The 72,089-nt window shown below is 38.8% G+C and overlaps 2 protein-coding genes and 3 pseudogenes across 2 annotated transcripts; all 5 read left to right on the top strand.

Moving 5' to 3' along the window:
• Window positions 1-16,466: 16,466 nt before the first annotated feature.
• Window positions 16,467-17,432, top strand: LOC133240236 (olfactory receptor 5D13-like; annotated as a pseudogene).
• Window positions 17,433-17,841: 409 nt separating this feature from the next.
• LOC133240238 (olfactory receptor 5D14) lies at window positions 17,842-30,390 on the top strand. Its single transcript, XM_061404754.1, has 2 exons — window positions 17,842-17,943; window positions 29,345-30,390. Exons 1-2 carry the CDS (start codon window positions 17,842-17,844, stop codon window positions 30,293-30,295), a joined length of 1,053 nt encoding a protein of 350 aa, XP_061260738.1. The 3' UTR covers window positions 30,296-30,390.
• A 5,137-nt stretch (window positions 30,391-35,527) lies between these two features.
• Window positions 35,528-37,758, top strand: LOC133240239 (olfactory receptor 5L1-like; annotated as a pseudogene).
• A 14,437-nt stretch (window positions 37,759-52,195) lies between these two features.
• On the top strand, window positions 52,196-53,132 carry LOC133240663 (olfactory receptor 5L2-like). The gene is given in 2 exon segments (XM_061405861.1): window positions 52,196-52,366; window positions 52,368-53,132. Coding segments are annotated over 2 exon segments (936 nt in total).
• Window positions 53,133-71,856: 18,724 nt separating this feature from the next.
• Window positions 71,857-72,089, top strand: part of LOC133240665 (olfactory receptor 4C46-like) — a 930-nt pseudogene continuing 697 nt past the window's right edge.

The following is a 72,089-nucleotide window of genomic DNA, read 5'->3' on the forward strand; positions in this document are numbered from 1 at the left end:
ATACCTTTCAAGAAAGCAGGGTAATCCACCCTAATGTCGATATCAGGAGCGGAGAAGGGGCTCAGATTAAGTTGTGCTGGAAAACTCGGTGTTCCTGAGACCAGTATGTCGGGAAACTTTTTGAGTTGCATCAAAGGTGTCAAGTACCTTTTCGAATTTCAAGAGGGAAGGTAGGATTTCTCATGACATGCTGCAGCGGGAAAGGGCTTCATTTCGCGATAACGGGGGAATCTCGTGGTTTTTTTCGAGCTGTGGTGAGACGTGTGAGGATTCTCTCAAGTTACAATGGGGAACTCAGGGAGCCTTTCGTGTGGTCCCATGGCAGTCAAATCTCCCTTCGATTTGCGAGCGGGAGCGTGGCATTGCTCTTGAGTCATGGCATGGAATTGGGCGTCAACACTAGTTGAAGGGAGAATCTCAAGTTCTTTCTCGAATTGCGACAGGAACCCCTGGATTCCCTTGACTTGTGCCGGTGACCTCAGGGAGCTTCTCAGGATGCTTATGGCAATTCAGGAATACTGTGCCGTTTTGAGGGGTTTCTTAGGAGTCCACTGGGTTTGGTGCAATGGAAGAGGACCTCATCTTGAGTTGAGGCGGGAACCTCAGGGTTCCTCTCCACTTCTGACTTCGACCCAAATGTCCCTGCAGAGTTGGGGCAGGAGTGTCAGGCCTAGTCTTGTGTTGAGGAATGGAAATCCGCTTGCCTCTCCAGTTGTTCCCCAGGCTGCTTCAGGGAGGGCAGAGCACCAGGCTGATCTAAGAAACCGGAAACTCAGTCTCAGCCTCCCTCAGAAATGTCATCACTGACGTTGTTTTCTCATCACAACACGGGCTGTAGGGCCCAATGGGTCAGCCTGGACCCTCATTCCAAGTTGACTAAGAAATCTCCATAACCCCCTAGCAGAAGCCCACTGCTCCCATTTCAACGTTTTCTGTCTTCTCCTGGGGCCATCAGGAACACATCTGATAAGTCTCTGGCCAGGGTTTCATAGAGGGATGAAGATAGCAGGTGCTGCTGATGGAGCAGGCCACCTGTCCAAGCCCTTATGATTCTAGAAGCCCCAGACACCTGCTGCACTGCGACTACAAAAGCCATGAAAACAACCCAGTTATACTGTTTATGCCCTGCCTATCTCAGGTGGTTTGTAAAAGGTCAGATCCCGTATATTATATTCCCAATATCTCTTTCTAGGATTATTTCTAATTTATCTAAACTCTAATGTCTATGTCACTATGTGCATCTTACAGGTAAATGTTGGATTTATAATGAGGAGAATGGAAAATAAAAAAGCAAGCAGTTAGACTCTTCAATTGACTGAAAGCTAAGCTACAGTTAAGATTTGTAAAAATGAGCTGCATGCTCCTTGGAAGAAAAATGTTGTTTAAAAAAGGAGAGAGTCACTGGGTCCCCTCCACCACTGGTTAAGCATATTATTGAGTTCTGGTGAAGAGACAATGCAGCTTCCCCATAAGCCCCCTCACTGAAAGTGCCCAGCATAGCACAGGCTTTACCTAAATGTACTTTGCTCTGTGAGAGCAAGTGAGAGCAAAGCTTATAAGTCTACTCATGGGAAGGGCTAATAACAGGAAAAAACTGGCACCAAAGAGACCCTCCAGGCCCCTCTCCCATGGGGTAAGCACACACTCCCTCTGGGAACCCCCAGTGTGGCCAGCACAGCCAACCAGGGAGAAAGGAGCCACTGAGACACCCCTGTCATGGACGAGACACTGGGCGGGGGGGGGGGGGGTTGTGCACAAGGCATCTCCTGAGCCACAGAGCCTGACCACAACCCAGGCTGTCTGGCTGTCTATCTTGCCATTAAGTGGGGACACAGTGGCCCTGAGCACCCAGTCTGAACTAACAGCGTTCTCTGGTAGAGAGGCTGTCAGAGGGAAAACCAGAGCTGTGTTTGAAGGACAACTGCCAGGCCAGTGTATACAGTCCAGCCGAACTCTGGGGAGGATCTCTTCTAGCCTCAGCATCTTCCTTTGCCCCATCGACTGACAGTGTGCAAGGGACCGATGATGGTGGGGATGGAGGGAGGACAGGAAGGTGGATGCTGCTGTCACTGAATATGGACTTGGCCATCTTCCCAGTGTGGAGAGTCGTTGAGAGGCAACTGTGTGGCCTGAGAGCGACCCTACTGTTTATGAAAGAGCTCTTGAGCGCTGCTGGCCACACACAAATCTCTACAAGCATGGGTGTCAATCTAATGCTCTGAGAACACACACGAGTCTCAGTTTTATTAGTTGGAAGAATATGCTAATATTCAACCAGATAAGAACTTTAAAACAACAACAACAACCATGACTGTTAAACGTTTATAAACAGATGTTAGGATTCACTGTAGAACACTGACCTTTGGGCATGCAATGGGACTAAAGAGCCCTGTAACCTGGGAAGCAGGCCATTCCAGCTCATCACCATTCTAGCCCAGGGCTGCACACGCTGCCCAACCTGTCAACTACCATCCAGTTGCATCTTCTTTGGCTGCATTGAGGGTGAAGGCAGAGAGGACAGGACCCGGAAGTTTGCGGGCAGAATCTCTGCACACGCAGCAGCTAAGCCACGGACATCCGTTGGTCTGAATTTTTTCCTCCAACAAGGTGCCCTCCTACAGCTTTTATTATCATGCTTAGAAATTACAGGACAGAAAACAAGACAGAATTTAAAACAAAGGACAAAAAGCCATCAGCCCTTTAAAATGGCTGAGTTTGCTACTGCACTTTTGTCCACGTGTATTTGACCCCATTTGTGATGACTGTGTGACTGATATGCCCAAACTGGGAACAAAGGAGCGTGGCACAGGGTGGGGTAACACACGTACTGGAACCCTGACTGGACCCTAACTGGACCACCCTCGCTACCCGGGTGGACTTTCTTCCTGACAGTTAGCAGGTTTCGCTTCTCATCTTGGAGAAATTGTCTGTTGCTATATAATACAACACATTGTCATTTGCCATGGAAACATTTTCAAGCTGTAACTAGTTCTGTCTCAGAACTAGTTGACAGAGACAATGGATGCTTCTTCAGGTGTCTGATTCTTCTTGTCAAACTCAAGTCTCCTTAAGGTCCAATGAAGAGAAGAACTATAGTGTGGGAGTAAATGAGTCATGGTTGTGTGTCAGAGGAAATTAATGTTTTGTGTGTTTTCAATACACTTATGAAACAGTCCCCCAAACGACCCTAGAATAGAGTAAGGCCATCCAGTTGCTCCCCAAAGCACAACTCACAGACACCATTCCTAAGCAGAAACCAATGTTTTAATATGAAATATTTTTGAGGGGGAGTAAAACTTAAATAGCAAAAAAAAAGAAAAAGAAAAAAACCTAACCCACCCTCTATCTTACTAGTGAAGACACTAGTTTTTTAATGACTCATTTGTTGATAAAATTTTAAGAGCAAAGATTAACTTGTAAAATAAACTTATCTCCACATTTAGAAGAGATACCCTGACTATGAGAGGGTAACAGGCAGGAAGGCCAGGGTCTCCAAATGGAGGAAATAGCCTGCAAGTGTCAGACATTTTTATCTCTCTTAAGTGGCAGGAGGAAACAAACTAGGGATAGATTTTTTTTTTTCTTCTCTATACAAATTTAAAAGGAGGTTTCTCTTAAAATGTTGTGTTGCCATAATGACACCTGGTTTCACCTGAAGTTAACCAATGCCTTTTTCTTATGGGAATGTTTGTCTTAAGCTATGCTACTGTACTATGCATTTACCCCCAAACTGTCTTCAAGTCAGTTCCACCTCTTGACTCAGAACCTACTTGACAAACCAGTATGTTATACTCAGATATTGTTCCCCTAATCTATATAAATGAAACTATTTGTATGGTGGTCTGCCCTTCTTCAAGATTTAAGTTAATAATTTTATGGCCCAGGATAAACCATTTGGTGCCAAGATTATCCCAAAATACATCTTATGGGTGAGGGGCCTGGTACCATTCCGAATTTTAAGACATTCCTTTCTTTCATTACCAGACTGCTAGTGACTATATAACATCCAGCTGAAGACTAGCAGGGGGGTACTCTTCTGCCCCCTTCTGATGCCTATGTCAGAAACTTTCACTATGTCCTTTATAGTTTAATAAAACTTTATTACACAAAAACTCTGAGTGATCAAGCCTCGTCTCTGGCCCCAGATTGAATTATTCTCCTCCGGGGGCCAAGAATCCCGGTGTCTTTGAGTGATTCAACAACAACCTTTCATCTACATGGCTCATACAAGTGTAATAAAATAATTTACATTAAGGCAACTTTAAAAATCATTAAGCTGAAAACTTACTTCATCGAACCTTCTGTTGGTTCCCATGAAGGACTTGATGCCCTTCTTCGGGCTTTGTGCAGCGAGTCCTGGCTGCTGGTGCTGCTGCTGGGGTTACCCCCAGGGCCATTCTGAGAGCCTGTCAAGCTTCAGGGAGAGAAAACAACCTTTAACTAGCGCCCTTATGCAAACACACACCCTCCACAAGACCTACTGATAGAAACGGGCACCTAGCAACACCTGTGCCTCAACCTCGCAGCAGACAGTGGAGTCTCCCTCACCAACCACACTCCTCATGAGCAATGCAGGCTCCAGGCCACAGACAACCACCCCAGGAAGCTGAGATTCTCTGCCTCGAGCTCTTCCCCGAGGAGGGCTTGACTCCAGGGCAGCTGGTGCAGAGAGCACTCCGACCCTCCATCAGGGTCTCTGCTCAGCAGGTGACGATGCTCCAGGAGAAGGTGAGCTCCCAGGCTCTGGGCAGTTCCCCCTGCCTCCAGCAGGGTGACTGCCCCCAGCCATGGCAGGAGAGCGACCATCACTGTGCAGGGCTGCTGGTCAGGTGACCACATGTGCCATCCATCAAGTGCTGCCTGGCTCAGGACGGGACCTCAGCAGGTGGCGGTCTGAATGAGGACAGTGTAAGTCATAGGAGGGGACAGAATCTCCTGAGAGGAGACTCCTGAGGAAAAGGGAGGGACCCTTAAGAGTGAACCTGAGAGGCATGGGGCCGTCACCATCAGGAACTCTCCCTGGGCCAGGCAGACCGCTAGCAAGAGCAGGAACAAAGCTCCCACAGGAGTCAATCCAAAGAGAGGAGGTTTTCTAAAATCACTGAGGTCACTGAGCTCTTCTTCCCCAGCACCTGAAGTTCACCACTAAACACAGGCACCCAAAACCAGTGGGATTCCTTTACAATCATTCTTGCAACTCTTCCAAGAAAAGAGTCTCAGGGCTCCTGAAACTGATGACGAGGCATGCAGGCCCCTTATTTGTGGGCATCCCTGATGTCCTCCTGGCTGACTGTGTGCAGCGCCCCCATGTGCAGCCGGTCCAGCCAAAGGGACCGCGGCGAGGTGGGCGTCGAAGTTTCACATTTGATGGTGCTCTTGTCATCTCGTACCTCTTCCCATAAAGCTGGCAGCTGAGTAAGAGAGGTAAGTGTAAAATTGGCTAACAATAGACTGTGTCAAAAAAGCAATCTCACAGGATTTACATTATAACCAGAAACTTATTTGAAAATCTATTAGCTATGCTATCCACCAAGTACAAAAAAAAAAACTTGTTCTAGCTTAATGCCATCTTAAAGGACTGTCTTTCTCAAGAGAAGCGGGATCATAGGGCAGCAAGAGCACGTGACTGAGTGCAGAGACCCTGGACGGGAGCCACCCTGCAGCTGGGCTCCACCCTCCCTGGAATCCAGTGACCAGATGGCCCCACCAGGCAGGACAGCAGAGTGATGCCAGCACCGTGAACCCTGCATGGCATGAACTGCCCCAATGCAAGGACTGTGCTCGTTGCCAGATGCTGCTCAGAAGCACCACAGCTAGAGTAAGAAACCTCTCAGCAAATCCATCCAGTCCTTTCTGTTTGAAGGTGAAAAGGACATAGCTTGTGCCACCAGACAAGATCATTTGTAGTGATGATACTGGAACCCATGACAACAAGTGAAACACAGAAAAGGTATGCAATACATCCATGCGAACACCATGTGTCTGGCTCGTATTTCTCAGTAACACACAGACTGGGGGCTACACACTGAAGTGTTTACACGCTGTTTGAGTGTAATTCGCTCACTGTGGTTTACATAAAGCACTCCTAGGTCTTCACTTAGAGATGATCTTGTAACAACCTAGAGTGGTGGGATAGGGAGGGAGATGAGAGGGAAGTTCAAAAGGGAGGTGATATATGGCTACCTATGGCTGATTCATGTTGAGGTTTGACAGAAAAGAACAGAATTCTGTAAAGCAATTATCCTTCAATTAAAAAATAAACTAATCAAAAAAAAAAAAAAAAGATGATCTCTCCTGGACTCCCAATTTTTCCACTGGTCCTGGATGTGAAGACAGGAAAGACAGTGGTGGCAACTGTGTGGGGAATATATTAACCCCCTTTCAGGATCCAGACAGGTCTCTGTTATAAATTCAGGTTTGTGGTTAAGCCAGGGGAGGTTTTAGGAAACACGCATGGCAAGTATTTTTATAAACAATGAGTGCGTTGTTTTAACCAACTAACCTGTGCCTTTTTAGTGGGATTCTGTAAAGAATACTGATCCACTGCAGCCCCACAGGAGCTTGGTGACAACAAAGTAACTTAGTGAAAAATACAGCTGAACTCGGTTTAACAGCAGCTGGATAAATTCTGCACCCTCTCCTGATTTCTAACAACAACCCCCAGAAAAAAGAAGGCTAGAAATTATCCATAGAATTGAACAGGGATCAATCTCAAATTCAAGTTAAAATAAGCATTTATAAAAATCAGAAAACAACAAAGAACAGAGCAGGGAAGTGACACACCTGGCTTGACTATGGACTCAATGACTATGCCTCAAAGTCAGGGATCATGGCCACGCCCCTTCCTCTGGACCTCCTCCTGAGGAAAGTCTCAGGATCCTCAGCCGGGCGGCCCTCCCCCAGGATGGGAGCCCGCCCCACTGGTGCCTACATGTCCTCACTTAACAGGAGGGCAAAGCAGGCACAAAGTGGGCAGGTGGCACACCCAGGTCACCAACCCCAGGATGACGGAGCTGTTCTGCTGTGTCCAGCAGAAGGCCTCCTGGGCACTGAGCTGCCTGAACTGGAGCACGGCCGCCCAAGTCCTGCGGGAAGGCCACAGGAGTGCTCGATCAGTGGACTGGTTCACGAGAGGGACAGGGAAGTCCAGCCCTCTGGGCACTGGACTCCAACAACAGGGGCTCATCCAAGTGACCCGAGGGGAGAGGCAGAGAGCACCCTCCTGATGCTCCCTCCATCAGGGATGCTGTGATGGACACAAGAGCCTCTGGAGGAAAGCAGACTGGACAGCACCATGGTTAAGTGCCCAGGATCAAACCAGTCTGCACAGCACTGCTGGGTGTGTGAGCCTGGGCACGGTGCCTGGCCTTACTAAGCCTCAGTGTCCATGTCTGTTGAAAGGGGATAACAGCATCCTGGTCCTCACCTAGGTGTCTGTGGGATGAGATGACAGACTCAGAAAGCACTCAATACAGCGCCTGGTGCACAGAGTCTCCTGCACACTGCTACTCCTGTCATTAATTTGATTTCCCACAAATCTAACATCCATGGCTCTGATTCAATCATAAAACAAACAAACAAACAAACAAAAAAAAAACACTAAGCAGAAATTCCATGGTGGTCCAGAGGTTAAGACTTGACACTTTCACTGCCAGGACACCAGTCTGATTCCTGGTTGGGGAACTAAGATCCCATAAGCTGTGCAGCATGGCCAAAAAATAAGTAAAACATTTTTTCAAAAAATAATAAATACTATGTCTATTATAAATAAGCATGAGATGATTCAAAGGCAAACACGTGGCAGAAAGGCAAACTGTCACAATTGTCCCAACGAATGACCTATTTCCAACAGAACCATCAGCATATTTTAATTGGTGGGTGAGTTTCAAAACTTCCATTAAAACGTCAATTATTCACCAATCCATAACTATACAGTGTTCATTCATGTAACGCGATAAGGACTCTTTAATACTTCACAGAGAAACAAAGGCCTGCTAAATTACTAGTTTACCTTTTGACGCTGCTTCCTCAAATCACTAGGCTGATAGATGCATGCAAAGAAGTGAAGAGAAACCAGATTTATTGCGATTTTGAAGCTAAAAATTCAAGAATCAGTATAGGCAAATACAGTAAAGCAAAAATGTTGGCAAACATATAAGTGAGATTAAGACTTAGAGAGGCCCTTGGCCTGCAAGGAGATCCAACCAATCCATTCTAAAGGAGATCAGTCCTGGGTGTTCATTGGAAGGACTGATGCTAAAGCTGAAACTTCAATACTTTGGTCACCTTATGCGAAGAGTTGACTCAGTGGAAAAGACCTGGATGCTGGGAGGGATTGGGAGCAGGAGGAGAAGGGGACAACAGAGGATGAGATGGCTGGATGGCATCACCGACTCGATGGACATGAGCTTGAGTGAACTCCGGGAATTGGTGATGGACAGGGAGGCCTGGCGTGCTGCGACCATGGGGTCACAAAGAGTCGGACACGACTGAGTGACTGAACTGAACTGAATTGATATTGCATGTGGGTTCTAATTATTGTTCATTCTTGCCAACATTTAATATTGTCATAGCAGACATTTTAATATTTTCAGGTTGGTGGATGAGTAGGGGTACTTCATTTGGTTATGAATTCAATTCCACTTTACTAATGTGGTTGAATTCCTATAATTTAGTTATTAGTCATTTGATTTGTCTTATTTATTTGTGAAGGGCCTATTCAGGTTTTTTTTTTTTTTTTACCTATTTTTCTATTGGGTTTCTAATATTTTTTTATGAAGTATAATACATACTTCATTCATTATGCATTCTAAATGAAATGCCTTTGATGTATGTATCATGAATATTTTCTCCTAGGTTGTGGCTGATCTGTTTACTCAGTTGGTGATGTATTTAGGTGCAGACATTTCCTTATGTTTAATGAATCAATGTTTATCAAACTGTTTATTTACATAGTGAAGTGCTTCTAATGTCTTATTTAGGATCCACTTCTTACTTCCAAAATAATAAAGATATTCTCATATTTTATGTGCTAAATTACCACAAATTTCATACAGTATTATATTTTATATTCTACTTCTTCTATTTTCAATTTGGAGTTTTATTTTCTCTTTTTATATTGATTTTTAAATTTATTTCAAACTGAAAGTAAATTTTGATGGGGCATGACTATAAGCTAATTTTATATTTTGACTTATTGGTGTATATTTACCCCAGAAATACTTATTGAGAAATTCAATCATTTTAACACTGCTCTGTGGTGCCAGAATATTCATAAAGTAAATATCAGTATATCTATAGTGCTGTTTCTGGACTTTCTGTATGCTTCTAGGTGTTTTATAATCAGAACTACCCTTAACTAATAGGCTTTAACATCAAGTTGAGCAACTCCTAAAAAATTACTCTTTATCTTGCAGAGTGTTTAAGATATTCTTTATCTTTACCTTTTAAATCAGACTTTAGAATTATTCTTGTTTAGATTTAGTGTAGAAAAACAGTAGAATTGTAGATCTATTTGCAGAGAATGATAAGTTTGCATTCTCAAGTCTTCCAAATCATAAGATGCTACATTATTATGTTTATTTAGATCTACTTCATGTTTTACAATATTATATATATATATCATACTTTTTATAAAGTTCTCACATATATATTTTATTTTTTTATTTTTTTATTTTTAAACTTTACATAATTGTATTAGTTTTGCCAAATATCAAAATGAATCCGCCACAGGTATACATGTGTATTAATCTGGATATGTGATAATTTTTCATACTATTTTAAATGTCATTTGTAAAATGTATATTGTTTTTCCATTAGGATTCAATGCATTTTGGCAACTCTAAAAATATCTCTAAATAGTATTATAATTTATTTGTAGATTATTTTGGATTTTCAACATGCATATCATACAATCTCTAATTAAACGTTTTCTGGATATGTTGTTTTCAATGTTTTTCCTTTTATTTTTTTCTTGTGTTTGGTACACTAGCTGAAAACAGTACAATTTTAAATAAACAGTAAAAGTGGGTATCCTTGACTTCCTCATCTAATGAGAAAAGTATCAATACTTAACATTTCATGCTTAAAATGTTAAGCAAAATTATCTCATGTATTATTTTTTGTATGTGTCTGTTATCTTTTGTTTTTTAGTGAGTGAATGGTGAATTTATCAAGCTAATTTTCCTCATTTAATTCCTTTAATATTTTGATATGGTAACATATTTTTTTAAAATTTCTGTGACTATTTTGTAATGTCAGGAAAGTTAGAACTAACGGCCACCATATGATATAATAAACTTCCTGTGAATTACAACCCAAAAAATAAAAATAAAAAAATAAAAATTTCTGATCAAAATATGTGTTTTTTCCTGAGAAAATTACTATAACCATTATAAATTTATCTCTTTATAAGTTGATCAGTTTAATGTGTCAATGTTTTATGTATAATTTAAAATTCTATGATCATTAGTAAGACTGGTCTGTAATTTTCTTTTATTGGGCTTTACTTGTTAGTTTTTGCCATCAAGATTACATTTGTCTCTTAAAAATGGTAAGAGAATATTATTCAATTCAGTGAAAATTACGTAGAAATGAAAAAGAGAGTGTGATAGGGAGACACACAAAGACGGTATTCATATTAAAAAAAAAAAAACAAAACTATAAGTTAATTGCTATTCAGTTCACTTCAGTTCTTCAGTAGTGTTCAACTGTTTGCGACCTGATAGACTGCAGCACACCAGGCCTCCCTGTCCATCACCAACTCCTGGAGCCTACTCAAACTCATGCCCATTGCATCTCTGATGCCATTCAACCATCTCATCCTCTGTCGTCCCCTTCTCCTCTGTCCCTCAATCTTTCCCTGCATCACGGTCTTTTCCAAGGTGTCATTTCTTCCCATCAGATGGCCAAGTATTGGAGTTCAGCACCAGTCCTTCCAATGAATATTCAGAACTGATTTCCTTTAGGATGGACTGGTTGGATCTCCATGCAGCCCAAAGAACTTCAAGAGTCTTCTCCAACATCACAGTTCAAAAACATCAATTATTCAATGCACAGCTTTCTTTATAGTCCAGCTCTCACATCCATACATGACCAGAGGAAAAACCATAGCCTTGACTAGACAGACCGTTGTTGGCAAAGTAATGTCTCTGCTTTTGAATATGCTATCTAGGTTGGTCATAATTTTCCTTCCAAGGAGTAAGCGTCTTTTGATTTCATGGCTGCAGTCACCATCTGCAGTGATTTTAGAGTCCAAAAAAATAAAGTCTGACACTGTTTCCACTGTTCCCCATCTATTTGCCATGAAGTGATGAGACCAGATGCCATGATCTTTGTTTTCTGAATGTTGAGCTTTAAGCCAAACTTTTCACTCTCCTCTTTCACTTTCATCAAGAGGCTCTTTAGTTCTTCTTCACTTTCTGCCATAAGGGTGGTGTCATCTGCATATCTGAGGTTATTGATATTTCTCCTGCAGTCTTGATTCCAGCTTGTGCTTCTTCCAGTCCAGCGTTTCTCATGATGTACTCTGCATATAAGTTAAATAAGCAGGGTGACAATATACAGCCTTCACATACTCCTTTTCCTATTTGGAACCAGTCCGTTGTTCCATGTCCAGTTCTAACTGTTGCTTCCTGACCTGCATACAGGTTTCTCAAGAGGCAGGTCAGGTGGTCTGGTATGCCCATTTCTTTCAGAATTTTCCACAGTTTGTTGTGATCCACACAGTCAAAGGCTTTGGCATAGTCAATAAAGCAGATATAGATGTTTTTCTGGAATTCTCTTGCTTTTTCGATGATCCAGCAGATGTTGGCAATTTGATCTCTGGTTCCTCTGCCTTTTCTAAAACCAGCTTGAACATCAGGAAGTTCACGGTTCACATAAATATATATAATAGCAGTTATTAATATCTCTGAAAGAGTAACTTATTTATCTTTCATTTGAGGTTTTATTGTAGTCACTGTGTTTTCTTACTCAGTTCATGTATTTTTCTATAATTTTTTGAAGAAATCCATGAAATAGGCTATTGAGGCTCTATCTCCAGTGATTTAGAAGAAATTACCTTCTTGCAAATTGCCACATAAAAAAGTATTCAAGCTATTTTCTGGATGTGGGATATAAAAGGAAATAGCTCAAGAAATACTCTCTGTGGTCTAAATCCTCAAGGTCATGGAAGCATAAATAAGCCCTACATTTTGTTCATAGGAATCACATTCAGCTTCCAAATCTCTCTTTCTCTATCTCTCTGGCTTTTCCTTTCTCTTAGTTTTTCTGGATATTAAGAAAGAATTATATTCCAGTCCCATTACATTTTTGTGGGCTCCTGCTACATTGACCAACTCCTTCATATTTCACATGATATTTGAATTCAGAGTGGGAACTCCCCTGGAGACATGTAGTAGTAGAAACAGGATCTTCAGGTGAGTTGGTTTCAGGTGGGATGTTCTATCGTGTTTCTTTTCTCTCCTTTGGGGAACTCTGAGATCCTGAAACCTCTAAAGTAGTGGACACTCTTTGTCAGTCTTTGTGTGGTGATGTCTCCCAAGTCCATTTTCCTGAAGGCTGAGCTTTGATCTCCTTCCCCTTCACTGGGGTATCATCCTGATTTTTGCTCTGAGGATATCCACACTGTGCTTAGCAGAATAGTCACAATGAAAATTTTAAAAATATTATAATGCCTGAGAATTCCTCAACACCTCAAAATTGAGTCAAAAGAAGGTAAGAAACATATGTATATAATAATAATGAACACCATAATATAAAATTCAATTTTTCTGACAGTAATGTCTGCAGGTATGTCAAGGGTGTAGGAAATATTGTTGAAGTGAAAAGGAAAAGTGTCTTTATGATAGCAATTTTCATGAAATGCTTTGTATATTGTTCAAGTGCTGTATCAGTATGTAAGAAAAGAAGAAATTACAGACATTATATTCTGAGAATACTGGCGATTAAAGAAGGTTGAAAATTTAAGAATATAGCTAGGGTAAGGCTTTAGGTAAAACTGAGCAGAGAAATTTAGGCTTGATAAATTAGTTAATAGGAAGAAATTAAAGTTTTTAAGAGTCAGAAACTGTCATAACAGATACAGTAATCAAGAAAAGAAGAAATTGGTTTTCTCATAGTGCAGGGTAGCAGCACAACAGGCAAGTTGGCTGAGCCTAGGTGACCATGAGATTAAAATGGATTAAAGACAATCTCTTTAACAAATGGTGCTGGGAAAACTGGTCAACCATTTGTAAAAGAATGAAACTAGAACACTTTCTAACACCATACACAAAAATAAACTCAAAATGAATTAAAGATCTAAATGTAAGACCAGAAACTATAAAATTCCTAGAGGAGAACATAGGCAAAACACTCTCCGACATACATCACAGCAGGATCCTCTGTGACCCACCTCCCAGAATATTGGAAATAAAAGAAAAAATAAACAAATGGGACCTAATTAAACTTAAAAGCTTCTGCACAACAAAGGAAACTATAAGCAAGGTGAAAAGACAGCCTTCAGAATGGGAGAAAATAATAGAAAATGAAGCAACTGACAAACAACTAATCTCAAAAATATACAAGCAACTCCTACAGCTCAATTCCAGAAAAATAAACGACCCAATAAGAAAAATAGGCCAAAGAACTAAATAGACATTTCTCCAAAGAAGACATACAGATGACTAACAAACACATGAAAAGATGCTCAACATCACTCATTATTAGAGAAATGCAAATCAAAACCACTATGAGGTACCATTTCATGCCAGTCAGAATGGTTTTGATCCCAAAGTCTACAAGAAATAAATGCCGGAGAGTGTGTGGAGAAAAGGGAACCCTCTTACACTGTTGGTGGGAATGCAAACTAGTACAGCCACTATGGAGAACAGTGTGGAGATTCCTTAAAAAACTGGAAATAGTACTGCCTTATGACCCAGCAATCCCACTGCTGGGCATACACACTGAGGAAACCAGAATTGAAAGAGACATGTGTACCCCAATGTTCATTGCAACACTGTTTATAATAGCCAGGACATGGAAGCAACCTAGATGCCCATCAGCAGATGAATGGCTAAGAAAGCAGTGGTACATGTACACAATGGAGTATTACTCAGCCATTAAAAAGAATACATTTGAATACATTCTAATGAGGTGGATGAAACTGGAGCCTATTATACAGAGTGAAGTAAGCCAGAAAGAAAAACACCAATACAGTATACTAATGCATATATATGGAATTTAGAAAGATGGTAACAATAACCCTGTATACGAGACAGCAAAAGAGACACTGATGTATAGAACAGTCTTTTGGACTCTGTGGGAGAGGAAGAGGATGGGATGATTTGGGAGAATGGCATTGAAACCTGTATAATATCATATATGAAATGAGTCACCAGTCCAGGTTCGATGCACGATACTGGATGCTCGGGGCTGGTGCACTGGGACGACCCAGAGGGATGGTATGGGGTGGGAGGAGGGAGGAGGGTTCAGGATGGGGAACACATGTATACCTGTGGCAGATTCTTTTTGATATATGGCAAAACTAATGCAATATTATAAAGTTAAAAAATAAAATAAAGGAAAAAAAGAGACCAAAATAGTTTCACAAAGGAAAAAATAAATAAATAAAAATAAATAAATAGAATTGGATGATTATTAAGAATCAGATAATAATGAGAAAACAAAGGGGAAATGGAGACAATTTATTAAAGGATAGTGATTGATGAATTAACATGAACAGGGCCAAGAGGAAATTCAGAAAAAAAAAAAAAAAGAGAGAGAGAGTTGAGCTATTCTTCAACATCACAAATTGTTCCTTCATTTTTGTTGCTGCCAACTTTGGACCTTGACCTGTTTCTTAGATTCTTTAAAATAATATGTGTTTAAAAATAATACCAATTATTCAGAGTGCTAAGAATTAAAAAGAATGAGGAGTGGAAAAGCTATATATTTTGAACTCCAGAACTGTCAAACTTTGTGCTAATTATATTAATCTCATTTCCTAACTTAATACTTATACACCTATAATATATATATTATCATGTCACTATTATTGATAAAGAAGTTGAGGCTCATAAAATCTGAGTGATTCACTAAAGGTCACACAGTAAATGCCAAACCTTGGAACTGCATTTAAATCTATGTTTCCAACTCCTTCTTTCATTGTTCCAGTCTGTCTGTCACTAACTCTTTTCCACTTCCCACCCATTCCCTTTTCTGCATATAGGAAATACAGTTTTTGAGTGTCAAAAATACCATTAAGCTATTCAAGAAATAATGAATTATTTCTCCCTTCTCATGGTCAGATAAAACTAAAATTGCATCTGTGTTTATGAGAGTCGAACTAATAGTCTTTATTAATCTGAATATTTCAGATGTGTGCTTGTTATTGGTTAGCTTATTTTAAAATCTTTGCTAAATAAATATGCTTCTGTTGTTATAAACTGCTTACCAGTAAAAGATGCTTTTGCTTTCTCAAAATAATGTATACAAATAATTGTATGACTCAAAGCAAGATTATCACCTGTAGTTTTAATCAAACTCAATATTCCTGTCACCAGAAGTTTTGAGGGTGATAATGTAACCACTTGTATTTATTACTGTATTCTCTGATTTTCTTGAGAAACATTATAGAATGTGGAATAGTTGAGCAAAATATATTTTAAGTTATCCTGTAATTCAGATATTCTATAAGCATTTAATGCTATAATATTCCTAATAGTTAGAGACATTGATCAAAGTGTTTAAAAGACTATATTGAGAGCATCAGTGGCAATATGTGAGACAAACAATAAACAGTCAAACGGGAAAGAAAACAACAGTGAGGGCACTGCAAATTATAATACGGCGTAATTACTTTACCAGGTCACAGCATTGAACACAAAGCCAATAATTTCAGCATCAAACTGAAATCATTGGAAAACTTGAAGATAGAGCTTTATTTCCTTCAATGTCCATTTATGTTTTCCAAAATGTGAAAATTCTTGTGGTGACTCATGACCTCTGATCTTCAGTTTGATGATGATCTTCAGTTTGAACATAATGATGGAAGTACTACTGCCTCTAAAAATATTACTCCTCCTGCTTTTAAAAATAAATTTGAGTGCTGTGTTTTCATTTATTGTTATGTTACTCTCATTAAACAGCACAGACCTTCAGAATGATGGAACTGTGAAAAACATGTTTTTCCATGACACTACAGAAAATATTTCTCTGACTCTAAACTAAATTCAATTCCTGTCACTCACTGTCACTCAAATCTAACTCATCACCAGCAGGCTGTGTTAATTCAAACAAGTTTCTTAACTCATATATGCTACCATTTCGTTTTGTAAAATATGAGACTGGTTGTTTTGAAATTCACAAGTCTTATTTAGTGGTCAAAACTAATGTACCAATATTTTAGCACAATGTCTGCCACACAATAAATGTGATATCCATGTATTGTCATCATTATCATTGTTATCATTTTATTATCACTATTTCATATTTTCTCCAACAACAGTTATGTGGTTTGCTGAAGGAAATAAGAGTGCTGGAGCCATGTTCACCCTCTTGGGCTTCTCAGAATATCCCGACCTCCAGGTTCCCTTGTTCCTGGTTTTCCTCATCGTCTATGCAGTCACCATGTTGGGGAATGTGGGCATGATCACCATAATCAGGATCGGTCTCAAACTCCACACCCTCATGTAATTTTTTCTCAGTCACTCGTCCTTTGTTGATTTCTGCTATTCCACCACAGTTACACCCAAACTCTTGGAGAATTTGGTGTGGAAGATAGAACCATCTCTTTCACAGGACGCATCATGCAATTCTTCTCAGCTTGTACGTTTGCAGTGGCAGAGGCATTCATGTTTGCAGTGATGGCCTATGACCAATTTGTGTCCATTTTTAAGCCTCTACTCTACACAGTGGGCATGTCCCCAGAGCTCTGTGCATCATTAGTGGCTGGTCCCTGCACGTGGGGTGTAGTCTCCTCCCTGACACTCACCTGTTCTCTCCAGACATTATCCTTCTGTGGGTCTAACATCATAAGTAATTTCCTCTGTGAGCACTCTGTCATTGTCTCCATCTCCTGCTCTGACCCCTTCATCAGCCAAGTGTTATTTTGCCATTGCCATATTCAATGAGGTGAGCAGCCTGGAAATTATCCTCACTACTTATATTTCTATTTTTGTCACTATCATAAAAATGCCCTCTGCTGGGATTTGCCAAAAGCCTTCTCTACTTGTGCCTCCCATCTGACCACCATCACCATGCTCCATGGGACTGTTCTGTTCCTTTATCGTGTGCCCAGCTCCAAAAACTCATGGCTTATGGTCAAAGCAGGTTATATATTTTATACAGTGGTGAGTTCCATGCTGAACCATCTGATCTATAGCCTCAGGAACAAAGATGTGAAAGAGAGTGTCAGGAAATTAATTTATCACTTAATACAATTTGGCTGAAGATTTGCATGTCCAAAAGAAATTTGATCTATTACAGTGTTGATTAAATCTTGTAGAGACGATGACTCAAATTATGTAGTCAACTCGCTAGATCATAAATTTAGAGTCATAAATTGGCTATTTGATCTTTTAGTTTCTGTTCAACTCAGTGTCAAATAAAATAGCTATATATCATGTGTAAAATGATATGTGTTGTGGGTGTATGCAAAGTGAAACTGTGAGTTGTTCAGTCATGTCTGACTCTTTGCCACCCCACAGACTATAGCCTGACAGGTTCCTCTCTTCATGGAACTCTCCAGGAAAGAATAATGGAGTGGGTAGCCATTGCTTCTCCAGGGGATCTTCCTGACCCAGGGTTTGAACCTGGGTTTCCTGCATTTCAGGGAGGTTCTTTACCTTCAGAGCCACCATGGAAGTGCTGTGGGTGAATAGTGTCCCACAAATATCCATGTCACCCAGAACTCAGAATGTCACCTTATTTGAAAATAAGATCTTTGCAGATGTAATTAAGGTAAGAGTTAAGATGAGCTCAAAGTGAACTCCAAATCCAATGAGTGTCCTTGTAAAAGACAGAAAAAGAGACACACAGGGAAGGAGGGTGTGTGAATTCTGCTTCTCTTTCTTTCCTCTTAAACCACACACAATTCTTAAAAAAAAAAAAAAAAAAACCTCATTTTTAGTATTGTTGGTACATAACTGCTTCCTGGATGTTTGTAAACCTGCACTTTACACAGCTGTTGTGCCCCAGAAACTGTGTTCCATCCTTCTGGCTGATGCTACAGCAGAGCGTAGACTATTTCTTACACTCATCCTTTCAGTTGTACTCCCTACTGTGAGTCCATCATAGTTAAAATATTTGATATGATCTGCGGATATTGAAGAATCCTTGCATCTCTGGGATAAAGCCCACTTGATTGAGACAGCAAAAGAGACACTGATGTATAGAACAGTCTTATGGACTCTGTGGGAGAGGGAGAGGGTGGGAAGATTTGGGAGAATGGCAATGAAACATGTAAAATATCATGTAGGAAACGAGTTGCCAGTCCAGGTTCGATGCACGATGCTGGATGCTTGGGGCTGGTGCACTGGGACGGCCCAGAGGGATGGTATGGGGAGGGAGGAGGGAGGAGGGTTCGGGATGGGGAACACATGTATACCTGTGGCAGACTCATTTTGATATTTGGCAAAACTAATACAATTATGTAAAGTTTAAAAATAAAATAAAATTAGAAAAAAAAATATGGACAGAAACAATTGAAAAAAAAATATTTGATATGAATAGTCTGCTGCCCTTTTAGATCTTGTTTTACTTTAGCCAATTCAATGAACTAAGAAAGTTCATAGTCATCATTTCCTAGCTTTCCCTCTGTCACTATTTTAAAGATACTTTCTACCTGTGGGCATCACAGAGTCCTGTCTACCTGTGCCCTCCACACATCATCATCCTTTCTCTCTATAGTATATGCATGCTGTGTGCTAAGTCACTTCATTCGTGTCTGACTCTTTGAGACCCTGGACTGTAGCCGCCAGGCTCCTCTGCCCATGGGATTCTTGATGCAAGAATATTGGAGTGGGTCGCCATGCCCTCCTCCAGGGGATCTTCTGGACACAGGGATTGAACCCGAGTGGCTTATGTCTCCTGCAGGTACCTTATCACTAGCGCCACCTGGGAAGCCCCTCTATAGTATGTTCAGTTCCAAATTCTCATAAATAATTGTTCAAGTACAGTCTCTTTTATACCATGCTAGTCCTCATGCTGAACTCACTGACATAATATTTGAAATACAAAAACATGAAACACCTTGTAAAGAAGTTAATAGGCTCCAAAATATTTTAGTGCTCAATCCAGCATTAATAAATATATTTCAATGAAATCATGTATGTGCGTATTCGACTATCACCTTCCAAGAAAGTTCTTTTCTGAAAACCTAACATAATGAGATAATCACTCCTTATTCCCTTAACTTGATTTATATTTTTCCTAGAAATTGATGATATGTTTAATACATGCTACAATTTATTTGTCTCTTATTTCCTTCTCCCTGTATACACTCCAAGAGAGCAGAAATTTCTGGTATTATTATTGTATCTTATATCTTTAATGCGTAAAAAATTACCTAGAAACATGTTTGGCCTTCAATGAATACTTGTCAGATGAATAAAAGATGAAAAGAAATGAAAATTTCTGACTAAATAATAATTAGTAATAATAATTAATAATAATAATAATAATAATTAGCACTGTGCTCACCTAGGTAAGGGAGCTTCCCTGGTGGCTCAGATAGTAAAGAATCCTCCTGCAATGCAGAAGACCCAGGTTTGATCCCCAGATTGGGAAGATCCCCTGGAGAAGGAAATGGCAACCCACTCCAGTATGATTGTCTGGAGAATTCCATGCACAGAGTAGCCTGGCTATGGTCCATGTGGTCACAAAGAGATGGATAGAACTAAGTGATTAACACTTCACCTAGGTGATGTCTCTTTAATGAATATAGTTGTCACATGAAATTTAAAAAGGTAAAATAACATAAATAATACACTCAAAGATAAAAAATAGCCATACTTATATAAATGCTTCTATTGCTGAATACTGTACCCTGGAATATATTTCTTTGTCTAATTTTAAGTATTTAGTTGTAGTTGAATATTCTATAAACATTTGACTCTTGCAGTTTTCAGAACCACAGAAATGACACTTCCATTATCAAAAGTGTCTCATAATTAGGCCTTGAATGTAGTTTATTAAAATTGGCCACGTTCAGTTTAGGGATCTTGCCATTTCTAAGCTAATACAGATTTCAGAAAATCTGAAGTGTTTATTCAGTAATGTAGTTAATAGTTTAGATATATTAGTTCATTTGAATTACTTGGACCCAGAAATTCAAACTTGTAGGGTGCTAGATATAATTGATAAGTAATATCCTTGATTAGGTTGATTCTGGTCCACCACAATTGGAGAAATTTGTTTATAACTTGGATTAAAAGCCAGAATGATACTGGATCATTCCACATATTTCTAGCTAAACTGCTTTGGGACACCTACTAAGTGATACTTGTGCTTATGGGAAAGCTTGAAATACTGATACTTGTAGTCCTGAGGTATAGCACCTCAAAAATATTTGGGTTCCAGAAAAATTGTATGATTCACAAGAAAATGTGTCTAAAATATGTAAAAACCCTTTAGAAAGTCTGTGAAAATCTCTCTTTAAGCTATTGTACTTACTTGTTATGCTAATATTTCAATTAAAAATTCTTATAAAAGTTGGTCTCTCTTAAGGTAATGAACAAATTATGAATTCAGAGTAGGTAAATATTAAAAATCAAAATAAATGTACCATGTTAGAATTAAAGTATGTTCTATTGAAGCACATGGAAACATTATAAAGGAGCCTCAGAATGATAGAAAAAAAATTAAATATATTTAAGAAGCTGAAGATCAATATCTACAATCAGTATCTACTAAATATCAATATTACAATATCTATGACAAAATAATTAGGAAAATACAGTAAAGAAGTAATAAAACAGAAAATATGTGGAACAAATCATCTTGTTTTTCCTTGTGTATACAACAGGCTTTTTTTTTTTCTGTATGTCATCACATGAAAAATCATGGCAAATCACTGCTCTGGAGAAACTCAAATGTATATGCACAAAAAGATGTTAAAAAACATTCAGCTGCATATAGATTGCAATAAAAAAAATAGAAATAGCCTTAATGGACATTAAAAAAATGGTATAGTCACACAATTAAATACTGTACAAGTTAAAACTATTGCATTAGAAAAGTATACCAGTTAGCATAAATATCATTCAATCTCATTTATATTCAAAAGTACAGTAAATACTATATATTTTGATTATAAATATTCACATAGGTACTACAAGATAAACAACATCATGGGCATGAAAATAACCAAATTATAGACGAAGCTACTCACCAATAAACTACAATCCTAAAGGAGAGAGGTCCTGGGTGTGCATTGGAAGGACTGATGTTGAGGCTGAAACTCCAGTACTTTGGCCACCTCATGTGAAGAGGTGACTCATTGGAAAAGACCCTGATGCTGGGAGGAATTGAGGGCAGGAGGACAAGGGGACAGCAGAGGATGAGATGGTTGGATGGCATCACCAACTCAATAGACATGAGTTTGGGTAAACTCCAGGAGTTGGTGATGGACAAGGAGGCCTGGAGTGCTGTAGTTCATGGGGTCGCAAAGAGTCAGACACGACTGAGGGACTGAACTGAATAGAACTGAACTGCCAGGAGGTTATGAAAGGATCTTTGATCTGTGATGTAGTGTTCTAAAAAAAATAAATAAGCAATTTTTTTTTGTTTTGTTTTTTTTTAGATCGAGCTCTCAGTGCTTCAGTGGGAAAGAAAAGTCACAATTGAAAGTCTCAGTGTTCTTTATTTCTTCCCCAAAGGAGATCATTAAAAGTACCAAAATATCTTTTCTTAGGAAGCAATTACTTTTTGATGTTCAGGGAGTTTGGAGTGGATAAAGCAACGTGTCTTCATATTTAGTTTTCTCGTTTATAACCAGTGTGACATAAATCTCTGGTGTAAATCCAAAACCATTTAGACATTCCACATGTAGAAGATTTAGAAATGCTGTGAATGGTAAATGGTTCTTATCCAATGATATATTGGTAAAGAAAAAAGCAGGCCCTAGAAAATTAAAAGATGAAACTGCTCTTTAACTGACCTTACTATTTAGTACTCTGAAATGTTTAACTCACGGAAAAAAATTAAAGTCTTAGCCAAAAGGCAGAGTCACCTTAAATTACAACATAATTATAATGATATTTTTTTCCAGAAGAGAAGCAGCTTATTTCCAAAGAAAATATACACATAGCCAAAAGATACACTAAGACATATTCAACATCACTGATAATTAGGGAAATGCAAATTAAACCCCAAATGAAATATCACCTAACACTTTTTGGAGAAGGAAGTGGCAACCCACTCCAGTGTTCTTGCCTGGAGAATCCCAGGGACTGAGGAGCCTGGTGGACTACCATCTAAGGAGTCACATAGAGTTGGACACGACTGAAGCGACTCAGCAGCAGCAACACCTTTTTAAGAATGGCTATTATCCAAAAACTAAACAGAAAGACAAAAACAAAAATAAGATAGGAGAGAAAATCCTAGCAAGAATTTGCTACTAGCAAAGAGAAAATAGAATCTTGGTGCACTGTTGGTGACTGTATAGAAAATGGTGCATAATAATGAACATACAACTACCATATGATTTGGTAATCTCACTTTTGAGCACATGTCCAAAGGAAATGAAATCAATTTATCTTGAAGATATATCTGCATCCTTACATTCATTGCATCATTATTCACAATAGTCAAGACATGGAAACCATACAAGTATCATAAGTGTCCATTGACAAATGAAAGGATTAAGAATTTTAAGAGTATGTATAGTAATATATAATATTATTCAGGTATAGAAAAGAAGGAAATCCTGCCATTTTCAACAACATGGATGAATCTTGAGGGCAATATGCTAAATAAAGTAAGACAAAGGAAGACAAATGCCATGTTGTCTCACTTATATATGGAATCAGGAAAAAATGACCTCATAGAAGCAGACTTTAATGGTGATTTGCAAGGGTTGGGGAAGAAATGGCAACCCACTCCAGTGTTCTTGCCTGGAGAATCCCAGGAACGGGGTAGCCTCGTGGGCTGCCATCTATGGGGTCGCACAGAGTCAGACACGAGTGAAGTGACTTAGCAGCAAAGGTTAGGGAGTGAGGGAAGCAGGGAGATACTGGTCTAAGGGTGCAATTTCCAGTTATAAGACAATAAGTTCACCAGTCCAGGTTTGATGCATGAGACAGGGTGCTCAGGGATGGTGCACTGGAATGACCCTGAGTGGGAGTGAGGTTCAGGATGGGGAATGTGTGTGCATCCATGGCTGATTCATGTCAATGTATGGCAAAAACCATCACAATATTGTAAAGTAACTGGCCTCCAATTAAAATAAATAAATTAAAAATAAATAGTTTTTCAGAAAAAAAAGAACACAATAAGTTCTGAAGATCCAATGTACAGCATGGTGACTGTAGTTAAAAAATACTCTAGTGTATACTTGAAAGTTTCTAAAGAGTTGATCTTAATGCTCTCACCACACACACATTAGTAACTATGTGATATGACAGATATGCTAACTAACTTTATTGTAATGTTTCCCAATACATGTGTATATCAAATCATCCCATTGTACACACTAAAATTATATAGTGTTATAGGTTAATAAAGCTAGAAAATAGTATGCCTCAATAAAAGTGGGAAAGAGAAGAAAGTAGCAAATTTCATCTCTTTATTAAATGGAGAAGATGATACAAACAGGAGACAAAATTTTCAAATAAGTGCAGATACAGTAGAGGACTATAACAGCAGCAAAGTCCTGAGAGGCCAGGGTGGTTATTTCCTCATAACGAGTATCATTGTTCAATACTTTGTGTATCTTGGTGGAAGAAGAAGATAGATAAATACACGCATGACAGTGTAAGCATATAAATACACAAATACATTCATATGCATACACACAAATACATACATACTTAAAAAGTCTTCTCAGGACAAAATTAGAGAATTACTGCGAGAGACTGAATAATAGCTCCCAAAGTCACTCAGGCTCTAAACTCTGGAATCTGTGACTGTGACCTATTACAAGGGGACTTTACAGCTGTGATAAGGACTTTGAGATAGGAAGATCATCGGAGTACTAAATATAAGGGTCTTTACAAGAGGCAGGTGGGGGAGATTTGTTACAGAGAAGATGACAATGTGACAACGCACCAGAGACTGGAGTGAGGCTGCTGCAAGTCAAGGAATGCCAGCAACCACCAGAAGCAGGAAAACGAGAAGGATGAATGGTTCCTGGAATCTCCAGAAAGAGCTGTGTACGTTCCCTGTCTCAAGCCCCATAAGACTCATTTTGGACTTCTTGCTAGCAAGATAATAATTATGAATTGTTATAGGCCACTAAATATGAGGCAAATTTTTAACAGTAACAATAGGAAACTAATAGAGTGATCTTTCTAAATATTGAACCTTTTAAGATGCATGATCAGAGGCTAAAAAAAAAAAAAAAAAAAAAGACCACAACTTAATATGTTGATTAATCTCTTAGCCAAAGATATGGGGCAAGAATATCACAAGAAAATCAGAAATCTAGGACATTAGTACTTTCAAAGCAGCTCTGTATTATTTAGACTGACCTCACTCTAGGAAAATAATGAGAAAAAGGAGTCATGGTATGGATGCCTCTGAAGCTTTTTCTTAATCCTATAAGAGTAATGTTATAGGTTATACTTATAATATATTAGAGGAGAGCAATCTAGTTATTCTGGATGGAGTTACACCAGAGGAGAGTGCTGTTTGAGAAAAATTGACAGAGGCAAACCTAAATTCCTCTCTCATTTGTCAATCAAAACTGACAAAATTTTCTTGAAATATAAGATAAAGGCCTATATGAATGTCATTCAAAAATCACCTAGACTACTTTTCACAAACTGATTTACAAATAAAAGGGGTACAGTTTCACAGAACTGGCAAATTGTTGTGTGAGCTATATGGAAGGTGCATTGTGTTTAATGTATTAGATATTTTATACAAACAGATGAGGTAAGAGGTAAACAGTGAGTTCAGCCACAAAGACAGAGAGGCCAGGATAATGTCCTTGTCTGATTTCAATTGCGTGGAAATCAAATATTAATGATACCATTATCAGTTCAGTTCAGTCACTCAGGAATGTCTGACTCTGTGACCCCATGGACTGCAGCACGTCAGCCTTCCCTGTACATCACAGGTGATCCAATTACACACAGGATAAGTTCAGTTCAGTTGCTCAGTCATGTCCTTCTGACCCCATGAGCCACATTATGCCGGGCCTCCCTGTCCATCATCAACTCCCGGAGTCCACCCAAACCCATGTCCATTGAGTTGGTGATGCCATTCAACCATCTTATCCTCTGATGTTCCCTTCTCCTCCTGCACTCAATCTTTCCCAGCATCAGGGTCTTTTCAAATGAGTCAGGTCTCTGAATCAAGTGGGAAGAGTATTGGTGTTTCAGCTTCGAAATGAGTCCTGCCAATGGACACCCAGGACTGATCTCCTTTAGGATGGACTGGTTGGATCTCCTTGCAGTCCAAGGGACTCTCAAGAGTCTTCTCCAGCACCACAGTTCAAAAGCATCAATTCTTTGGCACTCAGCTTTCCTTATAGTCCAACTCTCACATCCATACGTGATCACTGGAAAAACTATAGCCTTGACTAGAAGGACCTTTGTTGACAAAGTAATGTCTCTACTTTTTAATATGCTGTCTAGGTTGGTCATAACTTTCCTTCCAAGGAGTAAGCATCTTTTAATTTCATGGCTGCAATCACCATCTACAGTGATTTTGGAGCCCAGAAAAATAAAGTCAGCCACTTTTTCCACTGTTTCCCCATCTATTTGCCATGAAGTGATGGGACCAGATGCCATGATCTTAGTTTTCACTCTCCTCTTTTTCACTCTCCTCTTTCATTTTCATGAAGAGGCTCTTTAGTTCTTCTTCACTTTCTGCCATAAGGGTGGTGTCATCTGCATATCTGAGGTTATTGATATTTCTCCTGGAAATCTTGATTCCAGCTTGCACTTCCTCCAGCCCAGCATTTCTCATGATGTACTCTGCATAGAAGTTAAATAAGCAGGGTGACAATATACAGCCTTGATGTACACTTTTTCCTATTTGGAACCAGTCTGTTGTTCCATGTCCAGTTCTAACTGTCACTTCCTGACCTGCATACAGATTTTTCAAGAGGCAGGTCAGGTGGTCCAGTATTCCCATCTCTTTCAGAATTTTCCACACTCTATCATGATCCACACAGTCAAAGTCTTTGGCATAGTCAATAAAGCAGAAATAGATGTTTTTCTGGAACTCTCTTGTTTTTTCAATGATCTAACACATGTTGGGAATTTGATCTCTGGTTCCTCTGCCTTTTCTAAAACCAGCTTGAACATCTGGAAGTGCATGGTTCATGTATTGCTGATATAGCTGACTGTGAATTGACTTGTGTCCTGTTCATTATAACTCAAATATGAAATATATCTCTGACAATATGCTTTCTAGGAAAGTAATGACAACACTGGGCATATCACATGTGAAAAAAAAGTTGGAAAATTATATCTGAATCTTTTACATTTTTTGGTAAATGGTAATTAAATCCAAGAAAGAATAGATATTAAACATATACTCAAGAAACAGACAAACCAAATTGCAAAGAAAACTATGTATGTAAACTTCCAATTCTAGACATCATTTTGTGTGTGTGTGTATACATATACATATATATATATATATATATATATATATATATATATATATATATATAGTGCGGGGAGCGAGCTCCGCCCCTGGCAAAGGTCATGAGGAAGGAGGCTTGGCATACGCAAAGGCGGGATCAAGCCTCAGGAGTCTCCCTGGAAATTCTCGAGCAATCTACCCCCCAAACCAGAGTCTGCCTACTTTCTGCTTTGTGCTTTCACCTACACCTCTGACTTTACGGGAGGCTGTCCCCCACTACCTCTCTGAAAAAGAGTTAGCTTACAGCTCCAGTTAATAATTCCTGGGTGTGACAGTGTTTCAACCTACAAACTCCCTTGGAAGTCCTCTAGCCTGCCTGAATAGGTTTTTCCGGCCACATGTGATTGCTCAGAGCCTCCAAACTGTGAGAGGCATGAGATGTTCTGAACTGTCTAAATACAGATTCCTTTGAGCAGTCAAAAGATTGATTAGAAATTGTATTGGTGAAGGGATTTTCACTTGTTGGGCCAATATTTGCTGCTAAGTCTCCATATCCCTTACCTGCTGTGTCCCTGGCAGTGTATTGATTAATATAATTGGTGTAAGTAGTAGCTTTAATGTTTGTAACCTGGGACCCTTGAGTTAATTCTTTTTCTTGTTATAGCCCACCACACCTTTGCTCTGTGTAGGAATGCAACTTTATCTAATGCTTTTTGGAGGCTGGCGCCTGACTTTAGAATAATCACCTTTAGAGAAAAAGGCCTCCGGGCCAGAAGATGATGCAAATCACCTAAACTTTTGCATATGATAAGTCTGCAGGAAGAAAGCCTGGCTTACTGCATGACTCTACCCCTTCCCCCATTATCCTCTATGCATAACTTAAGGTATAAAAACTACTTTGGAAAATAAAGTGCGGGCCTTGTTCACTGGAATTTGGTCTCCCCATGTCGTTCTTTCTTTCATCTTCTAGCTGAACTTTTCCTCTGAGGCAGGGAAGCTCGTCAAGCCTACTAATTTTGCCTGGGCTTCTAAGATCTGACCAGGGAAGCCTTAGTGTCTCCTCTCCTTCGGGAGAACGGGAGGACGCCTGCGGCCTTCGTAGGTGACGTAAATTCCCTGCTTTGGAATTTTATTCAGCCTCTTTTCTTCACTGAATTTCTTCACTGAGCTATCCTTATTTCACCACTCTTTATATCCTTAATAAACGTTTAATTAAGCAGTTGTTTCCTGATCCTCGCCAACGCCGTTCCTGCTTCGAATTCCCTGGATCAGCCGGGGCTGGTCCCCGGCAATATAGCTCTTTTCCCTAAGCTTCAATTTCATGCCATTCATTCCAGGGGCATTTTAGTTACATGGAAACAAAGCCCAGCAGCCAATTTCAAGCTGCACTTTTTTGTGTAATTCCAAAAAATTTCTAGTCATTAAAAATGGTACAAGACCTGCCATTTGCCTTAATGATCTGTTGTGATGCTTGTGAAGAAAATGTTGCTAGTGGTCCTCCAGGGTTTGAGTCCCCAGAGCTACAGACTCAGATATAAGAGCCTTGGTCTCCCGGTTATACTCAGCCCACAGAGAAACAGGATGATGGAGACCTGCTTGTCTGTTGCAGGCAAGTTTTTAAAGTTATTTTTGACACAGTAAAAATATTATTTTCTTGAAATGGTAACTGATGTCTTCTTTTCACTTTTCTTTTTATGTTAAACCACTGTAAATGCTGGCCAATTCCGAGTCCAATAATATTAAAGAAATAAATTAACAATCGTGCTTCAAGACCACTGGCAACTATTTCACAAATAAGAGAATAAACTTGCTACTGGGAAATGGACATTTATACATAATTATTTATGTGTAGTTTAAATTGGTATATAAACTTTTACAAAAATGAGAAGTAGTTAATTCTGAGAGAACTCTTATCTGATAAATCTTGAGACCCTTAAGAGACGTGTATACAATGTCTAGGCCTGTGATAGAAGTTAAGCCATAAGCTATAAATCCTGATAAAGTGTACACTCCACTTAGAATTCAAACGAACCATCCTCCTCCTCAGCAGTGAAGCTGTCCCAGGAAAGGAGTATCCTTTGCTGAACGAAACGTGCTAAAGTGGGATTGCTATGCTCTCTTCTTAGATGTCTCTATTATTTTTATTGATACTTAGAATACAAACATATTATCTTCAAGGCTTTAATTGATTTGTGTATGCATGCAAAATACAGTAACAATATGTGTTGTTCTTTGAGGCAAACATCTCACATTTTTCTTAGACAGTTTCACTTGCTTATGCATTCATGTGAAAATATTTTTATCAGTTATGCGTATACTATGCTTCTAACTGATCAGTGAATGTACTCACTTCAATGTTTTAAGTATTCCTTAGGAAAATACCAGCTGCAATGGATATGCAAAAACAGTTCAGAGACTCAGTTGGATTGGTAGATCCATCCACAGTAGTTATCTAAATAAGGAATGTTGCAAATGGAAAAAGTTAGAACTAATAACTCTTTTCATTTTACTTTGTCCATCATAGAATGTCATATGATTTTCACTTATTTCTGTAAATCTCCTCTTTGTCAAGAAAAACTCCCTTCTCCCATCCTTTCTTTTCAAGGGCATTATAGTGATGACTGCAAGAAATCTGAGTCTGGAGACAACGTTTGCTCTCTTGGGTTTCACAGATTACCCAGAGCTTCAGATTCCTCTCTTCCTAGTGTTTCTGATCATGTACATTATCACTGTGGTAGGAAATCTGGGCATGATGGTAATCATCAAAATTAACCCTAAGTTTCACAACCCCATGTACTTTTTCCTTAGTCATCTTTCTTTTGTTGATTTTTGTTACTCTTCCATTGTTACTCCCAAGCTGCTCGAGAACTTGGTCATGGCTGATAAGAGCATCTTCTATACTAGCTGCATGCTGCAGTACTTCCTGTCCTGCACTGCTGTGGTGACTGAGTCCTTCCTGTTGGCAATGATGGCCTATGACCGCTTTGTGGCCATCTGTAACCCTCTGCTTTACACAGTGGTCATGTCACAGAGGCTGTGTGCCCTGCTGGTGTCTGGGTCATATCTCTGGGGCATGTTTGGTCCATTGGTACTCCTTTGCTATGCCCTTCAATTAAGCTTTTCTGGACATACAGTGATCAATCACTTTTTCTGTGAATACACGGCTCTCATTGCTGTCTCAAGCTCCAATACACACATCCCCCACCTGCTGCTCTTTACCTTTGCCACTTTCAATGAGGTGAGTACACTTCTGATCATCCTCACTTCCTATGTCTTTATTTTTGTCACTGTGCTAAACATCCGTTCTGCCAGTGGACGTCGCAAAGCTTTCTCCACATGTGCGTCTCACCTGACTGCCATTACCATCTTCCATGGGACAATCCTTTCTCTCTACTGTGTGCCCAATTCCAAGAACTCTCGACAAACTGTCAAGGTGGCCTCTGTGTTCTATACAGTGGTCAACCCCATGCTGAACCCTCTGATCTACAGCCTGAGGAATAAAGATGTGAAGGATGCCTTCCAAAAATTAATAGACACAAAAGCCTCATTTCACTGAACCAATGTCCAAAGAAGTCTTCAATCTTCATTAACAATGGGAAAAGAGCATTCCAAGATGTGTAGCATATATTTACATGAGGTATTTATAGATGACTAAGATATTAATCTATTAAACTGTTCCCCATAAATATAAAATTTTGACAAAGGAACATTCTTTCTTTCTTCCTGCAATACCTAAAATAGTACTTGTCTCTAGGTAAGCCTGTAATAAACATGTTTAAACATGAATGAATAAATGAATGAGTAATTATGTATCCTCATTATGTACTTAGTATTAAATTCTGGTTGTTATATAATAATTACACATGCCTGCTAATGCTGCTGCATGCTGCTGCTGCTGCTAAGTCACTTCAGTCGTGTCCTACTCTGTGCAACCCCATAGATGGCAGCCCATCAGGCTCCCCCTTCCCTGGGGTTCTCCAGGCAAGAATACTGGAGTGGGTTGCCATTGCCTCTCCAATGCATGAAAGTGAAAAGTGAAAGTGAAGTCGCTCAGTTGTGTCTGACTCTTAGCGACTGCATGGACTGCAACCTACCAGGCTCCTCCATCCATGGGATTTTCCAGGCAAGAGTACTGGAGTGGGGTGACATTGCCTTATCCACATAGAATAAATTTGATTAAAACAATGAAATTTGAAAGTTAGAAAATTTAACATATTGTTGATATCATTCCACCTTTCTAATATTCTTCTAAAATGTTGTTTTATGTGGTGTAAATACAGTTCATCAAACAGAACTGCATATTTATCTTACTCAATTTATGACTAATGACTATGAAATAATTTTTTATATTTAAATCAATTATTTAAAACACCTGCCATGTATATAAGTTTAAGATAAACAAATATGCAAAGCAGCTTTTCTGTGAATGTGTTTCCCAGTTATATAAACGGTCACTGCCGATGATGCTCTTTATAGATTTTGGTTTTGTGTTTTTGTCATGAGACTCCCTTCTTCAGTTTCGTTCAGTTCAGTCACTCAGTCATGTCTGACTCTTTGCAACCCCATGAACAGCAGCACACCAGGCTTCCCTGTCCATCACCAACACCCAGAGTCCACCCAAACCCATGTCCATTAAGTCAGTGATGCCACCCAACCATCTCATCCTCTGCCATCCCCTACTCCTGCCCTCAATCTTTCCCATCATCAGGGTATTTTCAAATGAGTCAGGTCCTTGCATCAGGTGGCCAAAGTACTGGAGTTTCAGCTTCAACATCAGTCCTACCAATGTACACCCAAGACAGATCTCTTTTAGGATGAACTGGTTGGATCTCTTTGCAGTCAATGGGACTCTCAAGTCCCCAACACCACAGTTCACAAGCATCAATTTTTCAGCACTCAGCTTTCTTTACAGTCCAACTCTCACATCCATACATGACCAGTGGAAAAAAACATATTTTTGACTAGATGGACCTTTTTTGGCAAAGTAATGTCTCTGCTTTATAATATGCTAAGGTTGGTCATAACTTTCCTTCCAAGGAGTAAGTGTCTTTTAATTTCATGGCTGCAATCACCATCTGCAGTGATTTTGGAGCCCAGAAAAATAAAGTCAGCCACTATTTCCACTGTTTCCCCATCTATTTGCCATGAAGTGATGGGACCAGATGCCATGATCTTAATTTTCTGAATGTTGAGCTTTAAGCCAACATTTTCACTCTCCTCTTTCATTTTCATCAAGAGGCTCTTTAGTTCTTCTTTATTTTCTGCTGTAAGGGTGGTGTAATCTGCATATCTGAGGTTAGTGATATTTCTCCCTGCAATCTTGATTCTACCTTGTGCTTCCTCCAGCCCAGCGTTTCTCATGATGCTATCTGCATATAAGTTAAATAAGCAGGGTTACAATATACCACCTTGACAATATACAGCCTTCTTCAGATGATGCATTTTGTGGAAACAAGTTTAGGGTGTATTAAGAATTTCAAATAAAATGACAATCAATTAATATTCAATTTCAAGACATCACTGTATTGGGTAAAACACATTTAGTGTAATAATTTTCCGTGAACATATATATATATATATATAATTATATATTTATTTACATTTATGTGTCAGAGAGAAATAAGAAGTCAAACTGTAAGTTTGAAGAGTATCCCTTAAAACACAGTTTAGGCTTCTTGGAAAGTAATATTCCACAATGTTCTTGTATTTTAGGTTTTGGAAAATTGATTTTGTGTTTCTAATTGAGGTAGTTCAAGAGTGTTATGTGAATGGAAAAGAAGAATCTTTGCTTCTGAAAAAAAGGACATAAAAGGAATAGTTAGAGTGCCAGATAGAAAGAAGATACAGAAACACTCCTCAAACTCAGGAACTTATCAGATGGATCCGTTTAGGGAAGGCCATATAAATTGTCGAGAATTTGGAAACCAATTACCTGCAACTAATTATATTCAAGGAATTCTTGAAACATATTGTATATCCAAAGACACAAACCACAGCCTGTCCTTTGAACAGTGTTGGTTTAGGGAGACACCATTCATACAGTTAGAGAAGGAGCAGACCTGGGAGAGATCTTTCAGGCAAACCCATTAAATGGTCTCTGCACTGAGCAGGAGAGATGCCATTCAGAACCATGCAGGACCTCTGCTCTTCCACACAGGGTCACGTGGATGGCAGAAACCCAAATGCCGCATGCAGGCTCATCCTATCAGGGATTGCACTTATGATTTTGTGCAAGTGACAGCTGTCTTTGCCTCAGGCACCTTCTTAGTAAAGGTACATAACTGTACTTACCTAACAAATTTAATAAAAATCAAAAGTGTTCATAATTGTATTCAGAACATGCAAAGTATGTGTGATCAGCTATTATTCTCAGGAAAGGAGACTCAATATTCTTACCCTTCTCTGATATTTGGCAAAACTCTGGTGTGATTTCAGACACTAAGCCCTCAAGAAAGAAGATTTTGTATATGACAGGCAAAGTTTAGAAGTCCTATTATATTTCATAATAACAATGTAGATCCTGGTGAACAGAGCAATGTTTGAATGCAGCCTATGGTGGTCTGCAGTTCATCATGACCTCTGGAGTTAATCATGTTTGATTATATTGATAATAACATGTACCCACTTGGGATAGTTTTATCCCTCTTTTATCTCATAAAACTCATTAATTATATTTGAGCCCCAAGATGATGTTGCTTTCTTGACATTCTGCCGAGGGCCTTCAGAGGTCAATGATTCAGAAGCTTAAGGAACATTGGCCCCAGAAATAGATACAAATAAAAACATAAAATCTGTATCATTTCACCACATACGATCTTCAGAAACAAAAGAAGCAATGTGTATCCCTCAGGTTCGTTGGTAGGTTGACACCCTGATTTGGGGGCAGTTGGAGAGCAGTGATACTGATTTATTTTTAAGCTTCTGTATTTAGTTCTGTCTTAGAGGGTGTTTTAAGAAATGTCATGTTGCAGACACTACTTTATGAAAGTATTTAAAGTTTTGGAGGAACTGTCTCAAAGAGAAATGACAGCAATTTAATCTGCAAAACCAAATATAATAGCTATTAGTGTAAGAGGAAAACGAGTGTGAACAAAGTGGGTAGAGTGCTTGATTTCTCCCACCTTTGCACTTCCTTCTCTGTCACATTAACTCCCTCCAGAGAGCCTGGGAAAGACCTCAGGGAGATTCTCCGGACAGTCACTCAGAGGCCGAGAGTGGCAGTGAGGGGTCCTCAGGACTGTTTTTGTTGTTGTTGTTGTTGTTTAGTCGTTCAGTTGTGTCTGACCCTTTTGAGGCCCCGTGGACTGTAGCTCTCCAAGCCCCTTTGTCCATGGGATTCCCCAGGCAAGACTACTGAAGCAGGTTGCCATTTCCTCCTCCAGGGGATTTTCCTGGCCCAGAGACTGGACATGTGTCTCTATGTCTCCTGCATTGCAGGCAGATTCTTTACTGCTGAGCCACCAGTGAAGTCCCATAACTGTCCATGGAAGAACAGAAACATGAGACCAACCTCTGAAGCAGACACGAGAGGAACAGAGGTGTCTCTCCATAGCAGGTTTCTTATCCCTGGTACAAATGACATTTTGAGTTTTAGTCCAGAGCCTCTTTGATCCAAGATAAACCAATACATGCCTCTAAAGCATTTAAAATTACCAAAGGTCAGGAGGGAGAGGAAATGAATATGTTCTTATCCTCTGTTGGCATTTTCTATGTAACACATGCCTTATCTTTTCTTTAAAAAATCCCACCTTCCTTCTCCAATGCAACCGATAAGATTCTCCATTGCTTTTTCTTTGTAAAAATTTGTTATAAAATAGTTATGCTTCATTGATGTTGTAATGCTTTGATATATGATGAAATTTATGTACATATATAATATTTTTGCATTTGTCACTTGCCACTTCTCATGGTCATTAATAAAGTCCTTAACAATTCTTCAAAAAGCTGCATAATTTATACATACATACATATATATGGATATATAGTATAAATATGAAACTATGGATATATAGTATAACTATGGATATATAGTATAAATATGAAACTCTAGCATATATATATAATGTTAGTCACTCAGTTGTGTACAACTCTTAGCAACTCCATGGACTGTAACCCCACAGGCTCCTCTGCTCACGGAATTCTCTAGGCAAAAATACTGGAGTGGGTAGCCATTCCCTTCTCCAGGGGATCTTCACAACTCAGGGATGGAATCTGGACCTCCCACATTGCAGGCTGATTCTCTACCATCTGAGCCACTAGGGAAGTCCTGTATATAAATGTATACCATAACTTTGATATTTCTTTGAGATTTACACTGTATTTCTAAGTTTTGATTTGATAAATAAGCAGCAGCAAGCATTTCTGTTAATTTTATATTCACATCTTTGTTGTCCCTGGTGGCTCAGATGGTAAAGAGTCTGCCTGCAGTGGGGAGACCCAGCTTAGATCTCTGAGTGGGGAAGATCCCCTGGAGAAGGTAATGGCAACCCACTTCAGTATTCTTGCCTGAAGAATCCCATAGACAGAAAAGTCTCGTCCATGGGGTGGCAAAGATTCAGGCACGACTGAGAGATTAACACTTTCTCTTTCCTTGTTTAGAGCTTCAAATAAATATAAAGCAGTGAATTTGCATAGTAAATTGTATAGTGTAATTAATAAAATCACTACACTAATTTTATAGGACAGTATACATTATCATGTCTTTTTTAAGAGAGGCAAAACTGAATCAAGGATGATATAATACAGAATAACCATTAATATTTGACTCCATACCCAGTAAATTAGGAACATGGACAAGGAAAACTGCACTTCTGTGACAGACTTCACCCTCCTTGGATTCTCAAATGCCCCTGAGCTCAGAGTCTTCCTCTTCCTGCTGTTTTTTTTCCATCTATGGAGACACAGTTTTGGGAAACCTGGGCATGATTGTTCTCATTCAGGTCAGCTCTGGACACCACATGCCCATGTACTTTTTCCTCAGCCACTTGTCCTTTGTGGATTTCTGTTATTCCACTACCATCATGCCGAAGATGCTAGCTAACATCTTAAATGAAGACAGAGCCACTTCCTTCCTGGAATGTGCTGTGCAATTATACCTGTTTTGCACATTTGTGGTAACTGAAGTCATTCTGCTGGCAGTGATGGCTTATGACCACTTTGTGGCCATCTGAGACCCACTGCTCTACATGGTCACCGTGTCCTGAAATCTCTGCATGGAGTTGGTGTCTTGTTGCTATTTCAATGGTACTGTATGTTCTGTGATTCACTTGTGTTTTGCTCTTCAGATCCTGCTGGGAGCCAGCGTGAAGAACTCTGCCCACGGTAAAGGTCATGAGGAAGGAGGCTCGGCATATGCAAAGGAGGGATCGAGCCTCAGGAGTCCACTGGAAATTCTCAAGCATCTACCCCCAAAACCAGAGTCTGCCTACTTTACTGCTTTGTGCTCTCACCTACACCTCTGACTTTACGAGGGGGGGGGGGGGGGGGCTGTCCCCCACCACCTCTCTCTGAAAAAGAGTTAACTTACAGCTCCAGTTAATAAAGTTCCTGGGCGTGACAAGAGTGTTTCAACCTACAAACTCCTTTGGAAGTCCTCTAGCCTGCCTGAACAGGTTCTTCCCACCATGAGAGGCATGAGATGTTCTAAACTGTCTAAATACAGATTCCTTTGAGCAGTTAAAAGATTGATTAGAAATTGTATTGGTGAAGGGTTTTTCACTTGTTGGGCCAATGTTTGCTGCTAAGTTTCCATATCCCTTACCTACTGTGTACCTGAGAGTGTTTTGATTAATATAATTGGTGTATAGGAATGTAAGTCGTAACTTTAATGTCTGTAACCTTGGACCCTTGAGTTAATTCTTTTCTTGTTATAGCCCACCACACCTTTGCCCTATAGGTATGCAACTTTATCTAATATTTTCGGAGGGTGGTGCCTGACTTTAGAATAATCACCTTTAGAGAAAAATACGTTTTCTGAAGAAAGAGTCATAAAATGTTAACAGGCCTCCTGGCCAGAAGATGATGTAAATCACCTAAACTATTCCATATGATGTTTGCAGGAAGAAAGCCTGGCTTCGATTAGGATCAAGGACTGCTGTCCTTGCATGACTCTACCCCTTCCCCCATAATCCTCTATGCACAACTTAAGGTATAAAAACTACTTTGGAAAATAAAGTGCAGGCCTTGTTCACCAAAACTTGGTCTCCCCATGCCGTTCTTTCTCTCACCTTCTGGCTGAATTTCCATCTGCAACGTGGAGGCTCGTCAAGCCTACTAATTTTGCCTGGGCTTCTAAGATCTGACCGGGGACACCTTAGTGTATCCTCTCCTTCGGGAGAATGGGAGGACGCCTGTGGCCTACGTAGGTGATGCAAATTCCTTGTCTTGGAATTTTATTAGCTTTCCACGTAAACCAAGTTATTCAGCCTCTTTTCTCCACTGAATTTTCTCACTGAGCTATCCTTATTTAACTACTCTTTATATCTTTAATTCTATCATATTCTGATCTCTGAAGCTGTCTCCCCTTCGAATTCCCTGGATCCACCTGGGCTGGACCCCGACAAGATCCCATCCTACAGATCAAATGTGATCAACCACTTCTTTTGTGATCTTCCCCCTCTCTTGTCTCTTGCTTGCTCTCATGTCACCATGAATCAATTGGTGCTATACATTGTGGCCAATTTCAATGAGGTTATCACCATTGTGGTCATCCTCACATCCTACTTGTTTATTCTCATCATCATCCTGAGGATGCTTTCTGCAGAGGGAAGGTGTAAAGCCTTTTCCACCTGTGCTTCCCACCTTGCTGCCATCACTGTCTTTCATGGAACAGTCCTTTTCATTTATTGCCAGCCCCAATCTGGCAACAGCATGGATACTGATGAAGTGGCCACAGTGTTCTCCATTGTAGTGATCCCCATGCTGAACCCCCTGATCTACAGTCTGAGGAACAAGGATGTGAAAGAAGCTCTCAGAAAAGTGGTGAGCTCCAAAATATTTTCCCAGAGTATATTTTCCTAGCAGGACTCAGGCTTCCAAATCGGAGGCAGGTGAAAGGGTGATGATGTGCTATAATGTTGGAAAGGGTGAACAGAAGTGGTTAGCTATGAATGAGTCTTTTTGACTCATTTTTCTTTGTACATTGTATCCTGTCAATTTGAGTTGAATATCAAAATTCAGTCTGCTTCCTTGCTCTTGTTCAATCTAAAATTATTTCAATGGTTCTAGGCAATGGACTGTTAAAACACACATTTAGTTTGCTGTAAAACTTTCATAAGCTTATTAAAGAACTCACATTTTATTTCACTATCCATTATGGAAATTATGGTTTATTTCAAAATTGAACGGCTTTTATTTTGCAGTGAAGAGCACATGTTTGATTTTATGCACAAATGAGCATATTCTTAAATTCTATTCCACTACAGTAGCTTGTTTAATTCCTTTAAAGTTTTTGTATGAAACACACATTCTAAGCAGAGCTATCTTTCAAATTAGAGGAATTAGACATTGTTCAGGATATTTTTGTCATACAGAAAATTATAATTTATAATTCTAACATCAAGAGCTTATAATTCAGTGTTTCTTTGTTAGCTTCCTTTGAATTTTTTAGGTGATTAGGCAATATTTAGCTGAGAAATACATGAATTGAGAAGAAAACAGGCAAGCAATAAGAAAAACACTAGTTTTATTGCATATTTTGTCTGTGTCATTGTATGTGATTTTAGACAAATCTAGACTATTTGGGGGGGGGGGCTCCCAAATCACTGCAGATGGTGACTGCAGCCATGAAATTAAAAGACACTTACTCCTTGGAAGGAAAGTTATGACCAACCTAGATAGCATATTCAAAAGCAGAGACATTATTTTGACAACAAAGTAGTCAAAGTCCGTCTAGTCAAGACTATGGTTTTTCCAGTGGTCATGTATGGATGTGAGAGTTGGACTGTGAAGAAAGCTGAGTGCCAAAGAATTGATGCTTTTGAACTGTGGTGTTGGAGAAGACTCTTGAGAGTCCCGTGGACTGCAAGGGGATCCAACCAGTCCATTCTAAAGGAGATCAGCCCTGAGTGTTCTTTGGAAGGAATGATGCTAAAGCTGAAACTCCAGTACTTTGGCCACCTCATGTGATGAGTTGACTCATTGGAAAACACTCTGATGCTGGGAGGGATTGGGGGCAGGAGGAGAAGGGGATGACAGAGGATGAGATGGCTGGATGGCATCACCGACTCGATGGACGTGAGTTTGAGTGAACTCAGGGAGTTGGTGATGGACAGGGAGGCCTGGCATGCTGCGATTCATGGGGTCACAAAGAGTCAGAAACGACTGAGCGACTGAACTGAACTGAACCATATATATATATATATGTGTGTGTGTGTGTATATATATATATAAACATCAAATTTATACCTTACATATATATAAATTCTGTTTGTAAATTATACCTTGGTAAATCTAAAAGAAATTAAAAGCATAAAACAATTCATTTACAAAAGAAAAATGTTTGCTATGCAATCTAGATAACTTTTGCTATGATGTCATTATCCAACAGTTTTGGAGTCTCTGGGAATGATAATGGGACTTAGTGAGAAGGTGACAGTTAAACTTTTGATTTACTTTCATATACAACACTTCTAAGCTGCTATTGATTTTTCCTCATGTTTTCAAGAAATATAAATTGCATCAGAAAACAATAATTAGCTTTAATTGCTTGTTTTGAACCTCTGAAGAGGAAGGCAAGGGATTCTCTCTAGGGTCTTGTGCCACAGGGAGTGAAGGAGACATAAGGGTCTCAGCCTTACCAGTAAATCAACAAGTCCTCTGGAGGGCAGAGGGGGGCTGCCTTTCCCACAGTCCTATGTAGGGTATCTAATAGATACCTTAGCTTCAGTTATTTCTTCATGAGGGAAATCACTTGGGGGGAATTTTGAGTCACTGAAAACATTACATATCAGGAACAGAAGTGCATACTGTCCAGAAAGATATGTAAAAGGGCCTGGCTTAACTGAACTCCTTCATAGCAGTGTCCTGAACAAGTGTTTCCAGGGAGTGAAGACAGAGGGCCCCTGAGACTCTTTGGTGCATGTCTCTCTGCTTCTGCCAATTTGGGGTAGAACTGTGCAAGGGAGAATAGGCAGGTATTTAACCAAAATTGAATTTAAAAGAATTAAAAGGTAACTTCTGGAAAAATAGAATCAACAAGGTTGCTCTAAATAGGATTTTAAGGCATGGAAAATACAAGTGCTAACTCAGAAGACCACAAACAAAAACAATGGGAAGAAATTGTAAGGATAAATATTTTAGATACCATGCTTCCCAGGATTGACGATAATACAGGTGGCTTATATAATAGTATTTGGGAGATGAGGAAATAGATATTTAATTGCATATAAGTTAACTTGAAAGACATGAAAATCTACCAGAATCGAGTGAAAGATTGCCAGTGGTTTATTCACTCCCCCTTACCTCCCAAGGGGACAATAGACAATATCTGGAGGTATTTTTGGTGTCAAAATGCAGGGACTAGGGGTGAAGGTACTATCATCTAGTGGACAGAGGCCAGAGAAGCTGCACAGGATAGCTCCCCATTAAAAAAAAAAATCACTGATACAGAATTTTATCATAGTGAGAACTGACATGGAAAAATTGCCTTCTGATTGTTACTTAAATATACTTGTGAAAATAGTATGGTGGCTTTTCATAGTATAAAAATTAAATATATGCTCCGATAATCCAGAAACCCTGCTTCTGAATATTTATTTATTTAATTCAAATATTTATTTAATTCAAAAGAATTAAAATGATTATTTCAAAGAGATATTAGCATTCCCTTGTTCATTGCAGAGCTATTCACAATAACAAAGATTAGAAATAATCTAAATGTCTATGGACCAAAAAGTGGATCAAGAAAATGTGGCATGTACATAAAAATGGCATAAAAAAAGAAATTATGCAGTAAATTACCACATGGATGACAGTGTGCTTAGTGAAATATGGCAGTCACAGAAAGACAAATACTGTATGACTCCACTTTTATGTTCATAGAGTCAAAAAGTAGAATGATAGATGTCCGAGGCAAGAGGAGGGGAAAACAGGAAGTTACAAATCAATGCACATAAAATATCAATTAAGCAAGTTAAATGGGTTCTAGAGGTATACTGTACAAAAATCATATTAGTAGTCAACAATACTGTATTGTACATTTAAAATATCTTAAATTGGTAGGTCTTATGTGCAATGTTCTTACCACAATAAAATAAAAATAAATATTAGTACAATATGATCACTAAAATCTAAATTTTACTTGGATTCCATCAGTTTTTTTCCTTTTATTTATTTATTCCATCCCTTTTCCCCTCTTTATTTTCTTGGACCCAATCCAGGTACCACACTGTACTGTCATCATGTCTCCCTAATGTCTGATCTGTGACAAATTTTGACTCTTTCCTTTTTTTTGGCTTCAATAATTTTAAGGAGTATGGATGAGGTATCCTGTAGAATGCTTGAAGATATAGGTTTGCCTAATAATTTTCTCACAGTAAGATGAGATAATAGATTCTGTGGAAAGAATGTCACAGAGGTGAAGTTTCTCATCACATCATGTCAGGGGATAAATGATGCCCACACTGCACCACTGGAGATGCTCACCTTTATCTTTTACTTCAGGTAATGTTGGTGATAGTTACTAAACTTGACTGATAGGTTTGAAATGGAGTTGAGTTAATAAAAATTATTTCTACTGTGTTCATTTTCCGTATTTAAATTTTATAGTCCTTGGTTTGTACAATGAATAAGTGGTATTTCAATAATTCAATAAACAGAAGTAATTAATGGAATGGATGTGGTGGTGCAATCGAACAGAACAGTTATTTTAAAGGGATCAGTTCATTGTCCAAACTAAATATTTAACTTTGTAAATATCTCTCCTTTAACTCTCAATGAATCATGATGATCTGAATGCTGGACCTTCATACTTCTCCCATATGTTAGAGTAAAATTATGGAGGAACAACATTATGCCTGGCATATTATAGTCCTTCAATTAATATTTAATAAGGATTTCATCTATAATTGCACAATTTTTATAATTGTGAAAAAGTATCAGTGTGAGGAAGGGTCTGAGAGAAGTGATTTTAACCTACATTTCATGTGAAATGCCCCTAACGTTGCTCCAGATTTATAGAACACAAGAAAGAATTCCATAAGGGAATTGTGATTAATTTTAATTATTTCAAGGCTTTAAGAGAATGAGGCAACAGACAGTCTCTAGGGTTTATACCTCATAGATTGTGACTCTAGATACAACACTATATCCATCACTCCCAACCAGGAGAGGTCCTACTTTCACCCATCAGCAGGTATCATGGGAAGCTTCTGTGAAACACAGGAGCTCAAACTGGTACTCTGTGATGACCCGGGAGAAGGCACTGGAGGGAAGGGGGTATATCTGTATATATCCCTTCCAACCAAAAGTAAATTCAAAAATAAGATTCTAAACAAAAGTTAATATTATTTTCTAAGTAGGGTATTAGAAAAAAAGTGTGAGGGAAAATTTACCATTTAGACATAGAGAGTCCTTGAGTAATACTGAGCCACTGTGAAAGTTACCAATCTGAAATGTAAAGGAAAAGGAAGTAGACTCAGCCTACAGAGCTTTGCGTAAGAACTGGCTCAGCTGAGCCCTTAAAACAACATGGCTTTCCTGGTGGAACAGTGGTAAAGAATCTGCTGCCAATGCAAGAGATGCAAGAGACTTGGGTTTGATCCCTGGGTTAGGAACATCCCCTGGAGTATGAAATGGTAACCCACTTCAGTATTCTTGCCTGGAAAAAATTCCATGAGCAAAGGAGTCTGGTGAGCTACATGCAGTCCATGGGTTCACGAGAGTCTGAAGCAATGGAGTGACTGAACACAAACAAGTGCCTGGAATGGAGGGTTAGAAGAGCTCTGAGAATCTGTGGAAGGTACATTGTCTGGTTTCTACAAACTTTTGAAGGAGTAGTCAAATTGAAATAAAGACAAATATTTAGCAAAAAATAAGCAGAAGTTAAACAAATGCTAGTGAAAGAAAAGTAAAAGGCACTATTTTTAATGAGGTATGTAAAGCAGCCTTGAGAGCAAAAATTAAACAAAATAGAGAAGAAAGATATAGGAAAGATATTAGCTGTCATATTTCTTAAATGCAAAGAAACTCATCAGCAATTTAAAAATAATATTTGGGTCACAAAATCCATTGCATGAAATAAAACATTAGTTTAATATTAATTTTCAAGTGGCTTAGACAAATCAGCTATATTTAGAATGTCTAGCTTTGTGATAGATTGTCTTTTGAGGTTGTCTTTTTTTAAATTTATACTCAGATTTATGAGTATAGGAAGACATAGGGATCTTGAGTGTCTCAGTTTTGCCTGTGATCTGGCATCACTGCTGAGCCATATAAAATCTATTTCTTCAGTTATGGGACTAGAGACAACCTTATCAGAAATGATAGAGAAAAGTCCTGGTATGATAGGGTCTACAAGGTGTAGGTCACCAATTGTGCATGCCGTTGTGTACTATTCTTTGTGACTCCATGGACTATATAGCCAACCCGACTCTGTCCACATAATTTTCCACTCAAGGATACTGGAGTGGGTTGCCATTTCCTCCACCAGAGGATCTTCCTAACCCAGGGATTGAACCTGCATCTCTTTTGTCTCTTACATTGGCAGGTGGATTCTTTACCACTATCACTTGAGAAGTCATTGGTCGCCAATTAGAGAAATACAAATATTTTCTATTAGCATTTTCTCATGAAATATCATCACACTGCAGTACTACCTTAAATGTTTGATATTTCTCTTTTACAGGTAATATAGGGACAGAATAAATGTCTTTATTTATGGACATTTCTATGTTAGAATCTTTAGTAGTGTTACATTTTTCTCAACTTCCTTTCTCATCTCACCTGCTTATGCCTTCTAGTATAGCTCTCTGATATGTACATTTTCATTGGACAATTTCCCATAGATTTAAGATCACTCAGTTCAGTTCAGTTCAGTCACTCATTCATGTCTGACTCCGTGATCCCATGAATTGCAGCACACCAGGCCTCCCTGTCCATCACCAACTCCCTGAGTTCACTCAAACTCACATCCATTGAGTTGGTGATGCCATCCAGCCATCTCATCCTCTGTCATCCCCTTTTCCTCCTGCCCCCAATCCCTCCCAACATCAGAGTGTTTTCCAATGAGTCAACTCTTCACATGAGGTGGCCAAAGTACTGGAGTTTCAGCTTTAGCATCATTCCTTCCAAAGAACACTCAGGGCTGATCTCCTTCAGAATGGACTGGTTGGATCTCCTTGCAGTCCACGGGACTCTCAAGAGTCTTCTCCAACACCACAGTTCAAAAGCATCAATTCTTCAGCATTCAGCCTTCTTCAAAGTCCAACTCTCATATCCATACATGACCACAGGAAAAACCATAGCCTTGACTAGACGAACCTTTGTTGGCAAAATAATTCACTGCTTTTGAATATGCTATCTAGGTTGGTCATAATTTTCCTTCCAAGGAGTAAAGGTCTTTTAATTTCATGACTGCAGTCACCATCTGCAGCTATTTTGGAGCCCCCCAAAAATAAAGTCTGACACTTTTTCTACTGTTTCCCCATCTATTTCCCATGAAGTGACGGGACCAGATGCCATGATTTTCATTTTCTGAGTGTTGAGCTTTAATCCAACTTTTTCACTCTCCTTTTTCATTTTCATCAGGAGGCTTTTTAGTTCCTCTTCACTTTCTGCCATAAGGGTGGTGTCATCTGCGTATCTGAGGTTATTGACTTTTTTTTCTGGCAATCTTGATTTCAGCTTGTGCTTCTTCCATCTCAGCCTTTCTCATGATGTACTCTGCATATAAGTTAACTAGTTTGTCATAATTTGGAACATGATTATGAATAAATGGAGCATCTTAGTACTAAGACATTGAACATAGATTCTCTTTTAGACAAGTGGAAAATGTCTGGGAGTCTGGATTAAGATTCCAGTCACAGATGTGTAGATTGATCCTTATTTTCATGTCACAGGTAAAGTCAAGGATTTCTGTCTTCTGCCTTGTCATGTCTTTGGTAAAGAAATAGAGTGCTGCTAAGTCACTTCAGTCGTGTCCAACTCTGTGCGACCCCACAGACTGCAGCCCACCAGGCTCCCCCATCTCTGGGATTATCCAGGCAGGAACACTGGAGTGGGTTGCCATTGCCTTCTCCTGTAACTGCATCAGTTCAGTTCAGTCGCTCAGTCATGTCCAACTCATGTCTTGACTCTGTCTCTTACTAGGAAAAATAGAACAGTCTCTCAAATTTTAAATTTTTCATCTAAAATTTCAGGCAAAACAATTGTATTACACAGATGAAAATACAGTATAGGTGTCATGTGGCATACCTAGTGTAATCTTAATAAATTTAATTTCATCTTTGTTTTTTATACCAAGAGAAACAGAGTCAAGTTTAGTGTCTTTGACCCAAAATTCATGTTCTTCAAATTTACAGCATTTAACATTTTTTTTAACATTTTATTTTATACTCAGATATAGCCTTTTAACAAACAATGTTGTGATACTTTCAGGTGAAAAGTGAAGGGACTCAGATATATATATATATATATACACACATGTGTCCTTTCACCCGCAGACACTTCTCCTATCAAGGCTGCCACATAACAGTGAGAAGAGTTCTATGTGCTATATCCTTGTTGGCTATACATTTTAAATGTAACAGAATGTACATATCCATCCCAACCACTCTAACTATCCTTCCCCCAATCCTTCTCCAAGCCCAGCATTCACAAATTTTACAGCATTCACTCTTCATTAATCTAAATGTATCTTTAAAATCCAATCTCTGCAGGCACACTATATAACTCTATTATTATAATAATGCTCAATAAGAAATATTTTAGATTTCATGATCTTGGAGACTGTGTCCTTGACATCCTTATTTCTCAGACTGTAGATCAGGGGATTCAACATGGGGCTAACCACTGTGTAAAACACAGACACCACTTTGACTGTGTGCCTGGAGGTTGCAAAGTTGGGCTCAGAGTAGAGGAAGAGGATGGTGCTGGGGAAGATGCTGATGGTGGTCAGGCAGGAGGAACAGGTGGAGAAGGCTTTGCGGTGACCACAGGCTGAAGGCATTTTGAGGATGGTAACAACAATAAACACATAAGACAGGAGAATGACGAAGAGTGAGCTGACCTCATTAAAGGTGGAGAAAATAAAAAGCCGTGACTTGTTGAAATAAGTATCAGAGCAAGAGAGGGAAAGCAGGGAGGAGAACTCACAGAAGTGATTGATTGTGTTGAAACCTCAAAATGATAATTTGGTAACAGAACATGTGAATGTCAAGGAGTAAGCTACACCCCAGGCATAAGATCCAACCCACTAACATCACACAGAGTCTCGGGGACATGGCCACCATGTAGAGCAGAGGGTTGCAGATGGCCACGAAGCGGTCATTGGCCATCACAACTAATAACAAGGACTCAGTCACCACAATGGTACAGAAGAAAAAGAATTGTATTACACAACCTACAAATGAAATGGTTCTGTCTTCTACCATGAGGTTCACCATGGTCTTGGGAGCAATGATGGGGGAATAAGAAAAGTCAATATCTCACTTTTGCCTGAATAACTTAAACACCCTTCTTCTCTGCTCAATATGTCTAAACAAATTTCTCAATGCCCACTTTTTAATAGATGAGAATATTTGGGAGTATTAACAGTAAATGGGAATAGAAACTCTGTCAGAAATTGTGCTGGAATAGTACTGACATGTCGATCTTTCATTCAATTTTTTAAAATGATCTTTCACCAAATTTTTCAAAGTAACACTTTAAACAAAATTAGATTGTCTTCCAGTTTGCTTAAGGCTAAATTTTTGGAGATTCTGTCTTTCAAAAGGACTTTTTTTTTTTTTTTTTTTACCCTGTGTGATATATTTCAAGCATGATCCCAATTCTCCACTTAACTAGGCATGCCCACATTTTCCTTTTCTTCTGATCAAATGGTCAAATCAATTCCTCCATTAAAAAAAATTAGGCTACTTTTGTTAGTGATTTTGGCTAACATAAGGTTCTTGAAGTGAAATATTGTGTCAGTTACAAGAAAGTCCTGTAGCGATGTCAAAATCCCTTGGAATTTGCACAAACTCTTAGAATAGAAGTTATGTGAACAAGCACAGATTAGCGTATTGGTAAATAAGCAATATAGGTCACAACACTATCCCATGAAACAGCATCTAGCCAACCTCCAGACTGATGTATGAGCTCTCTTAGATCACCAAGCCTAACAAGCTAATAACACACATAAACATACCAGCTTCCCTGATAGATCAGTTGGTAAAGAATCTTCTTGCAATGCAGGAGACCCTGGTTTGATTCCTGGGTCGTGAAGATTCGCTGGAGAAGGGACAGGCTACCCACTTCAGTATTCTTGGGCTTCCCTTGTGCCTAAGCTCGTAAAGAATCCACTGCAGTGTGGGAGACCTGTGTTCGATCCCTGGGTTGGGAAGATCCCCTGGAGGAGGGAAAGGCTACCCTCTCCAGTATTCTGGCCTGGAGAACTCCATAAGATGGCAAACATGGAGAAGTCCATGGGATCGCAGAGTTGGGCATGACTGAGAGACTTTCACAAACATACTAGCGAAGAGCAGTCACCTCTGGATCAGATCATCAGAACTGCCTGAGTGACTTATGTAACTGTGATTCAGTTACATAAGTAACTATAAACAGCTGTGTAACAATAAACAGCTCTTTTTAACTCCTATGTTTTGGAGTAGTTTGTTGTGCTGTCTTAAAATACAACTGATTTTAATTCATGATGCAGCCACAATCACCTTCCCAAGTCTTATCATATAGAAATTCAACATTTCTGCTTTCCTTCTGCTTGGAAGCAGCTCAGTTAAAATGTACAATTAAAAAATTTAGAAAATTTGACATATTGTTGGTGTCATTGAATCTTTTGATGAAATGATTCACTCAAACAATATGGTCTTATGTTATATAAATACAGGTTATCAAAAACTTAGATCTTATTATTTGTAGTACTTAACTTATCAATACCTATAAAATAAATTTCAGTTAAATATTTATATTTAAATCAATTTTAAGAAAAGTTTCTGCTTTGTCTTTAAGATAGATATGCAAAGCAGTTTTCTATGAGTGGGTTGCATAGATAATATAAACATCACTGCAAATAATGTTGTCTTTTTAGTCTTTCTGCCATGAGACTCTCTCCAGGGAGATGCATTTTGTGGCAACGCTTTCAGAGTATAATAAGAACAATGACAAAAAAATGATGCTAATGAGATATCATCATGAATTTACTATATATAATAGTAATGAGTTTTATATATAATACCAAAACATCACTGTACTGGCTAAAATACATGTCCAATGCCCGTATTTTCTGAGAAAAGAAAGTTATATAATCTAGAAGGAAACAAGAAGTCATACCATGGGCTTGAAATGTCTTCAGCTCAGTCCAGTTCAGTCACTCAGTCGTGTCCGACTCTTTGCGACCCCATTAATTGCAGCACGCCAGGCCTCCCTGTCCATCACCAACTCCCAGAGTTCACTCAAACTCATGGCCGTCAAGTCAGTGATGCCATCCAGCCATCTCACCCTCTGTCGTCCCCTTCTCCTCCTGCCCCCAATCCCTCCCAGCATCAGAGTGTTTTCCAATGAGTCAACTCTTTGCATGAGGTGGCCAAAGTACTGAAGTTTCAGCTTTAGCATCATTCCTTCCAAAGAACACTCAGGACCGATCTCCTTTAGAATGGACTGGATCTCCTTGCAGTCCAAGGGACTCTCAAGAGTCTTCTCCAACACCACAGTTCAAAAGCATCAATTCTTCGGCACTCAGCTTTCTTCACAGTCCAACTCTCACATCCATCCATGACCACTGGAAAAACCATAGCCTTGACTAGACAGACCTGTGTTGGCAAAGTAATGTCTCTGCTTTTGAAATGTCTTAATTCAAACAAATTTCAGGCTTCATGGAACACAGCATTTCACAGTGTTCTTATGTTTTAGATTTTGGAAGTTTGCTATTAGTTTTTTAATTAGGGTAATTCTCACAATAATATGTGAATGGATAACAGGAATCTTTACTTTTGAAAAGTGAAACAAAAGGAATAGTGAAAGTACTGGGTGGAATGGAGAGGCAGAAACACTCCACAATCTCAGGAAATTGTCAGATGAATCAATTTTAGGGAAACACATGAAAGCTGTTGAGAATTTGGAAATCAATTTACTTGGTACTATTTAGAGTCATGGAGTTTGTGAATGTTTGTTATATCCAGGAGCACAAACCACATTGAATCGTTCTAACCCTGTTGGTTTAGGAAAAGATTACATGGGCAGAGAAGCAGCAGACCTGGGAGAGACCCTGCAGGCAGACACATAAACAGACTCTGCAGTGAGTAGGGTCTGCATCCAGCACCGTCCATCAGCTCTGCTCTTCCTCACAGAGCCATATGGTTGCAGAAACCAAAATGCAACACATATGCTCATTCTATCAGTGATTCCATTATGACTTTGTGCAAGTAACAACTGCCTGTCTCTCAACGCCACGTTAACAAAGCTGCATAACTGTACTTAAAAAGAAATGTGTTAACAGTTATGTTCAGAACAGTACCTAACACATAGAAAGTGGTGAGTAAGTGTGAGCAGTTGCTATTATTCTCAACAAAGGAGATTCATTGTTCCCACCCCTTTCTGGTATTTGGTAGGATGCTGTTGTGTCTTTAGACCCTATGTCCTCCAGAAAGGAGCTTTGAGTGTAAGACTGGCAGAGTTTATAAGACTCATTCACATATGTCATAATGGCAACATTATCTGGTTCATAGTGCAATGTTTGGATGAGGCATACAACACTCTAATTTATCATAAACTCTGAAAGGAGTCATGTTGTCTTACAATAACATTTACCAACTCAGGAGAGTTTCCCCCCTCTTTTTACATCTTATGAAAGCCATTCATTGTTTGAGTCCCAAGACGATGTTGTTTTCCTGATATCTGTTTGAGATCCCACAGAGATAAATGACTGGTTCTGGCATCTCAAGGGACGTGGGCCCCCTGGATACACAGGCATGAAAACATAAAGCCTGTGAAACTTTCCCTCATCGCATCCTCAGAAACATGGGGAGCAATACTTATCAACAGGTTGGTTGGACTATGTTTTGGGTAGGAGTGGACTGAATGATATTTCCTGATGTCTGGAAACTTCTCTGTTTATTTTCTAATGAGGCTGATTTATTATTAGCCACGTGTCAGAGAAGGAGGAATTGTAGAAGAGGGAAATTACATCAGAATTAATTTTTAAAAGTCTGTATTTGGAGAGTGTTTTAACAAATGCCAATTTTGGAGAACTCTATGAAAGTGTTTTCCCTTTACCTACTGAAAAATGATCTCGACAGGAAATGGGAGCAATTCGATCTGTAGAATGAAATATCTTGTAATGGCTATTAGTGTAACAGAGGAAAGAGTGTGAGCCAGTTGGGGAACATGCTTGATTCCTCTCCCCTTCCCTCTTCTTCTCTCACATTAACTCCATCCACAGAACCTGGGAAAGATAGCAGGGAGATTCTCCTGAGAGTCACCCTGATGCTGAGAGTGGTGGTGAGGGGTCCTCAGGACTGCGGATGGAGGAGCAGAGGCATGTGAACCACCTCTGAAGCAGACAGGAGAGCCAGTAGTTTGATCTTGTGCCAAGGCCATGTATCGCTACAACAGTTTTCTCAAATGTGATACTGTTAACATTTGGGGCCAGATTATATTTTGGGTTTTGCTTATGTTGTGGGTGTGTGAGGAGGTTGGGAATGGGGAAGGAGATGCCGCCCTGTGCCTGCAAACTGTTTAGCAGCATCTGTAGTCTGCCCTCTAGATGTCAGGAGCACCCCTTCCTGTTGTGACAGCCAACTGTAACTCCAGACATTGACAAATGTACAACAGGGATCAACATCACTCCTGCTCTATAAGTAATCAGCAGCCAAATTTTTATCTTTAAAACTTAAAAAAGCAGGAAAAGGTTTTCAAAATTGTTTACTACTTCAAAATCAGAAAAGGCAACTCACTTATTACTGGCCATTTAAGAGAACAATGCATGTCATCAGAATTATTATTTGTATTCAGACCAGGATTCCTTAATTCACATATCGTTTACCTCTTTCAAGTTATTTGAAGAATAAGGAAAAGTCTGGCTGTGCTGACTTTTAGTCCAGATTCCCTTTCCTCCAGGAATAAGTAGTAGGTGCTACTAAGTCATTTTATTGTTACTTAGGATCAGGAGAGAGAATAAATAAGCATGGTCTTACCCTTTGTTGGCATTTTCTACATATCAAAGGGTTTGAATATATCTCTCCTTTATTTAAAAAAAGTAGGCAAATTTCTGAATGCACTTTTAAAGCAATTGGAGTAAAATATTGGTAAAAATATTTATGTTTCTTGGATGGTTTGAGAATTAAATATGACTATGACATGTATAGATATACTGTATTATATCTTTGTGATCTGGTTTTCTATTTTTAACTTGCCATTTTCTTAGTCACTTTTCAGGTCATTGAAAGCTCTTTTGAAACCTGCATAATTTCCCATAACATACATGTAGCACCACTTTTACCCTGCTCTTTGACATTTTGTTTCTAAGTTCCTATCATAAATAATAGTGCAATGTGGCAATAAAAACTTGTGTTAATTTAATATTCACAAATTTTATATCTTGAATATATTAGTGAATTCATTTGGCAAATAGGTATTAGAAGGCTTCAGTCACAGTTCAGAAAGTTTAGACCTAAGTAACAATTCCTTGAACAATGACTAACATTGTATACCATAATTTAAAAATCATTAGGCTAATTGTATAGAAAAAGCATTCTAAAAGAGAGTATAAAATTCACTTTTCTATTTAAAGGGTAATAATAAAAACATGATGCTTGTGTGTTAATAATCTTAAATAAGCATACTTCTCATCATTTCATCAAAAGAAAGAAAGAAATTTCCTGTGTAGTGTTAAAAAAAAAAAAATCCCCAGAGATCCCAGTATTTCAATAACTGATTAAAAAGTCTACAAATAAAAAAAAAAGATATTTAAATTTCAAATATGGCTAACTAAATAACATTTGATGTCTTTCTAATGATTCGGTTCCAAGCTAAAAATTGTGTAGATCTAGTTTAAATAAACACATAGGTTTTCATGGATGTGAATTATTTCATGTGATCTGTGAATATAAATGTGAGCTCTGCTCTATGCATTTGTGGGCTACTATATCTGAACTTTTCCTAAGCTTCAAAATATCAATGTTTTATTTCTTTACTGAAAAAAGTTGACTATCTTATTTATTCTCATGCCCTTTTTAGTAGCTAATTGGGAGTGATCCAATGAAGAATAACTATTAATATTTTTCTGCAACCATGGTAAAGTGAGGACATGGATGAGGAAAACTGCACTGCTGTGACAGACTTCATCCTCCTTGGATTCTCAGATGCCCCTGAGCTCAGAGTCTTCCTTTTCCTGCTGTTTCTTTCCATCTATGGAGTCACAGTTTGGGGAAACCTGGGCATGATTGCCCTGATTCAGGTCAGCTCTAGACTCCACACCCCCCATGTACTTTTTCCTTAGCCACTTGTCCTTTGTGGATTTCTGTTACTCCATGATCAGCACACCAAAGATGATAGCTAACATCTTAAAAGAAGACAAAGTTATTTCCTTCCTGGAACTCACTGTGCAATTCTACCTGTTTTGCACATCTGTGGTAACTGAAGTCATTCTGCTGGCAGTGATGGCCTATGACCGCTTTGTGGCCATTTGTGACCCACTGCTCTACATGGTCACCATGTCCCGAAATCTCTGCATGGAGTTGGTGTCTTGTTGCTATCTCAATGGTACTGTATGTTCTGTGATTCACTTGTGTTTAGATCTTCAGATCCCATCCTATAGATCAAATGTGATCAACCATTTCTTTTGTGATATTCCCCTTCTGTTGTCTCTTGCTTGCTCTGATGTCACTGTGAATCAATTTGTGCTATACACTGTGGCCACTTTCAGTGAGATCATTACAAGCGTGATCATCCTTATCTCTTACCTGTTTTTTCTCATCACCATCCTGAGGATACACTCAGCAGAGGAAAGGTGCAAAGCCTTTTACACCTGTGCCTCCCACCTCGCTGCCATTGCTGTCTTACAGGGAACAATCCTTATCATTTATTGCTGGCCCCACTCTGGAAACAGCATGGACATTGACAGAGTGGCCACAGTGTTCTACACTGTAGTGATCCCCATACTGAACCCCCTGATCTATAGTCTGAGGAACAAAGATGTGAAAGAAGCTCTCAGAAAAGTGGTGAGCTCCAAAATATTTTCCTAGTGGGACTCTAAGTCCCAAATCAGAGGCTGGCAGAAGGGTGAAATGGTGGACTCAGTGTTTGAAGTGGAAGATCAGTCAAGAAGAGGGTGCCTTGGAGTGAGTCTTTTTGACTCACTTATCCCTGATTCAATGGACATAAGTCTGAGCAAACTGCAAGAGATAGGGAAGGACAGGAAAGCCTGATGAGCTGCAACCCGTGGGATCACAAGTATTGAACATGACTTAGTGACTGAACAACAATCTTTGTACCTTGTCAACTTATAAGAATAGAATTGAACTTATTTCAAAATTTGCAGCCTACTTCTTTGCTTTGATCGACCTACAATGTTTTAAATGGGTTTGGGTAATGGGCTGTTAAGACACACATATTTAGTTTGCTGTAAAACTTTTATTATCAGACCCACCTCAGATTGTCAGGCATTAAATCCTGGAATTTGAGGACCCTTGCTTTATCAGATGCATGCATTGCAAATATTTCCTCCCACTCTGCTGCCTCTTCTCTCTGTTAATCATTTATTTTGTTGTGCAGAGGTTTTGACAAACACGTGGTGGCAATGGTGTGAGGTGTTAACAATGTGGCACATCTCAGCTCACCTGGAGCTATCCTTGCTTTAGAGCTGTGAGTCATACACACCAGATAATTAATTTCTTTTAGTTATCTTTCCTTACGAACAAGACTTCTTCCTTAGACTAACATTTCTGGTAAGATCATCTCTACTTCTCAAACCTAGAACCAACTGGTTCTAGATGTTTCAGCATTAAAGGCAAGAGGTCCCACATAACAGTGAGAACTCTTGATGGCTCTGTGTGTTCAGATATCCAAGGATTTAAGGATTAATCAGAAGGAAATCTTCCCAAGTCAATTCTTATTGTTATAAATTATTTATTGATTATAATTTTCAGAGTTTCTCAGGCTTGGTACTATTGATATTTTGTGTTGGATTTTTATTTTTATAGGGAGCTACCCTGTGCATGCTACCATGTATAGCAGCATCTCTGACCTCTGTCCAATCACTCTAGTACATTCACTATGACAATCAAAAACACCTCTAGATATTGTCAAATGTCCATGTGGGGGGAGGGGAGGTTCATAATCATCTATAGTTGAGAAATATTGCCTTATTTCCTTGTAGATTTTCAGGTTCTTCTGTCTGAATTATGTCCAAATTAAACATTTAGTTTCTTATCTCCCAAATGATGCTATTGTATAGTTTAAACAATCTGTATTATTTTTGAATCTGGAATGCACTGGTATCTAAAATCTTTATCCTTGTAATTTCTTCCTTTTTTTTTTTTTTCTTTTTTCTCTTGTGAGTAAGCATTTGTTTTTCCCATGCTCTAAAATCTGATTTGGAGCTGAACCTTTTGATTCTTTGTCTCCAGAGGTTCATTTTATCCTTAATTTAGTTTTGTTTAAATACCTACCTCTGTTCCCTTGAAAAATTCTTCCAAAAACTCACAGAATTAGAGAGACATGTACCTGAAAACTCTAAGAGACCCTCTGCTTCCCCACTCCCAGGAAACACTTGTTCAGGACACTACTACAAAGGAGCTCAGCTAAGCCAGGCCCCCTCTACAAAGCTTGCTAGAAAATATGCACTTCCTGTTCCTGATACTTAATGTTGGCAGTGACTCTAAATTTCCCCCAAAAGACTTTTTCTCATGAAAGAATGAGAGAACCTAAGGTATCTTTGGAGAAGGCAGTGGCAACCCACTTCAGTACTCTTGCCTGGAGAATCCCATGGATGGAGGAGCATGGTAGGCTGAAGTCCATGGGGTCGCTAAGAGTCGGACATGACTGGGTGACTTAACTTTCATTTTTCACTTTCATGCACTGGAGAAGGAAATGGCAACCCACTCTAGTATTCTTGCATGGAGAATCCCAGGGACAGAGGAGCCTGTTGGGTACTGTCTATGGGGTCACACAGAGTTGGACACGACTGACGTGACTTAGCAGCAGCAGCAGCAAGGTATCTTTTAGATACATTACATGGTAAAGAATATCCATATCTTCTCAGACCTACAGATGGACCTGCTGGTGGAAAAGGCATCCCACCTTCCAGCCTCTGGAGGTCTCAGTAGTTTGGGGAAGAGGTTGAGATATGTCTCTCCACTCCTTGTGGCACAAGAGCCTGGAGAAAATCACTTGCCTTATTCTTCAGAGGCCTCAAAGCATGCAATTATAATTAATTATTGCTTCCTCATGTAATTCTATTTTCTTGGAAAAGCTGAAGAAACATTAACAGCGGCTTTAGAAACATTTATGTATGAAAGTTAAAAGCTTAAGTGTCTTCTCCCCATGCTCCATAATCATTCCCATAGACTCCAAAAATGTTGGGTAATAAAAAGTCACATCAAAATTTATCTTTGTTATTTAATAAATATTTATCTTTTTAAAGTATACTTCTAATTTTATTTTTTTTAGATTTATTGAGGTATAATTGACAAAAACAAATTGTACAGATCTAAGGAGTATAATTGATGTTTATATATATATATATATATATATATATATATAGTGAAATAATCACAGTCGAGATAATTAGTAAATTAGCAATTAGCAATTACTTTATGTCTTATAATTTTCTTTTATTTTTTTCTTCATGTTGAAAACAGTTAAATTCTACCCTCTTATCACATTTCAAGTATAAATTGTACTGTTAATTGCAATTATATTGTTGCACATTTTAAAAATTTATTCATCTTTCATAACTGAAACTTTGTCCCCTTGACAAACATCTCTTCATTGTCCTCTCTTACAAGCCTTAACGCTGTGTGGGTACCCTTAAAATCTAAGAGGGTTTGTCATGTTGTGTTTTTACCACAATAAAATAAAAAAAAATAAATATAGGTAAACTATTATTTTGATAAAGTAAATTTTATTGCATTTTATCAGTTTCTTGCTCCCCTCACCACTAATGCCACCTTTCTTGTCTAGAATCCAGTCTAGGTACCATATTGCATTAAGTCATCATGTCTTCCAAATCTCCTCGGTCTGTGATGCTTCTTCAATTTTCTTTTTCTTGGGTCTTACAATTCTAAGGGATACTGGTGAGGTATCCTGTAGAATACTTTCAAATGTGGACTTTTCTAATGATTTTTTCACATTGGTTTGAGGGAAGGAATATCACAGAAGTAAAGCTTCTCTCATCACATCATACCAGGGGATAAATGAGAGCCACATTAAACCACTATGGTGATGGTCACCTTTTTCTTTTACTTTAGGTAGTCAGGTAATATCAGTCACATTTCTCTAAAGTTTTACAATGCAAGCTTTACAATGTAGTTGAGTTGATAACAATTATTTCTAGAGTGTTTTTCCTTTTTAAATTATATAATTCATGTTTTCTTCAAGAAATAAGTGTTATTTCAATAATTCAATATCTAAAAGTAATTAATGGAGTGGACGTGGTGATGTAATAAAAGATGTTTAAAAGGGACTAGATCATTTTCCTAACTTAATATTTAAGCTTGTAAATATTTCTGCTTTAAGTCAATATCATGAAGAAATCTTCATTCTAATGCCATTTGATTAAAGTGAAAGTCTGGAAGAAGAGGGTTATGCATGGCATATTGTAGTCATTCAATTAATATTTGATAATGCTGACTTCTATAATTACATACTTTTGATAAGTGAAAAATAGCATTGGAGTGATGAAGAATCTGTGAGGAGTAAGTTAAACAAATAAATTTTCATATGAAATGCCCTTGAAGCCATCCTGAAGGTGACGGAGGAATAGGACAGAGAGACCACTTTCTCCCCCACAAATTCAACAAAAGAACATTTAAACGCTGAGTAAATTCCACAAAACAACTTCTGAATGTCATCAGAGGACATCAGGCACTCAAAAAAGCAGCCCATTGTCTTCAACAGGAGGTAGGAAAAAATATAAAAGACAAAAAGAGAGACAAAAGAGGTAGGGATGGAGCTCCATCCCGGAAAGGGAGCCTTAAAAAGAGAGAAGTTTCCAAACACCAGGAAACACTCTCACTGCTGAATCTGTGGCGAGCCTTGGAACCACAGAGGGCAACATAACTGGGAGGAAAAAATAAATAAATAAATAATTAAACCTCACAGATTACGTGCCCAACGGTAACTCCCCCAGTGGAGAAGCAGGGCAGACGCCTGCACCCGACACTAGAAAGTGGGAACTGGGCAGGGAGGTGAATGCCCTGAGGGCAATCTGAGGGAACTAACTTGGGTTAGCAAACCAGGCTGTGGGATAGCTACTACATGAAAAGCCCTAACCTAAGACACCACCAGGCCCGCTCACAGGACAAAGGACTGAACAGAGCTAGCTGGCTGCAGGCAGGCCCATCCCCCTCCAGTGACAGGCCACGAGTGCAGCCAGAGCTGGAAGGGGGCAATCACAGCCCCAGAGAGGCATTATCTACCAAACTGCAAGCAGGCTTCTTTGATAACTAAGACTTCTTGGGGTTCTACACCCAGAAAACCAAACAGCATGGATGGGGGAGGCGATAAGTCACAGCGACCATGCTCGCCAAACACCTCATCACCTGAGGTGAGACCCAAGTGAGTCTGCACTTCTTTTTTTTTTTTTTTTTTTTTTTTTTTATTCTTCCAATTTTATTTTATTTTTAAACTTTACATAATTGTATTAGTTTTGCCAAATATCAAAATGAATCCGCCACAGGTATACATGTGTTCCCCATCCCGAACCCTCCTCCCTCCTCCCTCCCCATACCATCCCTCTGGGCCGTCCCAGTGCACCAGCCCCAAGCATCCAGCATCATGCATCGAACCTGGACTGGCAACTCGTTTCCTACATGATATTTTCCATGTTTCATTGCCATTCTCCCACATCTTCCCACCCTCTCCCTCTCCCACAGAGTCCATAAGACTGTTCTATACATCAGTGTCTCTTTTGCTGTCTCGTACACCGGGTTATTGTTACCATCTTTCTAAATTCCATATATATGCGTTAGTATAATGTATTTATGTTTTTCCTTCTGGCTTACTTCACTCTGTATAATAGGCTCCAGTTTCATCCACCTCATTTGAACTGATTCAAATGTATTCTTTTTAATGGCTGAGTAATACTCCATTGTGTATATGTACCACAGCTTTCTTATCCATTCATCTGCTGATGGACATCTAGGTTGCTTCCACGTCTTGGCTATTATAAACAGTGCTGCGATGAACATTGGGGTACACGTGTCTCTTTCCCTTCTGGTTTCCTCAGTGTGTATGCCCAGCAGTGGGGTTGCTGGATCATAAGGCAGTTCTATTTCCAGTTTTTTAAGGAATCTCCACACTGTTCTCCATAGTGGCTGTACTAGTTTGCATTCCCACCAACAGTGTAAGAGGGTTCCCTTTTCTCCACACCCTCTCCAACATTTATTATTTGTAGACTTTTGGATCGCAGCCATTCTGACTGGTGTGAAATGGTACCTCATAGTGGTTTTGATTTGCATTTCTCTGATAATGAGTGATGTTGAGCATCTTTTCATGTGTTTGTTAGCCATCTGTATGTCTTTTTTGGAGAAATGTCTATTTAGTTCTTTGGCCCATTTTTTGATTGGGTCGTATATTTTTCTGGAGTTGAGCTGTAGGAGTTGCTTGTATATTTTTGAGATTAGTTGTTTGTCGGTTGCTTCATTTGCTATTATTTTCTCCCATTCTGAAGGCTGTCTTTTCACCTTGCTAATAGTTTCCTTTGATGTGCAGAAGCTAATAATGAGAAAACAGAAAGAGAAATTAAGGAAACAATTCCATTCACCATTGCAACGGAAAGAATAAAATACTTAGGAATATATCTACCTAAAGAAACTAAAGACCTATATATAGAAAACTATAAAACACTGGTGAAAGAAATCAAAGAGGACAGTAATAGATGGAGAAATATACCATGTTCATGGATTGGAAGAATCAATATAGTGAAAATGAGTATACTACCCAAAGCAATTTATAGATTCAACGCAATCCCTATCAAGCTACCAACAGTATTCTTCACAGAGCTAGAACAAATAATTTCACAATTTGTATGGAAATACAAAAAACCTCGAATAGCCAAAGCGATCTTGAGAAAGAAGAATGGAACTGGAGGAATCAACTTACCTGACTTCAGGCTCTACTACAAAGCCACAGTTATCAAGACAGTATGGTACTGGCACAAAGACAGAAATATTGATCAATGGAATAAAATAGAAAGCCCAGAGATAAATCCACGCACATATGGACACCTTATCTTCGACAAAGGAGGCAAGAATATACAATGGATTAAAGACAATCTCTTTAACAAGTGGTGCTGGGAAATCTGGTCAACCACTTGTAAAAGAATGAAACTGGACCACTTTCTAACACCATACACAAAAATAAACTCAAAATGGATTAAAGATCTAAACGTAAGACCAGAAACTATAAAACTCCTAGAGGAGAACATAGGCAAAACACTCTCCGACATACATCACAGCAGGATCCTCTATGACCCACCTCCCAGAATATTGGAAATAAAAGCAAAAATAAACAAATGGGACCTAATTAACCTTAAAAGCTTCTGCACATCAAAGGAGTCTGCACTTCTGAGGACTACCTGAGTGCCTGAACCGAGCGGCTTAGACCTGGGAGGTGCATGCAGCCCAGGGCCAGCCTCGGATGGTTCCCAGCAGAGCAACCTAGAGCCTGAGCAGTGTGGGCAGGGAGGGCACACGTGTCATGAGTGGGGGCAGACCCAGTGTGGCTGAGACACTGCGAGCACACGCCAGTGTTATTTGTTTGCAGCGTCCCTCCCTCCCCACAGCACGACTGAACAAGTGAGCCTAAAAAAGTGTCCACCACCACCTGCTTGTGTCATGGTGGAAATCAGACATTGAAGAGACCAGCAAACAGAAGAAGCTAAAACAGAGGGAACCGCCTTGGAAGTGACAGGTGCAATAGATTAAAACCCTGTAGTTAGTACTGACTACATAGGAAGGGGCCTATAGATCTTGAGAAATATGTGCCGGACCAAGGAACTATCCGAAAATGAACTGACCCCACACTGCCCACAACAACACCAGAGAAAGTCCTAGATATATTTTTACTATCATTTTTTAATATTTTTAAAATTTTAAGTCCTCTAAAAAGGAAACAGCAACCCACTCCAGTATTCATGCCTGGAAAATCCCATGGACTGAGGAGCCTGGTGGGTTACAATCCATGGGGTCGCAAAGAGTAAGACACGACTGAGCGACTTCTGTGTTGTATGTATTACTCCTTTAATTTTCATCTTTATAACCTACTATTACTTTGCAAAAAAACGAGACCCTATTTTTTAAAGCAAACTTCATATTAAAAGATGCTTACTCCTTGGAAGGAAAGTTATGACCAACCTAGATAGCATATTCAAAAGCAGAGACATTACTTTGCCAACAAAGGTTCGTCTAGTCAAGGCTATGGTTTTTCCTGTGGTCATGTATGGATGTGAGAGTTGGACTGTGAAGAAGGCTGAGCACCGAAGAATTGATGCTTTTGAACTGTGGTCTTGGAGAAGACTCTTGAGAGTCCCTTGGACTACAAGGAGATCCAACCAGTCCATTCTGAAGGAGATCAGCCCTGGGATTTCTTTGGAAGAAATGATGCTAAAGCTGAAACTCTAGTACTTTGGCCACCTCATGCAAAGAGTTGACTCATTGGAAAAGACTCTGATGCTGGGAGGGATTGGGGGCAAGAGAAGGGGACGACAGAGGATGAGATGGGTGGATGGCATCACTGAGTCGATGGACGTGAGTCTGGGTGAACTCCGGGAGTTGGTGATGGACAGGGAGGCCTGGCGTCCTGTGATTCATGGGGTCACAAAGAGTCAGACAGGACTGAGCAACTGATCTGATCTGATATATAATTTTTGTAACTTTGTTTTTTTTTTTCTTTAATATTGTATTTTTGAAAATCCAACCGCTACTCTAGAGTTTTAATCTTTGCTTTTTGGTATTTGTTATCAATTTTGTACCTTTAAGAACCCAATCTTCAGTACTCGTTTTTACTTGGGAGTGAGATTATTGGCTTGACTGCTCTCTCCCCCTTTGGATTCTCCTTTTTCTCCACCAGTTTGCCTCTATCTCCTCCCTCCTCCTTCTCTTCTCTACCCAACTCTGTGAATATCTGTGTGTTCTGGATGGTGGAGAACACTTAGGAAACTGATTACTGGCTGGATCTGTCTCTCTCCTTTTGATTCCCCCCTTTATCCTCCTGGCCACCTCTGTCTCCTTCCTCCCTCTTCTCTTCTCTGTATAACTCCGTCAACATCTCTGAGCAGTCCAGACTGTGGATCACACATAAGGAAGTGATTACCGGCTAGCTTGCTCTCTCCTCTTTTGATTCCACCTTATCTCATTCGGGTTACCTCTAACTCCATTCTCCCTCTTCTCTTCTCCATGTAACTCTGTGAACCTCTCTGGGTGTCCCTCACTGTGGAGAAACTTTTCATCTTTAACCTAGATGTTTTATCAATGGTGCTGTTTATATGGAGAAGTCTTGAGGCTACTGTAAAAATAAGACTGAAAACCAGAAGCAGGAGGCTTAAGTCCAAATCCTGAGAACACCAGAGAACTCCTGACTCCAGGGAACATTAATCGACAGGAGCTCATCAAATTCCTCCATATCTACACTGAAACCAAGCACCACCCAAAGGCCAACAAGTTCCAGAGCAAGACATACCACACAAATTCTCCAACATCACAGTAACACAGCCCTGAGCTTCAATATACAGGCTGCCCAAAGTTATACCAAACCCATTGACATCTCATAACTCATTACTGGAGACTTCATTGCACTCCAGAGAGAAGAAATCCAGCTCCACCCACCAAACACGGACACAAGCTTCCCTAACCAGGAAACCTTGACAAGCCACCAGTACAACCCCACCCACAGCAAGGAAACTCCACAATAAAGAGAACTCCACAAACTGCCAGAATACAGAAAGGCCATTCCAAACACAGCAATAAAAACAGGATGAAGAGACAGAGGAATACCCAGCAGGTAAAGGAACAGGATAAATGCCCACCAAACCAAACAAAGGAGGAAGAGATAGGGAATCTACCTGATAAAGAATTCCGAATAATGATAGTGAAAATGATCCAAAATCTTGAAATCAAAATGGAATCACAGATAAATAGCCTGGAGACAAGGATTAAGAAGAGGCAAAAAAGGTTTAACAAGGACCTAGAATAAATAAAAAAAGAGTCAATATATAATGAATAATGCAATGCAATGCAATGCTGCTAAGTAGCTTCAGTCGTGTCCGACTCTGTGTGACCCCATAGACGGCAGCCCACCAGGCTCTCCCATCCCTGGGATTCTCCAGGCAAGAACACTGGAGTGGGTTGCCATTTCCTTCTCCAATGCATGAAAATGAAAAGTGAAAGTGAAGTCACTCAGTCGTGTCTGACTCTTAGCGACCCCATGGATTGTAGCCTGCCAGGCTCCTGCATCCATGGGATTTTCCAGGCAAGAGTACTGGAGTGGGATGCCATTGCCTTCTCCTGAATAAGGTGATAAATGAGATCAAAAACACTCTGGAGGGAACAAATAGTAGAATAACAGAGGCAGAAGATAGGATTCATGAAGTAGAAGATAGAATGGTAGAAATAAATATATCAGAGAGGGAAAAAGAAAAATGAATTAAAAGAAACATTAAAGGACAATCTCAGAGACCTCCAGGACAATGTTAAATGCCCCAATATTCGAATCATAGGAGTCCCAGAAGAAGAAGACAAAAAGAAAGACCATGAGAAAATACTTGAGGAGATAATAGTTGAAAACTTCCCTAAAATGGGGAATGAAATAATCACCCAAGTCCAAGAAAACCAGAGTCCCAAACAGGATAAACCCAAGGTGAAACACCCCAAGACACATATTAATTAAATTAACAAAGATCAAACACAAAGAACAAATATTAAAAGCAGCAAGGGAAAAACAACAAATGACACACAAAGGGATTCCCATAAGGATAACAGCTGATCTTTCAATAGAAACTCTTCAGGCCCAAAGGGAATGGCAAGACATACTTAAAGGGATTAAAGAAAATAACCTACAGCCCAGATTACTGTACCCAGTAAGGCTCTATTTCAAATATGAAGGAGAAATCAAAAGCTTTACAGACAAGCAAAAGCTGAGAGCATTCAGCTCCACCAAACCAGCTCTCCAACAAATGCTAAAGAATCTTCTCTAGACAGGAAACACAAAAAGGGTGTATATAAACTCAAACCCCAAACAATAAAGTAAATGGCAATGGGATCATACTTACCAATAATTACCTTAAACATAAATGGGTTGAATGTCCCAACTAAAAGACAAAGACTGGCTGAATGGATACAAAAACAAGACCCCTATATATGTTGTCTACAAGAGACCCACCTCAAAACAGGGGACACATACAGACTGAAAGTGAAGGGCTGGAAAAAGATATTCCAAGCAAATAGAGACAAAAAGAAAGCAGGAGTAGCAATACTCATATCAGATAAAATAGACTTTAAAACAAAGGCTGTGAAAAGAGACACAAAAGGACACTACATAATGATTAAAGGATCAATCCAAGAAGAAGATATAATAATTATAAATATATATGCACCCAACATAAGAGCACCACAATATGTAAGACAAATGCTAACAAGTATGAAAGGGGAAATTAACAGTGACACAATAATAGTGGGAGACTCTAATACCTCACTCACATCTATGGATAGATCAACTAAACAGAAAATTAACAAGGAAATACAAACTTTAAATGATACAATAGACCAGCTAGACCTAATTGATATCTATAGGACATTTCACCCCAAAACAATGAATTTCACCTTTTTCTTAAGCGCACATGGAACCTTCTCCAGGATAGATCACATCCTGGGCCATGAATGTAGCCTTGGTAAATTTTAAAAAAAATGAAATCATTCCAAGCATCTTTTCTGACCACAATGCAGTAAGATTAGATGTCAATTACAGGAGAAAAGCTACTAAAAATTCCAGCATATGGGGACTGAACAACACGTTGCTGAATAACCAACAAACCACAGAAGAATTTGAAAAAGAAATCAAAATATGCATAGAAACAAATGTAAATGAAAGCACAACAACCCAAAACCTGTGGGACACTGTAAAAGCAGTGCTAAGGGGAAGGTTCATAGCAATACAGGTAAACCTCAAGAAATAAGACAAACGTCAAATAAATAACCTAACTCTACACCTAAAGCAAGTAGAAGAGGAAGAAATGAAGAACGCCAGGGTTAGTAGATGGAAAGAAATCTTAAAAACTAGGGCATAAATACATGCAAAAGAACCAAAAGAGACCATGGCAAAAATCAACAAAGCCAAAAGCTGGTTCTTTGATAGGATAAATAACATTAACAAACCATTAGCCAGATAGCCAGACTCATCAAGAAACAAAGGGAGAAAAATCAAATCAATAAAATTAGAAATGAAAATACAGAGATGACAACAGACAACACAGAAATACAAAGGATCATAAGAGAGTACTATCAGCAATTATATGCCAATAAAATGGACAACTTGGAAGAAATGGACAAATTCTTAGAAAAGTACAACTTTCCAGGAATTTGAACCAGGAAGAAATAGAAAATCTTAACAGACCCATCACAAGCACAGAAATTGAAACTGTAATCAGAAATATTCCAGCAAGCAAAAGCCCAGGTCCAGACGGCTTCATAGCTGAATTATACCAACAATTTACAGAAGAGCTAACACCTATCCTACTCAAACTCTTCCAGAAAATTGCAGAGGAAGGTAAACTTCCAAACTCATTCTATGAGGCCACCATCACACTAATACCAAAACTTGACAAAGATGCCACAAAAAAAGAAAACTACAGGCCAATATCACTGATGAATATAGATGCAAAAATCCTTAACAAAATTCTAGCAATCAGAATCCAACAACACATTAAAGAGATCATACACCATGACCAAGTGGGCTTTATCCCAGGGATGCAAGGATTCTTCAATAGCCACAAATCAATCAAAGTAATACACCACATTAACAAATGGGAACACGTGTATACCTGTGGCAGATTCATTTTGATATATGGCAAAACCAATACAATATTGTAAAGTTAAAAAATAAAAATAAAAAATATATAAAAATACAAATAAAAGCCATATGATTATCTCAATAGATGCAGAAAGGCCTTTGACAAAATCCAACATCCATTTATGATAAAAACTCTGCAGAAAGCAGGAACAGAAGGAAAATACCTCAACATAATAAAAGCTATATATGACAAACCCACAGCAAACATTATCCTCAATATGAAAAATTGAAAACATTTTCCCTAAAGTCAGGAACAAGACAAGGTTGCCCACTTTCACCACTACTATTCAACATAGTTTTGGAAGTTTTGGACACAGCAATCAGAGCAGAAAAATAAATAAATGGGATCCAAATTGGAAAAGAAGTAAAACTCTCACTGTTTGCAGATGGCATGATCCTCTATATAGAAAACCCTAAAGACTCCACCAGAAAATTACTAGAGCTAATCAATGAATATAGTAAAGTTGCAGGATATAAAATCAACACACAAAACTCCCTTGCATTCGTATACACTAGCAACTAGAAAATAGAAACAGAAATTAAGGAACAATTCCACTCACCATTGCAAAGAAAATAATAACATACTTAGGAATATATCTACCTAAAGAAACTAAAGAACTATGCATAGAAAACTATAAAACACTGGTGAAAGAAATCAAAGAGGACACTAATAGATGGAGAAATATACCATGTTCATGGACCGGAAGAATCAATATAGTGAAAAGGAGTATACTACCCAAAGCAATTTATAGGTTCAGTGCAATCCCTATCAAGCTACCAATCATATTTTTCACAGAGCTAGAACAAATAACTTCACAATTTGTATGTAAATACAAAGAACCTCAAATAGCCAAAGCAATCTTGAGAAAGAAGAATGGAACTGGAGGAATCAACCTGCCTACTTCAGGCTCTACTACAAAGCCACAGTCATCAAGACAGTATGGTACTGGCACAAAGACAGAAATATAGATCAATGGAACAAAATAGAAAGCCCAGAGATAAATCCACACACCTATGGACACCTTATATTTGACAAAGGAGGCAAGAATATACAATGGAGAAAAGACAATCTCTTTAACAAGTGGTGCTGGGAAAACTGGTCAACCACTTATAAAGGAATGAAACTGAACACTTTGTAACACCATACACAAAAATAAACTCAAAATGGATTGAATATCTAAATGTAAGACCAGAAACTATAAAACTCCTAGAGGAGAATATAGGCAAAACACTCTCCGACATAAATCACAGCAGGATCCTCTATGACCCACCTCCCAGAATACTGGAAATAAAAGCAAAAATAAACAAATGGGACCTAATTAAAATAAAAGCTTCTGCACAACAAAGGAAACTATAAGCCAGGTGAAAAGACAGCCTTCAGAATGGGAGAAAATAATAGTAAATGAAGCAACTGACAAATAACTAATCTCAAAAATATACAAGCAACTCCTGCAGCTGAATTCCAGAAATATAAACGACCCAATCAAAAAATGGGCCAAAGAACTAAACAGACATTTCTCCAAAGAAGACGTACAGATGGCTAACAAACACATGAAAAGATGCTCAACATCACTCATTATCAGAGAAATGCAAATCAAAACCACTATGAGGTACCATTTCACGCCAGTCAGAATGGCTGTGATCTAAGTCTACAAGCAATAAATGCTGGATAGGGTGTAGAGAAAAGGGAACCCTCTTACACTGTTGGTGGGAATGCAAACTAGTATATCCACTATGGAGAACAGTGTGGAGATTCCTTAAAAAACTGGAAATAGAACTGCCTTAAGATGGATAGGGAGGCCTGGCATGCTGCAATTCATGAAGTCACAAAGATTTGGACACGACTGAGTGACTGAACTGAACTGAACTGAACTCATGACCCAGAAATCCCACTACCGGGCATACACACCGAGGAAACCAGAATTGAAAGAGACAAGTGTATCCCAGTGTTCATCGCAGCACTATTTATAATAGCCAGGACATGGAAGAAACCTAGATATTCATCAGCAGATGAATGGATAAGAAATCTGTGGTACATATACACAATGGAGTACTACTCAGCCTTAAAAAGAATAAATTTGAATCAGTTCTAATGAGGTGGATGAAACTGGAGCGTATTATACAGAGTGAAGTAAGCCAGAAAGAAAAACACCAATACAGTATACTAATGCATATATATGGAATTTAAAAGATGGTAATGATAACCTTGTATGCGAGACAGCAAAAGAGACACAGATGTATAGAACAGTCTTTTGGACTCTGTGGGAAAGGGAGAGGATGGGATGATTTGGGAGAATGTCATTGAAACATGTATAATATCATATATGAAACGAATTGCAAGTCCAAGTTCAATGCATGATACTGGTTGCTTGGGACTGGTGCACTGGGATGACCCAGAGGGATGGTACAAGGAGGGAGGTAGGTGGGGGGTTCAGGATGGGGAACACGTGTATACCCATGGCAGATTCATGTTGATGTATGGCAAAACCAATACAATATTGTAAAGTAATTAGCCTCCAGTTAAAATAAATAAATCTAAAAATAATAATAAAACAATAAAGCCCACAGATTGGAGGAAAATCTTTGCAAATAACACAGCTAACAAAGGATTAGATTCCCAGATTTACAAACCTCATGCAGCTCAATTAAAAAAAAAAAAAGAGCAGATCTAAATAGACATTTCATCAATGTAAACATACAGATGCCATGAGGCACATGACAAGATGCACACATTGCTAAGTATCACAGAAATGCAAATTAAAATTACAGTGAGACATCAACTCACCTGTCAGAATGACCATCATCAAAAAAACCTACAACCAGTAAATACTGGAAAGGGTGTGGAGAAAAAAGAACACTCCAACACTGTGGAAGGGAACGTAAATTGATACAACCAGTACGGAGAACAATATGGATTTTTATTAAATAAAACTAAAAATAAAGCTGCCATACGACCTAGAAATCCTACTCCTGGATATATATCTGGGAAAAACATGTTTCATAAGGATACATGCACTCCAGTGTTCATTGCAGTGCTGTTTACAATAGTCAATACAAAGAAGCAATTAATTGTCCATCAATAGATAAATGGATAAGGAAGATATAGTACATATATATAATGGAAGTTTTCTCTCTGACATGATCTCACAGGGTAACTACATCACAGATATTACTGTGATGGAATTACACCATCCTTGCTATTTATACAACAGTCAGCATACTTAGGGAGAAGGCAATGGCACCTGACTCCAGTACTCTTGCCTGGAAAATCCCATGGATGGAGGAGCCTGGTAGGCTGTAGTCCATGGGGTCGCTAAGAGTCAGACACGACTGAGCAACTTCCCTTTCACTTTTCACTTTCATGCATTGGAGAAGGAGATGGAAACCCACTCCAGTGTTCTTGTCTGGAGAATCCCAGGGATGGGGGAGCCTGGTGGGCTGCCGTCTATGGGGTCGCACAGAGTTGGACACGACTGAAGTGACTTAGCAGCAGCAGCATACTTAGAAAGCCAGGTTCAGACAGAGAAAAGACACTCACATATTTTGGCTGCAAGTGCAGGGAACACAATTCCCCACTCAAAATGAGTGTTTCCCAACCATATCTCCAGAGAACACCTGTTTCTAAGACAAAATCTTTCCATCAAAGCAGATAATTAATTCCTGGGAGAGAAAATTGCTGCTATAGATCAGGTCCTAGAACCTATATGGCAAACTTGGTAAATAGCCACACAAGCAATCGAAAATGTCTTTTCTTGTTTACATTTTCCAAAGAAATATATGTCAAGAGTGGAAAGACTCATTTGAATATATTTCCTCCACACATTCTGCCTCCTAGCTTTTGGATCAGGCCATTCATGGAAGATCATTTTACCTTGGTATTTTAAGCGAATTTATTCTAAATTCAAGTCCCAGATTTTCTGTGAAAACTTTTTCAGTCTTTAAGCTAGAAGAAAAGATTTAGACCTATCCAAAGACTTACTTATTTTCTATTGACTTGATATTGAATTATCTGAATAGCCTCTTTCTGAGTGTGTCATATTATTCCTATTGAAAGTTTCTTATCCAAAGAGGAGGTCAATTTTAAAATGGAATTAGTTCTGAACACCCTCAAATATCATTAATATCATCTAAGACCAGAAGGTAAGTTTTTCAACAGTTCTGTTAGTAAATTAGAAAAGGTTGTTATTTTCCATATATAGTAATTATTATATTTTAATACTTTTCAAATACAATAGTAAAACCTTTTATATTCACCACCTTTCTTCAAAAGATATTTGGTAAATTTCATAAACCTAATTTGACAGAAGAAAATACTAGTCTCACTGGGATTAATAAATTTGTTAAAACCCTTTTCTCTAACATCAGTTATACTTATTTTGTCTCAGACAATTATTTTAATAATTAAGACTACTCATGAGTATGAAAATAAAACTTAAATGAATTTCACACACAAAAAGATATCAATGTAAATATTAGATGATATGAACCATCACTTGTTTTGTTCAAATATGCATATGAAGAACTTCCTGGGAGCAAATGCTGAACATAATATGGATCTCTGTGACTTCTTTAAATGTAAAATTGGAGATGATTCTTCCTTAGTCTATTGTATGGTCAAATGTTTAGATATATCATTTCCAAAAATATAGATTTCTCCTAATCCAGAGTGCATAAATAGCCATATAAGTGAGGAAGGTCCTCTGTGTGTCCCAATAATGTGGTGTTTGCATTCACAGATCTCTTCAATCAGTTCTCATGATGGCCTGGGAGGTGAGGTGGATTATACTTCTCACTTGATACTGAAAAACAAAAATGTAAGATGCCAAGAAATGCACCTCAGATCAACAAGTAGCAAGAGGGAAAAGGCAAGATTATAATCTGGACCTTCTGATTCCCAAATCAATATGCTCTCCCAATGGGATTGTCATTTTCAAAGTCATTTACAACATTTTGCAGAAGAGTGTGGGTTCATGCTTTATAGGGAAATTTTCGATGGAAGAAGTGTGGGTAGGGGAAAAAAAAAAGATAAAATGGACCTTTGATGAAAGCAGTACCATATAGTTATTAATATTGGGGGCTTTCAGTAAATTATACTGTGTGTGTACATCTCTGATCTTTGTATAGGTTGATTAAATTTATATATAAAACTGCCTCTGAGGTAAGATAAAGATAAATATGACTATATTGGTTTCATTTTTTAAAGTTTACTAATTTAGCATTGTTTATTGTAATAATTTTATAGGTTATGGTTTAAAAATTTGGAACAACAAAAAATAAAAGTATAATTTAAACTAATCTTAACTCTGTCCTTTGTAGCTGCCTGAGTTCACGCAGAATTCTTAACTTCTCTAAGCTTCTACTTCCTAATGTGTAAAATAAGTATAAAAATGATAGTAGTAAACACAAGTTTTTAATGAAGCTTAAATAATGAAGTATCTTCAGTTCAGTTCACTTCAGTTTCTCAGTCATGTCTGACTCTTTGTGACTCCCTGGACTGCAGCACGCCAGGCCTCTCTGTCCATCACCAACTGCAGGAGTTTACTCAAACTCATGTCCATTGAGTCGGTGATGCCATCCAACCATCTCATCCTCTATCTTCCCCTTCTCCTCTAGCCTTCAATCTTTCAAAGCATCAGGGTCTTTTCAAATGAGTCAGCTCTTCACATCAGGTGGCCAAAGCATTGGATGGCCTCTTAGAGCACAGTAAATGTTCAGCAAGTTTTAGCTAAGAGTATTATTACTACTATATTTTTACTATTATATACTAAGATTCCTTCTCATATGCTATGTGAAAGAAATATACATAGACTGTAATCATGCTGTGCATATAGCAATTGATCATTAAAGTATATTTATCAATTATTTTAATGTTATTGGATTTAGGAAACATGTTTATTTTATTGGGCTCCCCAGTGGCCCAGCTAGTAAAGAATCCGCTTGCAATGTGGGAGACCTGGGTTTGATCCCTGGGTTGGGAAGATGCCTTGGAGGAGGGAACGGCTACCCACTCCAGTATTCTGGCACAGTAGCTTCTTTACCTTTTCATTATTTTCCCATTTCCAAAGCTCTGTTACACTTTATGTGAAATATTACAGTCTGATACTAATGTTGTTCTATCTTCCCTCCCCTTACTAAACCTCATTGCACTTCATACAAGTAAGAAAAAGATCATTTTTGGAATTAAATCCAACACACCTTCTCTCTCTCACATCCCTCTTCATCCTTATTTTCACATTTTCATTTAACTTACATGGTTTCTCATTTCCTAAGAATAAAGGGAAAACCCCGTGGTTTTGCATTCATACCCTTTACCCTTTACATCCATATTCTACCTTTCATCTCAGGTTTGGCTGCCACTGTATGTGGGATCTATTGATTCATATTGGGCTTGCATCATCTCACATAAGTATATGTGCACAGAAATTCTCCCACCTTTGTGTTCAGAGTCCCTCATGTCTCTAACTCTAAGTATTTTCTCTCCTCAGGGGAGTATGTAAGTTATCTTTAACAGATCAGAAATATTTTTCCTATGTCAAGAAAAGAACTCAAAAATTCAGAACTCCATATAACCTGGGCATTTATTTTTTATTACATGGAGAGGCTTAGTGAAATCAAGGTTGAGGTGCTGAAAAGTAACTTTTTTTTTTTTTTTCAGGTAACATAATGAACCATAATACAAAATAAATGGAGAATAGGAGCAACGTGACAGAGTTTGTTCTCTTGGGGCTCACACAGAATTCAAAGTTGCAGAAGATCATATTTGTTTTGTTTTTGGTTGTCTACATCATCTCTGTGGTAGGAAATTTGTTCATCATGGTCACCATTATAGTCAGTCCATTACTGGGATCTCCCATGTACTTTTTTCTGGCTTATCTCTCCCTTATTGATGCTTGCTACTCCTCTGTGAATACCCCTTA

This window comes from Bos javanicus, chromosome 28 (genome assembly GCF_032452875.1).
Source record: "Bos javanicus breed banteng chromosome 28, ARS-OSU_banteng_1.0, whole genome shotgun sequence".
In the NCBI taxonomy this organism is placed as follows: Eukaryota; Metazoa; Chordata; class Mammalia; order Artiodactyla; family Bovidae; genus Bos; species Bos javanicus.

Excerpts from the sequence above, each read along its gene's own strand:
- LOC133240238 (XM_061404754.1), top strand. The coding sequence starts at position 17,842 with ATGGAAGTGCTGTGGGTGAATAGTGTCCCACAAATATCCATGTCACCC. Across the intron at positions 17,944-29,344 it reads TCTTTGCAGATGTAATTAAG|GGCATTATAGTGATGACTGC; the intron begins GTAAGAGTTAAG and ends TTTCTTTTCAAG.